The sequence below is a fragment of the Dermacentor albipictus genome, chromosome 6, assembly GCF_038994185.2.
Source record: "Dermacentor albipictus isolate Rhodes 1998 colony chromosome 6, USDA_Dalb.pri_finalv2, whole genome shotgun sequence".
Taxonomy (NCBI): domain Eukaryota; kingdom Metazoa; phylum Arthropoda; class Arachnida; order Ixodida; family Ixodidae; genus Dermacentor; species Dermacentor albipictus.
In genome coordinates this window covers 83,076,107-83,148,195 of record NC_091826.1, presented here as the reverse complement: position 1 = coordinate 83,148,195, position 72,089 = coordinate 83,076,107, and the positions used below count along the sequence as shown (strand labels likewise).

The 72,089-nt window shown below is 44.7% G+C and overlaps 1 long non-coding RNA gene and 1 other non-coding gene across 2 annotated transcripts; both read right to left on the bottom strand.

The window, feature by feature from the left end:
- Window positions 1-31,891: 31,891 nt before the first annotated feature.
- LOC139046940 (uncharacterized) lies at window positions 31,892-40,891 on the bottom strand. The gene is made up of 3 exons (XR_011506995.1): window positions 40,679-40,891; window positions 35,954-36,041; window positions 31,892-32,283 (listed from the first exon to the last, which is right to left on the bottom strand). It is a non-coding gene; the product is annotated as an uncharacterized lncRNA (long non-coding RNA).
- Window positions 40,892-47,073: 6,182 nt separating this feature from the next.
- On the bottom strand, window positions 47,074-47,148 carry TRNAS-GGA (transfer RNA serine (anticodon GGA)). Its single transcript has one exon. It is a non-coding gene; the product is annotated as a tRNA-Ser (tRNA).
- Between the last annotated feature and the right edge of the window lie 24,941 nt (window positions 47,149-72,089).

Below are 72,089 nucleotides of genomic sequence, written 5' to 3'. Positions count from 1 at the left end.
GTTCCAAGCGGCGGACATTTTGGCCCGTTCGGAGCGGCCGCGAGCGCGCCCCGCCGAGCGCGTCCCGGCATGTTCAGTGCCACGTGTCTTTGTGTGTGCGTGTGTGTGTGTGTGCCCACGCTTGTCAAAGCGCGGCAGCCGGGGAGAGGAGCTCCCCCAGTGTGAAGCGAGGAGGTCTGTCCGGCGCCGGCCCGGCTGATGCGTCACCTCCTTGTCCCAACGTGTCTATCAGTCCGTCCGTCGCCGTTGTCACGTGGCGTCATCTCGTGACCTTCCCTCTTGCTCTCAACTCCGAGAGTATAAGAGCAGCTGCCCCCGGACGCCAGGAGAGAGGCTCCGATTTCTTCTGTTGAGTAACGTGCTCTCCCGTCTCTCTACTTCGGTCGACCTGACCGCCCGCTCTTTGCGATGCTAGAATAAACAAGTTGTTCTGTTAGCAGTCGCCTCATGCTTTGCTGGGACCTTCGGATGCTTCCAGTGTGCCCCAGGCCGCCAGGCCAACGCTACCCTTGGGGCTTGCGACCCATTTGCAACAACGGGTGTCAGCACTGAGGTTCCGACAGCTGGTGGCAGCGCTGAGATTCCAACAGCCGGTGCCATCAGTGAGGTTCAAACATCTGGTTGCCAGCGGTGAGATCGCGACAACGGAGGCCAGCAGCGAAGAAATGCGGTTGACTGTATGCTGAGCAGCACAACGACCATCCGGGAGCAGTGCAACGAGCCCTGTGTGATGACTGGTTGCCTGCAGCGGAACGACTGCGCTGAAATCTTGGCTGCGAGGTTTGGTGAGTGCGGGACTTTCTTCTTCTGAGTTTTGCCAGGCTTTTGTTAGTGTCAGAAACAGAGCTGGTAATTGTGGTTGTCGTTGCTGCCGGGTTAGTTGCGGCAAGACAATAGTAGGCAGTAGAGAAAGCAGCATTCAGAGCAGCCATGGATTTGAAGTCGTTGCGCAAACCGAAATTGTTGGAGCTTGCAAGAGAGTTGGGTCTGGATGTCTCAGACAAACTCAGAAAACCAGAACTGCTAAGGGTTATTCTTGAGTTAGGAGCTGAGGATGACGAGCTGTCGGAATGCCTTGAAACCATTGAGGAGAGGGAGACTGCAAAAAGACAGGAGCGCGAACTTAAAGAGCAAAAAGATGAGCTTGAACGTAAAGAACAGAGAGAGAGAGATGAGCTTGAACGAAAAGAACGAAACGAGAAAGAAAAAGAAGAGCGTGACCGTCAACACGCTTTGGAAATGAAGCGTCTCGAGGTGGAGATGGAACGCGCTCGTAATGGAAGTCAGGCACACGGTGCAGGCGAACGAGTATTGTTTAAAATGACTGACCTGATGCGGCCGTTTAAGCTTGGAGAGGACATTGGTTTGTTTCTGGTTAACTTTGAGCGAACGTGCGAGAAGCAGGGGTTCTCTCGGGAAACGTGGCCACAGCGCTTGCTCACTTTGTTACCCGGCGAGGCGGCCGACGTAGTCGCTCGCTTGGAGAGAGAGGAGGCAGAGGATTTCGACAAAGTGAAATCGAGTCTGCTAAAAAAGTACAGGCTGTCCGCGGAGGCGTTCCGTCGGAAGTTTCGAGAAAATGAGAAAGGCAAAAGTGAGTCGTATACAGAGTTTGCCTACAGGCTTATGTCAAACATGCAGGAGTGGCTCAAAGAAGAGAAAGCGTTTGGTGACCACGAGAAAGTTCTGCAGTGTTTCGGGCTGGAACAGTTTTATAGTCGGTTACCTGAGAACGTGCGGTACTGGGTCTTGGATAGGCCAGACGTTAGTACGGTGGCTAGAGCCGCTGAGCTAGCCGAAGAGTTTGTGACGCGTCGGGCTCGCGGAGCTAAGGACGGTCAAAAGGGTGAATTTGGCTCTAAGTTCGAGAGGCCGAAGTTCACGCCCATGAGAGCAAAGGGGGACACACGTACTGCGGATGCGAGTGAAAGCAGTCCGACCGAACGTAAGGAGACGGCGGCAGCCGAAGCCGAACGCAGAAAGCGGTTCGAGACGAGGCAAGCGCGCGTGTGTTATACGTGCCAGAAGCCGGGTCACTTTTCGGCGCAGTGTCCGGAAACAAAAGCAAAAGTAGTGTTTTTGTCATTATGCAGCACTGACGAGAACATGAAGCTTCTCGAGCCTTACATGCGAGACCTCCTCGTGAACGGGAAGGAGTGCCGAGTGCTTCGCGATTCCGCAGCTACGATGGATGTAGTTCACCCTTCTTACGTAGAACCCGATATGTTCACGGGCGAGTGCGCATGGATCAAGCAAGCCGTGGAAGCTCATAGCGTGTGTCTGCCCGTAGCAAAAGTGCTTATTGAAGGACCTTTCGGAGCACTTGAGACGGAGGCGGCAGTGTCATCTATGCTGCCCCCCCAGTACCCGTACCTATTTTCGAACAGGTCCGATCACCTCCTGCGCGAGAAGGGGCTTTTGTTTGGTGAGGCTAGCGTTCAGGCCTTAACCAGATCGAAGGTTCGGGAGCTCGCTGCAAAGGCGGTAGTTGCGGGGCCGACGTTGTCGAACGATGAGAAAGGGTCAGAGGCGCAGCAAGCTGATATTCAGAGCGCGCCCGAACTGAATAAAACTGAGTCTGTAGCGTTAAAGGCACCAGATACTGGAGAGGAAATTCCCGATGCGGGAAAGTTAGAAGAGCTATCTGCAGATTTGCTCATCGCGCCTACGTCAGACGGACTTAATAGGTTGCTAAAAGTCAGCCGGTCGGCTTTGATAGCCGAGCAAAAGAAGGATGGCAGCCTAGACAACATACGCTGCATTGTCAAGGAAGGTATCGCCAAGAAAAATGCTCGCTTTGTGGAAAGAGGTGGGGTCCTGTACCGGAAGTATGTAGACCGCAGGGGAGTGGAGTTCAATCAGCTGATCGTGCCTCAGTGCTATCGTCAGGATCTGTTGCGCTTGTCGCATGGGGGTTCGTGGTCCGGACACCTAGGAGTTAAGAAAACTAAGGACCGTCTCTTGCAAGAGTACTATTGGCCAGGGTGTTTTCGGGACGCAGACCACTTTGTGAAGACATGCGACACCTGTCAGCGGGTGGGCAAACCAGGGGACAAATCGAGGGCGCCGTTGAAGTTGGTACCTATCATTACGGAGCCTTTTAGACGGCTCGTTATTGATACAGTGGGACCTCTGCCGGTAACAGCCACGGGGTACAGACACATTTTGACTGTGATCTGCCCAGCGACAAAGTTCCCTGAAGCAGTGCCGCTTAAAGAACTAAGCTCAGTTGAGATAATCAATGCACTACTGTCCATATTTGCGCGAGTTGGTTTTCCTGCGGAAATCCAATCAGATCAGGGCACAGTGTTTACTAGCGCTTTGACAACAGCCTTTCTCGAAAGGTGTGGGGTAAAGCTGTTACACAGCTCAGTGCACCACCCCCAGTCGAATTCCGTTGAGAAGCTGCACTCCGTCATGAAGCGCGTGTTGAGAGCATTGTGGTTTGAACATCAAACTGACTGGGAGCTGTGTCTGCCCGGGGCGATGTTTGCATTGAGGACCGCGCCGCATGCGGCTACGGGGTTTTCGCCAGCTGAGGTAGTGTACGTTCGCTCGCTGCGATATCCGCTTCGCATGCTTCGAGACGGATCACTGCCCTCTCCAAAGGCTGCAGACTATCTGTTCCACAAATGGCCGCCTCCTGCGCTGGAGCCTCGCTTTGCAACAATATTCCTTTGAGGTGCGTTACAAAAAGGGGAGTCTCAACGGTAACGCCGATGGCTTAAGTCGAAGCCCCTAACGTGGGAATCAGCCTCAAAATTGTTTGTTATTGATGTTTTTCTTCCTGAGGCAGGATTTTTAACATATTGCTTTTGTGTAGTGTTTCAAAGTGATGATGTGCTTTCTAGTGCAATTTTCCAATTTGTGAACGCGTTCTGAGTGCTGCTAGACTACTGTAAGGAACTAGGCAGTAGTATTAAAGGGGAAAGAGCCTGGCATGGCTTAGTGAGGGTTGTGCCGTGCTTGCTGACTGAGCGGCTGAGTTTCGGCGTAGTTCTAACGCTTGCTGGGAACGAGAGAAAAATGAGAACTCTCCCGAAGTCACTTTGCAGTGTCCTCTGTGAACCTGAACGTGAGAACGAGGCCTTCTCGGTGCGCTGCGCTCAAGAAACGCCGAGGGACGACCGACTTCGGTTATGAGCATCATCGAGCGACATCCCTCCGGACAGCGGATGCAGTCCCCTGACCATCGGGATCTCCCTCCCCTGGCGGGGCGGTCTGTTACGTTTCGCCTACGACGCGCGGTAAAGCCAGCGCGGATGCAACGTACGCCGGAGCTTCGTTCCAAGCGGCGGACATTTTGGCCCGTTCGGAGCGGCCGCGAGCGCGCCCCGCCGAGCGCGTCCCGGCATGTTCAGTGCCACGTGTCTTTGTGTGTGCGTGTGTGTGTGTGTGCCCACGCTTGTCAAAGCGCGGCAGCCGGGGAGAGGAGCTCCCCCAGTGTGAAGCGAGGAGGTCTGTCCGGCGCCGGCCCGGCTGATGCGTCACCTCCTTGTCCCAACGTGTCTATCAGTCCGTCCGTCGCCGTTGTCACGTGGCGTCATCTCGTGACCTTCCCTCTTGCTCTCAACTCCGAGAGTATAAGAGCAGCTGCCCCCGGACGCCAGGAGAGAGGCTCCGATTTCTTCTGTTGAGTAACGTGCTCTCCCGTCTCTCTACTTCGGTCGACCTGACCGCCCGCTCTTTGCGATGCTAGAATAAACAAGTTGTTCTGTTAGCAGTCGCCTCATGCTTTGCTGGGACCTTCGGATGCTTCCAGTGTGCCCCAGGCCGCCAGGCCAACGCTACCCTTGGGGCTTGCGACCCATTTGCAACAACGGGTGTCAGCACTGAGGTTCCGACAGCTGGTGGCAGCGCTGAGATTCCAACAGCCGGTGCCATCAGTGAGGTTCAAACAGTATTTACCGGACTCTTGTGCGTAGCCTTCTAGACTACGGCTCCGTGGTTTACGGCTCAGCCAGGCAGTCCTACATCCAACTACTTGATCCAGTACATAACCTTGGATTGCGACTGGCAAGTGGTGCCTACAGAACGTCACCCATTCAAAGTTTATATGTTGAGTGTAATGAACCCTCATTACAGCAGCGCAGAGCATTACTAACATTCTCTTACCTACTCAGAATTCAGTCATCACCGCAACACATATGCTACAAAATTCTTACACAGTGCAACTCACGCTTACACTACACAAATAAACCGAACATGATCAGGCCACTTGTCCTGCGGTATGAGCAATACTGTCAGGATTACGAGATCCCCCAAGAAGTCCTCCAGGTTGCCAAGAAACCACAACGATTGGCCCCATGGTACAATTTTACACAGTTGTGCGACTGGTCATTAATACATTTAAAGAAAAGAAACACTCCACACGAACACATCATACAAGAATTCCGTGCTCTTCAGGACAAGTATAAAAGCCACATGGAATTCTACACGGATGGCTCCAAAACAAAAGAACACGTGGGTGTAGGGGTAGTAACAGAAAATTGGGAAACAAGTATTCGTCTACCAAAACATGCTTCTGTTTTCACTGCTGAAGTTTATGCTATATGGGTTGCAGTTAAAAAGATTATCACTGGCAAGCACAAAAACACAGTGATATACACTGACTCCTTAAGTACACTGAAGGCTCTAAATCTGAAATCTGAGTGTGAACCTCTGTTAGGGGACATACTAAACATGGTCGCACTTAACAAATATGGGAGATCAATCCGCTTCTGCTGGGTACCAAGTCATGTTGGGATACCGGGTAACGAAGCAGCCGATACATGTGCATCGATGGCAGCATTCAAAGACCTAATAAACACAGCACTTCCATGTAAAGATAATATCCGTGCCATTAGGAAGGCCTTGACGACAAAATGGCAACACGAATGGGATCATTGTAGAGAAAACAAGCTATATCTCATTAAACCAGTACTTGGCGAGTGGAAGTCGTGCAACCATCAGGAGCGCTTTCTTGAAGTAGCTCTATGCCGACTACGCATTGGCCACACACACCTCACACACAATTATCTACTTACAAAAGAAGACGCGCCAACATGTGAGAAATGCCAAGAACAACTAACAGTCATGCATATACTACTCACATGCACACACATTGAAGTACAAAGACGAAACTTTTTGCACAACCTATATCAAATGCACATACCTTTACATCCTTCTTTAATTTTAGGAGATGATCCGATAATCCCATTACCTGACCTGCGTAAGTTCCTAAACGACACTGGCTTTTTAAACAAATTATAGATTAACACGGCCTTTCTACTCTTAAATAGTATTATAAAACACCTCGTGTTTGGCGCAGCATAGCCTTAGTCGCGTTTGCGCCACTAAACCACATTTAACTAACTAACTAACATTAAAGCACAGCCTCACTGACTGAAAATCTTGGGGTATTACTCCCCAAGGTTTCGCGTCTCTGCTCGTAGTACACGATGTCGCAATGGCAATTAAAACAATGCGTCTTCATTGCATGCCCATGTGCAGCGTTATAAAGTATTACGCATTCTTATTCGACCTATTCTTTACTGAAAATATTGGCCAGAGTTAGGGAACCGTAGACGTGAGAAATAGCGTTCTCACTGATAGTGTATCGCGGAATTACCTCGTGCGGGTATGCGAAATGTTGCTCGTGGGCTACCTACAAATTAAAAAAAGAACTACCACAAATATAACGCACTTGTCGAACCCTACAATAAAAACGAAGGTTTGCTGAATTGTGCCAGCATAATGAAACACGCGATGCTTGTAACTGTATCTAGCTCGCAACTTGTGTAACGGATTACCAGCGACATAGTGTTCTTTGAAACCCCTTGCTGCCTCTGCTCGGCGATACACCGGAGTTACACCCAGAGCAAAAGGCAGAGAATGTGGGTCCCTAAGATGCACGTGAGCGACTGTAATGTAAAAGCGTTACCAAGATTCCCCATCATGTTGGATGGACTCGCGTTTCGAACTGTGCATTAACACACCACGAGGAAACTTGCCGCACCGTGGCATACGGAGTGGCCCACCAAGTTACCACCTTTGGTAACTTGGTGGGCCAATCAGCCCAGCCAACTACTAAATTGTTTCCTCTATCGGCTGGGTTCACTTAGCGGGAAAACGAACACGAGTGGCCATGCCATGCTACGGGAACGTAAACAAAGAAAAGTTACGAAAATAATAAGACCGCTTGATTGACATTTTGTTAATGCCTATATACTGCTTCTTGTTTCTGAAAAAAAGAATTACACAATAGGAACCTCAACTAAGGCACTGGGACCGGCTCGAGGTTGATTGTCGAGCATAAAACTACCATTGAGATCGTAAATTACATCCAAACCGGGTAAGGAAGAGTGTACAACAATATAATAAAATTACGCAGCCTGTTTGCAGATGGCACTTCACCAATCAACATTTTAAACGACCGAAAAACAAACACTGAGAAAGTGATAAATTCGAGAACTCAAGCTTACACGTGTTCTTCAATAACTCGAAAAGCAATTGCGGCGTGTAGATGAAAGTGTCCTATACAAACCCTTCACAGCGCTGAGAAAACAGTGCTGTAAGTTCGCCTATACAGTGGCTCTGCAGCACTGGGGTACCTATGTCTCGTTATTCTTTATTTTTCTGTCCGTGTATGCTTATGTTCGCAGACGGGATAAAAAAATGCCCAGAGAAATTAAGTACCCAGAAACAATAATCAATACACATGTATGAGAAAGTAAATATTGGTAGTGTTAGAGCAATGAATTTTCGTTGACAGCTAAAAATGAGTTTATGGATGTGCCCGCGAAATTAATTTTTGTATTAGTTCATTTCATAAAAAAAAAGAAACGCTCCCTCTCACATGACTGGTCGATTCACAGCACCGAGCCGCAGACGTGCAGACTTTGCACAAACATCGTCAGAACGGAAACATTTCAGCTTTGCAGATTAAACAAAAAAACGGAAATATTTCATGCGTTGCAAGAATTATTGCACTATGCGCAAGCATTCTCACTGGCACATGTGCAAAGGTCCTTGATTAAATCTCAATCATACTTTAAAAGCACTTCGCTCACCAGAGAGACATGAGTATTGCAGAAATAGTAAAGTCGGGACAACTTTCTGATCTTTTTTTTTTCTTTTTTCGCTTCATGGATATGCGCAGAGCTTATTGGATCACTTTAGTCGAAACAGTACGTACATTGTAAATACCTTAACCACGGCACGCAGCCTTCGCTAAGATGTAACGCCAACATCAAGTGGAATCCAAGTGGAAAGCTGTTTGGTGCACCTCGTTCCATACGCAACTCGTGCATTCCCGGTGCGCTTAAGGCTTTTCTTTTTTCTCATTTTCTTTTTTCCCCCTTTCTTTTAAGCGCTGTTCAAGTTCGCCGAAATTATATTGTGTAGCTAGCCGCGTTCATGGTCGCATGCGTACGGAAGACTCCGAAACCATTATGTTAGAACCATTGAGCAATGCTATGTTGCGCAACCAGCCGCGATCAGCAAAACGCGCATATCGCGGATAATTCAAGCCTATTCTCAGGCATTTGAGATATACGAAATAGATTTAGACTGACTCTACTGACATCTCTCGTACTGACGTTTTAGCGAGAACTCCTCCCCCCGCCAAAAGAAAAGAAATTGTCGCGCAAAAGGAGCAGAGAAAAGTAATGACAAGCTTTGCAGTATCACGCAAGCAATAAAGGAAAAAAATGTGTCGTTACAGGCAGTCGTAAAGTTGAGATACAGATTTTCATCCCATCAAAAAATGTCGCAGTTTGCGTTCATTTATTTCTTCTTCTCTGTAGAGTCTGTCTAAGCCCATTTCGTACATTTCAAATGCCTGAGAACATGCTTGAATTATCGGCGGTATACGGGTTCTGCTTTCACAATTATATTCCTTTTCTCGTGTTTCCGCTTGTGCTCCCGTAGATCTCGAGCATCTATTCGCAACTACTAAACTGGAAAGTATCCCAAGTGCAGCGGCAAAAGGAACGCCAGTAGCTTTGACGCGCGAAGGGTCCAAACAACGTCTAACTCATCTCAGACGCATTCGCCGTGGCTTAAAGGAGGCATCGTGTAAGCGCTCTCCAAGCATAGAGCAAGGACGCTTCCAAGGTTGCCTATCTTACGCGCGGCTCAGAACCACGTGGTTCTAGTGGCCCGTCTCGCCACTCTGAGGATCAGCCCTTTGAGCGAAAGTAACTGCTACTGCGCCCTCCTCACATGCGATGTCTCGGGCTTGGGCGGCTTATCACTGCCAGTCCCGTCGCATTCGGAAAGACTTTTCCGATGCCTGAGGCAGGCAGACAAGCCCAAAGCGCAAGAGCACATTGGATCTAGTTTTATGCCCTAAATGCAAACAAAGAAAAACGTTTTTATGGCGCGACGAAACTTCTGCGTGTGGGCTTTTTTTTGTTTTTCTACTATGAATGCTGAAGCGCATTGCCCGGAAAGGAAATGAATCAATCAATCAATCAATCAATATTTATTTTTGACAAAAGAAATACAAGATGGGTATAAGTACAACATTCGGAGGTCCCGAAGTAACAACTGTCGGGGGGACCTCCTAACAAAACATGAAAAGGGGATAGTAGGATCGAGGCAAACAGTGAGTCATGTGATATATTGCTATACAGTTTCTACATTGGAAATAAACGATGAGATGGAAAAAAAAAATCGGTTAACAATATCACAGGTATATTCACAGAGTTAAGAAAAAAAAAATAATTGAAGAAATCTTAAAAATAACATGCAACAATTAAAACGAGGATAAATGGTACGTAAAGCTAACAACGAGGAGAAGTATCATTTAAGGCAAAATTTAGTAACTCAGTAATTGACAAGTACATTGCGTAATGGTAAAGTGAACAACATACTAATTAATTCTAGGTTTGTTAAATTATGCTACGCGTCAGATAAAGTGTTCATGAAATGCTCCTTCGTTCTACGTTTGAATGATAATAATGTAGATGTCTTCATGTCAGATGGTATAGAATTCCAAACAGAAACGCCTGAAAACGCGACGGTAAATTTCCCATAGTTAGTTCTTGCTTTTGGAAGAAGAAGATTGAGTTGAGTTGAAAATCTTGTGTTGTTATAATTGATGAGGCTAGAGCGACTAAAACCTGGAATATTAAACTGGGTATTTATAAGACGAAACATAAGTAGCGACAGCTTATGATTGAATAACATGCGTAAAGGTAAAACATTTAGGGAACGGAATATTGGAGCAGAGGGAGATGTATGCGATTGGAATGAAATTAATCGTAATGCCTGCTTTTGCAAAACTTCTAACTGATGAAGATGTGTGGTATATGTATTACCCCAAGATGACAGGCAGTATGAGAGATGACTGTGTATATACGCGTAATATAAAGACATGAGAATGGTTTGCTGGAACTTGGTTTGCTATAGCGCTCTAGAGATACGAACGCTTCCCCATAGCTGCATACTCAACGTTCACTGCTTGCTCGTCCTAATACATTTGACGTCTAAGCACATAAAGAGCTCGCGATGGACCAAAAAAGCTTCGAATATATTGAGAGATGATTTTATAATTACACCGTTGAGACGACTAAATATAAATCACTTCAATCTTGCAAAGCTCCTAATATGCCAGAACCCCATTTCCTGAACATCTGCTTGAAAGAACACGGTGTAAGGTACCATTTTGAGAACAGTGGCGTTCGGTCGTCAGATCTCGGACATCCAAACCTCGAAGGTCTGATAATGGTATCTCGATGTTGTGATAATGATCTTAAAATCTTCCGTCTCTATGAATACATTGTCGAATGTTAGCAGGGACACACGGTATACTGTATAAGGCACATTAGTGCCAGCACTGCAAGGTATTTCAATGTTCAGCACGACACGAACGAACACAGCAAGGCGTCCAATGGGAATGCATGGCTGCTACAACAGCATCAGTTATGACACCTGAGAAAAGGAGAGGACAAAAGTGACAATGACAACAATGACATGGTTGCGACTGCATTGAGCGTTCGTCTATTGCAGAAAAGTATCCGGGCACAACAACCCCGCACGTGGCGCCATCGACATGATCGATAGGACACGTTTAATGCTACAATGAGCCATGGACGCCGATGATGTGCGCTGCCAAAGAAACCTTCGTAAAAATTATTGAGCCACACTTTTTGGTTCAGCAAACATTACATTCTCAATTGGCAAAGATTGGCTGTTTGAGCTCCATAAGGAATCCTGGTTTACACCGCAAGTGATGTACGAGTGCAGCCTTATAATTAGGGAGGATACGTGTAGGTACGTACTACTCGTGCCCGAATGCATAAGTGTAATCCCGAGCAAAAGCCTGGAGACCAAAGATGCCACAAAAGTTTTTTTTTCTTTTCTCAGCCTTGGCATGCAAGCTGAAATCAAATTGTACAGCGGCTATACACGTGTGCGTCTTCGACCAATGCAGTGTATTGAAGCACTACGACGTAATGCTGCTGCGTTAGGAGGATGTTTTTTTTTTCTTTGTTAACGCAGTGGTCTGCAAACGTTTCCTCTTGAACGTACGTTCTCTTTTATCAGATATAAGTGCACGCTCTTTAGACATCTATAAGTCGGCACGTCAAGATATGTGGCATATTTCAGGATAAGATCATAAACCGAAAAAAAGAAAACGATATTGTCAGCGCACTCCTATCTTAGGTACGACGGTGTATTACAAGTATACTAATGAGATTTTTTTTTCAGGACTTCCTTACGACTGGTGGATCAAATTTTAGCAAAAGCAAATAGTTTGACACTATTCCAACGCTAAGCAAGGTCATATATCTTGTAGTAAATATTACCTGCTGCATACTAATAAATTTGTGCGAAGGTGCAAGCCTAAACAAAATGTTGAGGTCTCACTTGAACACTGCTGGGTAGGACAAAATTCTGTGCGCTTTTCTGCCCCATTACTGTATTTTTTACTCAATGTCAGAACAAGATACCACGTACCAACTATCACAGAGAATTAAAAAAAAACATGGAAGATGAAAACAGTTTCATATGGGAAAATAAGAACTACCGAGGGAATTAAGAACTAAAAGCGAACACAAATTATATTAATCCCACGCCTGTAAAGGCCGCGCTATTGAAGGCTTCAGGAGTGAAGGACAGCCAAATTAAGCCTGTCTCTTCCAGCCTTCCATCTAATTGTGAAGTAGTCGGACGGCCCGTAATAGGCTCTTTTCAGGCCTTCTCTTTCATTCTTGAGGCCATTTTTTCCGAAAGCACTATCCATTGAAAAAAGAAGAAAACAAAGAAATATTTTATTGCAATCTTTGTCTTTGCATGTTTTTTTTTATTGTACTTAGGCCGCGCCGTATTATCATGGGATACGGAGGGTGTCAAGACTTAGAGGTGTTTCTTTAAGGTGCCTTGTATTGGCTAAGGTCTCTGTGAAGATAACTTCATTTTAACTGAGGTTGCTTTGCTTATTCAGCTCCTTGTTGAGCAGTTCTTCGACGCAAAAGTAAAGATAAGTTGGAAATTGCCGTGCGATTTGGGATGTGCACGACACCAAGGCGTAAATGGGACGAGCTAGCGCTCTCTACTAAGTTATCAAGACTTGTTGGTGGGCCAGTTGGTTCCTCCTATTCTCCGAAGACGCAACCAAGGGCGGAAAAAGCTTTAGGGCTGGAAAGAGCATCGCTTGCAACTAGTTTCAATTGCACAATCTGTGGCTTTACGTGACACTGAACGACATTTTCTGCACTGTAAGATTAGATAAGGACACAAGCTTTGTTTGAGTATTGCACGTAAGCGTATGTGCGGACATCGCCACCTTCGCCTATAGATATGATCTCGTCTGCTTTCGATGAACTAGTTGCAAGCGACGCTCTTTCCTGTCCTACAGCTTTTTGCGCCCTTGGTTGCCTCTTAACTTCGGACTTTAAGACCTCTAATAAGGCTTTCTTTTCACCTTTTATGCGAAGCATACTAGCCACACAACCACGCTCTTCCTTGCTGCGTCGCGCGCGGCCGCGTAGCTACCATATGACGTCATAACAGCTGCAAAAGCGGAGGCTCAGCTCGTGCGCTAGCTTGCGGCCGCGTTGCTACATAGCCGTGTCTCAGCTCGTGCGCTCGCCTGCGGTCGCGCAGATGGTACTGCGGCCTAACTCCCGCTCCTCCCGCTAGGGCACTGACGTCACAACAGCTGCAACCCGGGCTCAACTCTTGCGCTCGCCTGCGGTCGCACAGCCGGTGCTGCGGCCTAACTCCCGTTCCTCCCGCTAGGGCACTGCGTCATAACAGCTGTATAAAAGAGCGGCGCGCTCTCGTCGAGGCCAGTTGTATAGCGCGATGGCGGGAAAGGAAAGGGCCGCTCGTCAGACCGAAAATCGCAAGTTACAAAGAGCCACGGAAGCGGCCGAAGAACGAGAAGTTCGGCTTGCCAAGCGACGTGCACAGTACGCGGCTAAACAGCAGCGTTCCTCCGCAGAGTCCATAAAGGCTACTATGCTTCGCATCCTGGGCTTAACCTTAGCTAAGCCACAGCCATTTTTTTTCCAGGGCGTAAGCGATTACGGGCTCATTGAAATAGCTGTTTCGTTTATTGATGTCCGTCGGCACCGCAGCCGCAGGCATTTGCCGCAGTTATCGCTGCAGATGAGAAAAATTTCCATTTCCCGTCGGGATCGAATCCAGGCCTGCTGCTTGGGAGTCGGCTACCCCAACACTGAGCGACGTCAGCGTTTTTTTTTTCTTTTTTCTTCATGGTATTTCAAACAGTAGCATGCAGCTATATAAAAGTTCACCAGTTGTGCATAGTCATAGAATGGGGGGCACAATGACAGTCACTCACAGAAGAAGCGTTCGTACTTTAGGTGTACACGTTGGTTCCTCTTTAGAAGGGTAGTAAGGATAGGCGCCTCACCAAAATCCGGTACCGGTCTGGTTAAGTATCAAGTCCATAACATACCTGTTTCAGGTGCCGAGTCTCCTGCATGAAGTGCACTCTTGTAGGTAGAACTGGTTCAGCGTTGAGGTCCATCAATCACGCTTTCCACAAACTGTGCATACCCATCAGAAAAAAGGAAACACGTCGAAAGGTACATTATCATCAGACGTCGGCAGCACGAATCACACAGTATGCGCGTTGATTTCAAAGTCTTTCCTTGAAGTCCGTTGGAAGGCATTCCAAAATAATATGGCACCTTTGCAGTTAATAAAACAATGTTCAGTTGACTCTGGCACATCAGAAAGACGACAGTTAACAGAAGAGACGCATACCCTTTTTTCTTCAGCGATGTTTTTTTGGTATGCTTGCACTATGCCGTTTACAAGAGATTGTTTTGAAGCAAGGAGATATATGCATATATAACTCCTTTTAATACATTGTGCCCTGGCCATTGAATGTATAGTCAGCGGAAGAATGGAGGTGGAAATAGCACGAGCAAGAAACCTTTGTATAACGTTTTACATGACATGAAGTAGAAGTATTTAGGGGAAAACCGAATTGTCAGGAACTGAATTGCCAAGTAAACTTCTTGCATGAAGCCCCACATGCATAAACACGAAGAACCATTTGGAGAAACAAGAAAATCCGGTAAAGCATTAATAAGTGCGACTTACATGAACGACGGAATTAAACGATGCGAAGTGCTGCGAAAAAAGAAGAAACGAGACTTGATTTGCCGCACCTAAAGATGTGCTAAGCCCAGCCTAGCCTGACTAAGTGGCCTAAAAAAATATTGCCTCGCCTCATGGGATCAAAAGTGGAATATCACACAAAGGTTGCGAAAATTCGGTGAAAGCTTGGTAAGATGAATAACTTGCAATACGTAGTAAATTTTCGTTGCTAAAAACTTGTGCCAGGTTCAAGCTCTTCCAAAAATAGAAACTTGATGTGGAACGAATGTCTAGGCGTGTAGTAGAAATCCGTTCTTTCCAATAGTGCGCGCTTAAATTATATGCGTCTAGCGGCACGCCGAGATACTTTTGCGGAACACCAGTCCACTTAATGTCTGCAAACTTCTCTGGTTTATAGCACAATGGGCTTAACCATCCACCTAAACTTTTCGAAGAGTTAATTCGTGCGCCTGATACTCCGTCAAATTCCTCTATTATCGATACTACCTTTTCGACACTGGGCTTATCCATGCAGAAGAACGCTATATCATCTGCAAAAGTTATACACCTTTGCTTGATTACCCAGTATTTGATGTCATCGGTGTGACTCGTGTAAATTACGCTTAAGTATAGCGGTTCCAGGTAAAACGCGAATAGTAGCGGGGACATCGGGCATGCTTGTTTTACAGAAGAACAAATAGAAACGGGTCCGGAGAGATGGCCATTAATAGCCAGATGAGCGGAACAACGGGTGTTGCAAAGTCCAGCGCCTTTACGCATAACGGAGCCAACACTGGCGTGTTCAAGAGAAAATAAATCGGAATGACTGACGCGATCAAGAGCTGTAGCAAGGTCTACCTGGAGCATTGCAAGCTGCTCAGTGGAACCGTAACAGTAATGAAGTAGTGCACGGGCGATATCAATGCATCGGACCTTAATTCCGCACATCTGATGGGAAACAATGAGAATTGATATCGTAATTTGCAGTATATTAGATAAACCTTTGCAAAAAATTGATAATTTACGTTTGATATTGTGATTCGTCTCTAGTTTTCATCAGAGTGCAGTTTCTCTTTATATGAACTTAGGGGAATTACAACTGTGCGGGTTTTGCAAAAAGATTGCAGAAGGGCGCCCACCTAATATACTTGTAATAAAATGTCCATTAATCCCGGACTGGTAAATGTTTTGAAAGCTTTGTAAAATTTACTTCAAAGTCCACCAGGGCCGGGCGTTTTCGATAAAGGCAACGCATCAATAGCTAGCTCAGATTCTTGGATCATAGGATACCACTGATGAATTCACACTCATTATCCTGCAAGGGTTTTACAAGAGACACAAAACTCTCTAAGGCTTTTGCATCGTGATCGTCGGGAAGGGCACTAAACGTCCACAGTATGGTAAGTTTCGAACTAAGAAACTATGGTATTTGTGTTTGTTAGAGAGTACATTTGGAGTATATTTCCGGAATTACTTTGGAATAGCGTGACGTCGCTTATCAAGTAAAGCTTGACGTGTTGGCCGCTCACAGTGAAGAGCACGCCTATTTCGAGTTCGAACTCGCACACCTCTGTAACGCAGAGCATCATACTTTTGTAACTCACATTTAAGATCTATGACATCAGTGTAAGTGCCTGGAAGTTCGCATTCCATCTCATAAAGGCTGCTTAATCTCTTAAGAAGCGCCTTTTTCTTTATTCTTTCTATAGGATGCTTTTACCGATACAATTTCTATAGCCACTGTGTGAAGCTCGCGCTTAAAGAGTTCCCGAGCAGCAAGAAATGGCGAGTCTGTAAAAAGAGAAGTTGTCAGGGCCATACGCAAGCCATTATAAATTGCTAATAATTTAGAAGCTCCGAGTTAATCTTCCAGAATGCCCACTGTGGTCTGAACTTAGTTGCAAATTTCTTACCAATCTTTGCGGTAACTATACAAGGATCAGATAACGAAACTGGAGTGGTAATACAGGAGAGTCCTGGGCAAAGAAGTGACGAAAAGACATAAATCTGCTCAAGGTGCCATAAAAGCGACCTTGAATTCGTGTATCAGAGCAAGATCCCAGACCCGGCACTCAGGTATCAATACGCCCTGCATTTTCTACTACTTCAGAAGAAACTTCACCACTCCTGTGTCGCTGGGTGTTAATCCCGCTTCGGTGACTCGGACCACATACACTATTGAAATCTGCCTGTAACCCAATGCAGCGTTCACAGTCCACCAGGCTAGACGCGGTATCAAACGAAAGAATTTCTTTAGCAGCACCATTAAATGCATCTAGATTGATTATTCCCTATGACTCACCCTGCAACACAAATGGGAATGTATATTTCGACTATCAGTGTCTACATGGTAATTAAATACTGGACTAAGTCACGCTAGCGTTTGCTAGTTTGCAGCGGAAACATGCCCTATAAACGCGTCCCAGCGCACGAGTAGACACGCGATGTGACATGTACGCCGCGTATCGACGATGCGTCAACACTTTATTGCAGTTTCATATTATAGCACACGCTGGCGTGACATGTAGCAGTTGCATTGGGAGCGGTACAATGTAGCTAGAGAAGGCTGGAGGAATGAAAAGATAACGGAGATGTATACAAAACTGTTAGAATGAAAAAATAACATGTATACCTAGCCAGCTGTACTAGATAACTACGTCGCTGCCCCGTTAGAAAGGGGATGCCAACATATCATCATCATTAGCATCGTACCGTGCTACTTGTGTTGCAATGTGAGATGCACGCCGCGTAGCATGTACACGGGCGCCCTTTCCATAGCAGTTCAATATTATTACACCAGGTGGCACATCATGTAGCAGTTGTATCGGTAGCGGTACAAGAGAGAGAGAAAATAATGTAGCGAAAGGCAGGGAGGTTAACCAGAGGTAGTTCCGGTTGGCTACCCTGCGCAGGGGGAAGGGTTAAGAGGGATAAAAAGAGAAACAGAGTAGAAGGGGGAGATAGAAAGAAAGGGAGACAAGCACGAACAAAGCGCGTACACTACAGGGCGGTAGGGGGCGGCATTCTTAGAGTCTGTCGTGAAGCCCCGTGGACCGCAAGAACCTTACTAGCGCGAGGAAGGCCTTCAACGCGGATGTTTTTTCGGAGCATTGGCCTAAAGCTTTTAGTTCTGAACGTGGACGATTGTCCAACTGGTCCAGTACTCTGCACATGACTTGTCTCTCAGCACTGTATCGCGGGCAGACACAGATTATGTGTGCGAGCGTCTCGTCGATGTTACATGTGTCGCACGTGGGGCTGTTGGCCATTCCTATGAGGAAAGCATAGGCGTTTGTAAAGGCAACGCCTAGCCACAGACGGTAGAGCATGGTTTGTTCACGTCGGGGTAATCCAGGCGGGAGATGCATCTGTATGTCCGGAGACAACGAACGCAACCGACACATTGTGAAAACATTCGAGTCCCACAGGGGCAAAGTACACTCACGGGACATTAATCGCAGCTCAGCCGCAGCGTCTGTTCGCGAAAGCGGAATGAAGACTCGTTGACCACTTTCATGTGCAGATCGGGCGGCTTCGTCGGCGTGGTCATTCCCGCTGATGTTACAATGTCCTGGAAGCCACTGAAAGATTATGTTGTGTCCCTTGTCATAGCTTTGACGATATATGTGCCGAATTTCTGAGGCCAGTTGTTCATTGGGTCCGTAGCGCATTGGGCTTCGTATGCACTAAAGGGCTGCCTTGGAGTGGATAGAGAAGGTGGATAGAGAAGTCTTGAGGAAGAAAGATAAGATTATAAACATCTATAAAAATTGTTTTATAGAAAAACATGTATGGCATAATTGAATTTCCGCTTTAAGCGCTTTCATTGTTCTTGAGTGTTTTACGCTTCTGCTTCTATCATCGCGGATCAAGAAAATTTAGTTTGAACGTCAACGGGTCCCAATCGCCATTTTGTTGTAACTATGGCAAGATTGTCGGATGGGAAAAAAGTGCTCCGAAACTCGGCTTAACTCATACTTGTCAACGTCTTTGCACTTGCTTTGCTCGTAGAGGTTTTAAAACCTTAATCTACCGGTTTTGCTTTTTTTTTAACTATTGTTGAGCAAAGCAAGGCCAAAGAGATTGACAAGGACATTGAAAGTGTCAACCTAGTGACGCCACTCATGTGCATGAAAAGTAGTTTCCTTTTCTGGCAGTGACAGAAAAGCCACACGAACGCACCTCCTCTAAAGCCAGCCGTTTCTTCCAACAGTCACTTTATCTTTTTGTGCCAACATCTCCGTATATCGAAGAAGAATTTTCGCTCCATGAAACAACGGAATGCATCCGGAATTTCGTAAACAAAGCGCGTACTAACATAACCGTGGTCTAGCAGATCTACACTGGCTATATGCGCTTTTTGCGACGTCCGCCAACTTGATTGATGGTTAAAGAAACTACACATGTTTGGACCAAACTATCGCCCAGACGTTTTGTAGATACGGTTACGTAGAGTTACGGTTTATCTCCGGCCTTACCTAAATACTACGCGCTGCGTTTAACTCGCTGTAAAAATGGTTAAAGTTTCCGAGAAACCCACTACTGCCCGTTCGTTTACTTCCATCATAAAACAATGCTCATCGCTTTTCATTTGAAGAAAAACCTTCAATATTTACGTTGTAGAAAGGAAGCTACCCTTCATGGTTGTTCTTTCCTTTTTTTAGGCATCATTGAAATTTCTCATTCCATGCACTGCACAGATATAAGAAAGGTGACGTGTCTTCGTGAATGCCGCGTTCCTAATAATATTCGAAGTATCTTGAACCGTGGTTCAGAGCTTGCGACCTGCGCTCTACGGTTTCTCCTTTTATCTCTGCAATTCTTTTCACTTTTCTAACGCACTGGCACGTGTCTTTGTTTGCCTTGAATGGTGCACAGTTAAAATGCGGCACACTATATTTTTCGTTATTTCTGTGTCATTTTGGCGTCGTTTAATCTTCGCTCACTGGGGTCGTGGTGCCTGGAGCCCAAGTCAGGCGTTTAATATATTGCCTTTAGCTTCAATGACGTGACAATCATAATTTTTATGGGTTGCTAAAATTGTCAATAACCTTCAAACTTCATCGTCAAAGTTGCTGTCGCAGTTTCTGTTTTGTTGTGAACAACAAAGACGTGACTTTGTTTTGCAAGACTGCGTCGGAGCGTCAATGGGCTGTTCTGTTGTCTGCATGCTTTGTGTGCCTTCCTCGAATGTTTCGACATATGCTCTTCAGATGCGAACAATATTCATAACGTCATTTACAGGGGAACTCTTCTGTTTGCTTATGCCATCAAATGGGTTGCAGGCAGCTCTGTCTCATTAGAAAGTCCCTTTCAGCTAAGACATTTATACTTTCCACATGGTTCTTTTTTATTATAAACCCAGATTCACCGTAGCCTAATCTGTCTAAAACATTAAACTGATCGACCCAAAGGAACAGAAACAAGAAGCCTAACAGAAAGTGTTCGGGGAGTTTTATATATAACCTGGCACAACGGCAGTTTACAAATATAGCGGCAAAAACTGTCAAACTGCCAATAACTGAAAGCTTGTCTCGTTGCCAGCCAAGTGAATTGCTTCAAGACACCACCTCTATTAACTTCGACGCCCATTCCCGCGATAAAATAATTATCTCACCTCAATGTCCATGCTCGTTTAATTAGCGGTCCCTTTCGCCGCTAATTAGTGCTCACACTGGCGATTTATTGTGAACCAGGGCCACAACGATGTATTCTTCTTTTTTTCTTATTTTCGGAGCCGTGTTCATTACCTAACAAAGGTTCAACGAAGAGGAACGGAACCAGAAAATTAAAATCGTTACAACACACCAAATCGGCAGAAGGAAATCGGACAATACCCTGCGCCTTGTTCAATTAAGGACACCACTTTGGTTAGTATGCCCTGTATATGCAATTTTGTGAATGCCGCACAATTTCTTTTCAATTTTTTTGCTTTGAGAGCACAGGACGTGCCGCGTGACTGTTGAGAATAATTGAGCTGGCTTCTGTAGGGAATTAAGACATCCCCTACATCGCGCCGAAATCAGATATTCGAAGGCTCATACGCTGTTATTGTAATACCTTTATTTCTTATGTTTTATGTCACCAGCCACCACAATTGTCATGTGGGGTGGAAGTGAACAGGAGAAATGGCAATATGGTAAAGAGCCTGCAGTAGCAAATAAGTCGTTATGTCTGCCACCTGTAAAATGTTCCAGAAAGAGGTTACTGTATGAGTTGGCTGCATATTGCAATAGTATTTTCTTGTCACAAAGATGAGTTCTAAAGTTTTACATTAGAGGTACATTAGCAAATCTGTGGCCTTACCCTTGATGAATCTTCTATTTGAATTCAAATCGCTAACCCGCCTTGGTTGCTCAGTGGCTATGGTGTTGGGCTACTCAGCACGAGGTCACGGGATCGAATCCCGGCCACGGCGGCCGCATTTCGATGGGGGCGAAATGCGAAAACACCCGTGTGCTTAGATTTAGGCGCACGTTAAAGAACCCCAGGTGGTCTAAATTTCCGGAGTCCTCCACTATGGCGTGCCTCATAATCAGAAAGTGGTTTTGGCACGTAAAACCCCATAATTTAATTTAATTCAAATCGCTACTGTGAAACCGTGCCTATAGTATATATCTCCGAGCAAAAGTTGCGCGTATTCATTTTCCATGCTAACTACACAGATTCATATCCTACGAATCCTTCAAATTTTGGGATTACATGCATGTTTGTGAAGCGCTTTTTAGATCATTGCTTACAATTCTTCAATGCCTTCTTTACCTGCAGAAATAGTTCACCGCTGTGGCCGCCAGGCAGCTATAAATTCTTCACGAATGCATCCTCGTAATGCAATTATGCAGCGATCAAAGTCACAGTAAGGCTTTGTTGCGATCAAAGTTATATTCCTAACACTTATTCACACCTGTATATTTTTATTCTTCTAGCGCTTTCTTTTATACTTCACTATTCAGTAAAATGACTAGAGTATGCAAGAAAATCCCAACAGGAGAACTTTACGCTGCAAAGCTCGAGCACCTCTCCACAGAAAGGAAAACCTAAATTACATTTCTAACTTAATTTATGGCTACAAAGATTGATAAAGTATGAGAAAAGTAGGGTATTTTTTTAGGAAATATGTCATTAATAAGATAAGTAAGTAATTATTTTTGTTGCCGCAACTTGTCACGGCTAAAGATCTCCAGTGGCGGGAGTTGCCGAACAAATTTTCGCTCAGTAAAATGACATAATCGCACACGAAAATTATGACAGACTTCTAAAGAACGACAATTAAGCTCCGCTAAATATTTTCATTTATTGTTCTTTTGATGTGACACTCTTCCTTAGTGGACAATCTAGTTAAATGTCTCATGTTGAGGCAATGTGAACGCTCAGGGCAGGAGTACAAGAAAGAGTCCGTGTCGCCAACGCCGAAGGAACTGTTGCATACTGGGCGATTAGTACCTGTCAGAGGGCCAAAAAGAACGTACGTGCTCTACGCTCATTTGCTCTGTTCAACAGAATACAGGAGCACATGCACTGATAAACTGAAATACAAAAGGCCGTGGCGCATTTCAGCTTACTGTGGAGAAAAGAGTAACACTAAACACACGCGCACACCTGCCATGTGTGTGTATGTTTTGGTCGCTCTTTTATGATCTGTAGGGTGCAATACGCCTCATTTCTTTTCTATAACGCACCAAGCCTAACGGTCCACTTTAGTGAACTGAAACACAGCCATCTATGAACACTACGAGTAGGAAAGCATGGATTTATTTCTTCACTGCTAATTGACTGAACCTCAGCGACCCTGTATAAACAGTTTTGCATGATGGGCAGAAGAAGAGAAAATAGGTTAGTTGCTGTTGAGAAAGCGTAACTAAATGTCAGTTTTGAAGTGAGCATGGCTGACTAGGAGGACGGTGTTTGCGGGTAGATTGTTCCAGTGGATTGCTTTTTCGACAAAAAAATAAAATAGAAGGTGCGTGAGGATGCGAGAAGGGGTTTGATGGTGTGTAGCTTTAGCATAGAAGATGCATTCATAAATGCGATGAGCTGGATTGATGGGATAATAGTTGGGTAAGGTATCAAAAAAGTGGGATGCAGTGAAAGCTTTGCAATATTCCGGCGTATTTGAAGACTTGGTCGACACACATGCTTTTGCGTTTAGCTTTGGTTCGTGACTAGCGTAAGAGTGATCCGAATATAGCAATCTATATAGGAATATACAAATATAGAAATATAGTAATTCAATGAAGATTGCTAGAACGTATTCAGCAGGATCCAAAACAGTTCTAGCACCTTGTAATTTAGATCGGATTAGAGTTTTGTAAACTACTAGTATTACGAATGGGAGGCTTCTGCTGTATTCCGTCTGAGGTAACTCCTTAACTCGCTTCGCGTCTTTAGGGATCGTTTTGTGCATTGCGCAAGGTAGTTAGTGGAAGATATTAATAATTAGGCACCTTGGCGGAACATGTTCCCAGGCGTGGACAGCGCAAACCAGACGAAGGACAAAAGGAATTGGACGATACAAGCACAAACAAACTGGTTGATTTTTTCCAAACAAGTGACTAAATGTAGAGAGAATGGGAACGTGTGATAAGAGACGCGTACAAGTGGTCAAAGGGCGTCTGCCTATTTTGCCATTCTAAAACTTCGTTTCTTTATAATGTAGAGAGATAGATGTCTTGCTGACCCATTCACTTGTGTTTACATGCATGAAGTAGGCTTCGCCAATCTTGCGGTTGACTGGATTTCCATTTTGATACACTATTTCGGCTTTATTTATTATTTTTTACTTTATTTCTTCATACTGTCAACCCTCTGCTGAGGGTTCTTACAGGGAGGGTTTAAATACAGGCAGACCATATATACAGGTGCATCAAGCAGCAGCGGAATCACAAAAATACATGTTTAACAATTTTTCAAATTCACAAACATCACTGGCTTCTGCCACAAAGCTTGGTATTGTGTTCCAGAGTTCAATCACGGCAGGGAAAAAAGAAAAGCGGAACACATCACTGTGAGCAAAGTATGGACGTAAAACATATTGATGGTTAACACGACTGCTTCGTTTTCCTGGAAGCTGCACATACTCATCTTTGTTGATTCTTAAATGTCCATGTAGTATTCTGTAAAACACTTTCAGACGATTTTTTTGCCTTCGTACTTCTAGTGTTTCCAGTTCACAAGACTGCAACACCAGTGTAACGGAATCTAAACGGCGGTACTTTGAGCATATGAAGCGCGCGGCACGACGTTGAACTTTTTCTAACTTTGTAGTCATTTCTTTCTGATGAGGGCTCCAGACGACAGAGGCGTATTCAAGTGAAGGTCTAACAAAAGTTTTATAAGCCATCAGCTTTACATCTCGCGAAGCTTGACCTAGTTTTTGCTTAAGAAACCTAATCTCTGATTCGCCTTCAAGCACACATTTTCTATGTGCGTATGCCATGTCAGATTATGCGGAACTGTAACCCCGAGATACTAAAACTGGTTAGCACGAACTAACAAATTACCATCGATGTAATAGTTAAAAGGCAGAACGTTTACTTTCTTAGTCATATGTGTGTATGTTGATTTATTGTAGTTTACATTCATACCCCATAATTTACACCATCGGCTGAAATTTTCTAAACAACGACTAATTCTGAGTTGATCCTGAACATTGGTTACGGTAGAATAAATTAGGCAATCATCTGCAAAAAGCTTCATTTTTACCGGTTCTGCAATAACAGAAGAGATATCGTTTATATATATAAGAAATAACAGTGGGCCCAAGACTGACCCCTGAGGAACACCTGAAAGCACTTGGAGTGGACTCGACAGGCTGCCATCTAAACTTACAGACTGTTTACGATCACTTAAATGTTCTTTTATCCATAGCACTAATCTTTCATCGATACCTATTTCTCTCAGTTTAAAGATCATCTTATTATGCGGAACCTTATCGAAGGCTTTTCCAAAATCTATACAAATGACGTCAATCTGATGCTTCTCATCTAAGGCGGCAGCGAGATCATGAACTACTTCAATTAATTGTGTAATGGTAGATAGTCCAGTACGGAAGCCATGCTGGTATGAGTAAAGTAAGCTATTCACTTCTAGAAATTGTAAAATATGTTTTGCGATGATATGTTCCAGAATTTTACAACTGCTACATGTGAGTGAAATAGGACGGTAATTATTTACAAGTGTGCGATCACCGCCTTTGTGCGCTGGTATAACTACGGCCCTGCGCCAGTCTGTGGGTAGAGAATGCGTATGTAATCATTTCGCGAAAATTATCGTTAAGTAGTATGACATCCATTCAGCATAGCGTTTCAGAAATTCAGGACAAATTCTGTCAGGTCCACTAGATTTTTTTTCCATCTAAACTCAGCAGCAACTGGAACACCCCTTCTTGTTTGATTTCTAGATTTCCCATTGGGTAACGTGTTATATATGATAAATGCTCGTCTGTATTCATGTTTGTATTATTAGTAAATATAGATTGAAAGAAGTAATTGAAACGTTCGGCAATGTCCGCAGACTTTGTTAACTTTATGTTGTCCTTTACGATTTCTTCAATTTTATCTTTCCTACTGCTAAGATATCTCCAGAATTTTTGTGGGGACCTTTTTAGGAACCCTGTCAGTGTTTGTTCAAAGAATTGCTTTTTGGATAGTGTTAGAGTATGCCTCCACTCTGCGCGAAGTCTCGGTATTTCGTCCGAACCCTTTTTCTTTTTACGCAGTCGCTTTAATTTTCTTTTCATGTGAATGATGCCGCGGTTAATCCAAGGTCGGCGTTGTTTAGTCTTTTTTTTTCGAGTTGGCACAAATCGGTCCACACAATGGTCTACTATATCCTTAAATTCATTCCAAAGCTCATCTACAGTTTTTTCATTTGCATGGTGCTCAAATTGGCCAAACGAGAATTCCAAAAAATCTAATATTGAATTGTCATCAGCACGTTTGTAGTCCTTTACCGTAATTATAGGGGAGCATTTCATACGGGGCACACTGCTAGTAGCCATATTCACTACAATCATTCTGTGATCGGAAATACCTTCCTCAATTGTCAACAAATGATGTTCTATATTATTGGATAGGAACACTAGGTCCAACAATGACCGCGACCTAGAAGTTATTCTTGTGTCCTCTTGAACGATTTGATTTAGATTAAAACAAAACATTATATCCAGTAGTTTATCAGCGCTGGATGCTTCAGCACGGCCGCAGAGTAGGTCTTGCCAGTTAATGTGCTGTAAATTGAAGTCTCCGGCCATAATTAACCGCGTGTTCCTATGTACATTGTTGCACAAGAATGTGTTCAATCGGTTTAGGAAGTCAAGCGAAGTCGAAGGTGCCCGATATATTGCACCGACTAGATAAACGACACTTTGAAAGTAAATTCTGCACCAAACTGTTTCAGGGATGTCACTATCAATTAGAGCCGTGTGGACAGAATTCTTTATTATGATACACACACCTCCTCCACGTGAATCGCGGTCTTTCCTAAACATTTTGTATCCAGGGGGAATAATTGCGTCATCTTGTATCCCACAGTGCAGCCAAGTTTCCGTTATCAAAACCATGCAAGGGCTCTGTGAAAGCAGCAGAAATTCTAGGTCAGTTGTTTTGTTAACTATGCTGCGTGCATTTAAAACAAGAAAACGTAGCTATGACGTAGGTGACGAGCCGGGCGTCACCATCGAACTTGTTGAACCGTCTGGGTCACGCGGGCAGCCTGCCACTCCAAACTTTTTTTGATTTTCTTTACCGAATCTACTTTCTTTATATCCATATGGTATGCGCTTATCGTTAGTGAGGTCCCAAGTGTACATTTTGTCTTTTATTTTAAGTTTATCGTAGATAAGCTTGACTGTCGTGCCTTTTGACCGATCCGATGCTGCACTTTCCCAAAGCTTTCTTCTTATTTCCGCTGTTTCCTTAGCATAGTCTTGGCTAACCCGAACATTAGTGCCCTTCAGTTTAAAACAGTTCTTTAGAACACTGTCCTTTTCCCTGGAATCAAGGAACTTCATAATAATTGGTCTTGGTTTATCCGGTTTCGCTTTTCCGATTCGGTGAATTCTCTCTACTGTCCTGACAGGGACCTCGAAAGTATTGCCAAAAATACCGTCTAGGACTTGTTCTCTGAGTTTGGTTTCTGTTTCATCAACACTTTCATCGATTCCAAATACTAGGAGATTGTTGCGCCTACTTCTGTTTTCGTAGTCAATTAACTTCAATGCTTGCTGTTGGACAACCGATTCCAATTTATTAATTCTGTTGCTCATTTCCTCGAACATTGTCAAAATTCCTTGTAACTTATCAGTTTTAGCATTAACAGCAGCAATTTCCTCTCTTATACGGTCCATCTTGCGGTCGCTTTCATCCAGTCTATCGATAATGACCTGCAACATTTCATTAGCCTTGTAAATTGTAAATTAGTCTAGTAAATTAATTGTAAATTAGCCTTGTATAATAGTGCACTATTATGCACTATTATACACTATTTCGGCTTTATTCGGCTTATGGACAATTTCGACAATGCGCGGCCAGATTCAAGTCTTTTGAACTCCTGATGGCGCCTTGGTGCTCCCTAAGGCGAATGTTAAGGCAGCGTCCCGTCTGCCCAAAGTACTTTTTGCCACACGATAATGGAATTCCGGAAACCACTCCTACAGAGCATGCCACGATCTGCCTCTTTTGTTTGATATGAAAAATGGCCTTGGACGCTTGCTTAAGTATATTGGCGATATTGCAAATCTTGATTAATGAGCTTTTAGCTGGAAAGACACTTGAACATCATATTTCATGGCTGTAGTTATTAAGCCATGCCCCGTCTGATGTACGTAAGGGATAAATGCAAACTTTTCTTACCATTTAAATCTTTTTCTGGAGTGCTTCCATTTACTTTTTTCACTAGCCCTTGACATATTGATATGGCAATGCACATTGGAGAACTAGCCTTCTCTAGACTATTAAGTTGCTGCGAAATGCGGAGATTGGTAAGGTTGTGGCGTGACTTTCTAAGTGCGGAACCTGAATATGTCATAGCAAAGTCTCTTTTCGCTAGTTTTTAGTGTGCCGACATATATTTTAAATTAGTTTGCTTGTCCTGGGGTTATACTGCCAACCAATATGCTGTGCTGTAAATCTTAACTGTAAATTCAAAAATTACATTTGATTATTAGTCGTAAGCTCATGAGTAAATCCGAGACCCATTCTCTCTTTATCAAAGGCTGCGGGAATAACGCCAATATGTGTTAGTTAATTCTCAAGGAAACATGAATGGCAGAGTGCAAAAGATTCAACCTCTTGGGAAATTTTTAAGAGAAAACTAAGTGAAAGTATTGACCGCTGATAAAGAAGGGTACTACGTCCTTCTGACGGCAGGGCCGTTTTCTGAGAAAGCATTCACCGCTTTAACAGAAAGCTTCAGGATGGCACACGTTGAACCTAAGAAAGTTAAAGATCAAGCAAAAAAGTTGTTGCGGGAATTGAACCTGGACCGTCGATCTAGTACCATAAACAAAAGTCGGAAGTTGAACCTTGAGGTTTTCTTTACGATAAAAACCCATAAACCTGAGCAACCTTGCCGCACAATTGTGCCTGAGCGAAATACTTGGCAACACGTAATCTCTCATTACCTTCAAAAGAACTTAACAGGGATTCGGGTTGAAGACCCATTCAAAGTAAAAGAAAAAAAAACTCGGAAGAAGTCGTTGGGATTTTTCAAGTAGGGGTGTATCCAGCATGCAGAGCCTTCAGCGTTGACGTCACAGATTTATATTATTCCCTTCCTAGAAATCAGCTCATGAAGACAATCAAAGATTGCATTAGGGATAGCGATGAGTTAAAGTTTAGGAATGAGAGTGGGGTCCCGGTTCAGTCATTTCTCGAACTCCTGACTTTTTATTTAAATTCGACGTTCGTTATCTGGCACTATCAAGTTATCATTCAGAACTAGGGGTTCTCCATCGGCTCTGAGGTCGCACCAAATCTTAGTGAGAACTTTCTCGGCCGGTGTTGGCTGGGCACTCGAGAGCGTTTTGGCGGAAACAATAATTAAGCGCTGTAGCTTTATTGAAGATACTTGATAATTATCCGCTCGCAAAAAGTTCCAAATATCTTGGCGTTATTCTCGCAGCCTTTCATAAAGAAGGAATGGGTCTCGGATTTCCTCGTGAGCTGCCGACTACTAATGAAATCCCATTTTTTAAATTTAAAGTTAAGATTAGCAGCACAGCATATTTGTTGGCAATATAACCGCAGAAAAGCAAAGCAATTTAAAACAATGCGTCAGCACACGCAAAACTAGTGAGAAGAGGCATTACTATTACGTGCTTAGGTTCCGCACTTAGAAAGTCATGCCACCACATCAACAAACTCAGAATTTTGCAAAAGCCTAATTGTCAGAGAAGGCAGGTATTCCAAAATCCGTTGTCGTATCAATATGTGAAGGGCTAGAGAAGAAAATGAAATAAGGGGAAGCACCCCAGAAACAGAATGAAATGGTAAAAAAATTTTGTCATCCCTTATGTACATCAGATGGGACATGGTTTTGAAAATACAACCATGAAATATGGTGTTCAAGTCGTCTTTTAAGCTAAAAACTCAATAAACTAAATTTTCAATAACGACAATACAACTAAGCAGGCGTCCAAGGCCATTTGTCATATCAAGCAATAGGGGCCGCTCTTGGCATGCTCGGTGGGAGTGGTTTACGTCATTCCACTTTCGTGCGGCAAAAAGTACTTTGGGCAGGCGGGACGCTGCCTTAACATTCGCCTTAGGGAGCACCAAGGTGCGATCAGGAATTCAACAGGCTCGAATCTGGCCGCGCATTGATGAAATTGTTCATGCAAAGCTTTGTTTGACAAAATCGAAATATTGTATAAAAATGGAAATCAGATCAACCGCGTTATTGTGGAAACCTACTTCATGCACGTAAACTCAAGGGAATGCGTCAGCCAGACTTCTGTCTCTCTACGTGACAAAGCAACGAAGTTTTTGAACGGCAAGCTAGGTTGACGCCCTTTCACCACTTGTACTCATCTCCTCATTACATGATCGCATTTCGTGTATATTCAATCATTTGTTCGGAAAAACTGAACCAATTGTTAGCCTGCGCTCGTGTCGTCCGCATACTTTTTGTCCTTCGTCCGGGTAGCGCTGCCCACCCCTTGGAACATGACCACCAATAAGTTTGCTGAGGGGGGTATGGATTGATGGTTGAGATGCCTGTTTTGAGCTTGTTCGTTTCAAACGTTTGCTGGTCTTTGTGTTGTATGGGGGGTGTCAATGAATATATGCATTGTTCACTTCACTTTGATGAACACTTGTAGACTCTGCCTTACGGGTGCATGAGCCATTGCATTTTTTCGCTTGCTTACGCGGTTATGAGCCATTGCTTACGCTGGTATGAGCCGCTGGTATGGTATGAGCATTGTCTTACGTGGCGGATAATTTTCTAATTGGGTAGGCATAGAAATGCGTACGCATTTAAAAGTTTACGGAATTTGGGCAGTTGATTGTGTGGATGTTAATGACATGCTCCATAATTTTCGAGCAAGAACTCGTCAGAGAAACTGGGCGGTAGTTAGATAGCCTGTGCATCTCCGATTGAAAAAGTCACCAATTTAGTTCAACAGAGTGCGAAGAGCAGCCTACAGACAAGGAATCCCAAATTTCATTACCCTGTTTATGCTGTGGTGGTCGTCTTTCTTCTTAAAGCTTCATCATTCTTTTAACCTTAGGGGAACATCTATGTTTACTTAGAAAGAATCGGTGAATGATTACGTGGTTAGTTATTTTATCAAAATAAATAAGGGGATCACATGTTGTAGAAATGGGACGTAAATATCAGGTCCCGGTTGTTACATGAATGTCTCGTCTCGTAGCGAAAGTTACAACCTGAGTTAGGTTAAGCACGAATTACTCTCATTGTTGTGTTCCAATGTTGTCCATAACGGATCGGACGAAGTAATTGAAGGGAAGTTAAAGTCTATGAATAGCAAAATGCTAGCATGACTGTAGGTGGACGTTGTGGGCAGCAAGGCGTCATGGAAATGTTTCACAGAAGACGCCGAATCAGCCTTCGCAAAGGGAGGGAAGCTATTTCCACGGTTGAGGCAGTAACAGTAGGGGTACAGCACAAGGTGCGGTCAGCAGGGATAAGAACGCAGCTTCCTCGTCTGTTCTAACCGTCCCGCCTTAATATATCAAAATAAGGGACAGAAGGCAAAACTTCGAAATTATCGATGAATGCGTGAAGCCATGTGTCAATTAGTACCACAAGTTGCGAACCAGATGAATCAATGACACTGCACAATTTTTCACGTTTAGGCGACACGCTCCTGACGTTAGTAAAAGGTAAGGAGTTTTTTTACAAAACTTTTTGATGGCTGCGGCAAGTGCTATGTTTCATTTAGAATGGCTACGTTCTTTTGCATGTATATAGTCAAAAGTATACGTAGTTTCGTATGACGAAGTTCCGATTCAAAAGGCTGCGATTTTTTTTTAGTTCTATCAAGTGCTTCTGGGCTAGACAGGTACTTCGCGAAAAATCCTCGTTAACGCTAATGCCCGAGACTTTGTGTTACCTACTAACCTGCATAATTCTTTGTTTGTCACCCAAGTGAACCGTTTTGTCTGGTATTGTCTTTATTTTTTATTTGGAAACAATGAGCCATACATGTCTGTGAGCGCGTTAATTTCTTTGGGTACGTTTGGGTATACTTCAGATATTTCGAAAACTGATCAATTACATTTTTCTAAGATTGATCTCAGCTTTCGCATATCGTATCCTCCAGCTCGAAAACCACCAGATTAGAATGACGTACACGATTTTTTAGTCATCGTGACAGGTCACAAGGGTACTGTTTTGTCTGAATGGCTCTCTGCAAGCGCTTGCGCCTTTTCCATCCGAGTTTTGATACTTCCAAGCAAGCTGCAGTCCTCCTCCATTTCGGCATGCCTGTGTTGTATATTGTTTAATGTGCTGCTATTCTTTGCCTGTTCGAATGGATCTGACCTCAGCATGCTGTTTTGACGGGCCAACCTTAAGCTCGATCGAGGCTGCAATTAGCACCCTTGAACGAGTTCAAGGTTGGCCAGGTGTGCACATTGGTCGCAATCAATCTCGGTGAGCACAGCGTCTGCAGCAGAGCGTGTGTTCCATCCGGTATTGTGCTCTGCGTCACCCAATTGCATTAACAGCTACGACATTACGGAACCACAGTCATAAACAATGGCAACAGCCAGTCGTGGGCTTGGCAGCACGACTAAAGCGACAGAAACAGCGCATTGAATAAACAGGTAATAACGGTTAGTTACCTGAACGAACGGGTTGCGTTCAGCCTTTCTGATAGTTTGCGTGGTGCCGAGCCCACTGGAACCATCCGCAAAATGACGACTTGTTTTATCTAAGGAACGCAAATGGGGCGGCTTATGAGGTGCTAGTGACGCAATTGTTGAAATGCGCAGGTGCAAAGGGGGGGAGTTTGCAAAGAGTTCTCCGGTGTGGGACACTGATATCGTAGTGAGGGCAAGTTGCAAGCTACGATCAGCGGATGGTACGTCGATAAGGCCAGTGATGGTCGATTCTCAGACGGGCATGTGCTCCGCGTTGCGGCTGCCATGAATACTGGTTGCTTGTGCAGGGAGTCGCACGGAGATACCATGGAGAGTTACCGACTGGTTCTGCATGGTCGATGACGGGCGTACATCAGGCCAGTGTACGCAGCTGGACAAGAAGAAACAGGTTGCGTTAAGCCATGATCGTGGCTTGGATGCCGCCACGCCCACTGGCTTGTTGGTACGAAGTTAACGCTCTTTTGTTTTTCTCATGTGTACTGTGTGCACATATTTATTTATTTATTTATTTATTTATTTATTTATTTATTTATTTATTTATTTATTTATTTATTTATTTATTTATTTATTAAAATTTACAACGCTGCCTGAAGCGGTATTAGTGAGGGTGGCGTAATAGAATTGAGTGAAAAGTGACATAACATATACTTGACCAAACGCAAGTTTGGATGGTGTTGTAATTGTTTACATAATAATATGTACAGGTTACAAATATAAATCTAAAGAACGAAGACTAAAGAAAGTGGAAACTGAAACCACTATTCTCAACATCGCACCCTCCCTTCCCAGGATCACTCAAGGAAACCAACTAAAATAATGGCGATGAAAACAACATACGCAAGTAAAAAACTTGGTCCTTTTATGCTGCTGTCTAATTTTTGTCTTATCTCTCAATACCTGTAAACATTAGGTTTCTCTACTTGAAGCTCGACCAATACGGCCGAGAGAGAGTATAGGAAACGAATCGCTAACGCTCTGTACCTACCTCGCATCGTTGCACTCATGTGTATTTTGGCTATTCTTTGTGATAATTCTTCCACTTTCAATAAAAAAGAATGCAGGCATGAATATCCTTCGTGTGTGTGTGTGTGTGTGTGTGTGTGTGTGTGTGTGTGTGTGTGCGTGCGTGCGTGCGTGTGTGTGTGTGTGTGTGTGTGTGTGTTTGTGTGTGTGCGGGCGTGCGTGTGCGTGCGTGCGTGCGTGCGTGCGTGCATGTGTGTGTGTGTGTGTGTGTGTGTGTGTGTGTGTGTGTGTGTGTGCGTGTGTGTGTCTGTGTGTGAAGAGCGCTTTTCTGAAACCTGAACTGCAAGAGATGAGTTCTCGTATTCCGCAAGAGATGGTCCGCGGTATTCTGGACAGTTTGCGCGCATATGAAATGCAAATGAGCCGAAATTTGCATGCCAATAATTTCGCAAGCCGCGCCCGTGAAACCTCCACTGCCATCTTTTAAAAAGCAAAAAGTCGGGATTTCAAAGGCGAGAGTCGCCATGCGTCGTTCATAATTTCCATAATTTTCATAACATCTACTTGCTTCGCGTTCACCCCTCCTATGTCAGATTGCATGGATGCTCGGTCAGACTACGAATGCCCTGTATACCTCATGGAACTTAAGCAGCAGCTTTAACTCGGGTCCTCTTATCTAAACACATGGTTAGAATAAATCGCTTTGTTCGGCTCGTGCTGCGCAAAATGTGGTGAGGCTGGCTGCATTTTATGGAACAGTTTGCATTTGCCGGTTGTGGGGAGAATTTACTATTGGGCGAATAGTTTTAGACAAGAATTCTTGAAGATCCGGTATAACAAAAGTACTACGGTAAGATGCAAAACAACCTAATTCAGGAGTCACAATCACCTCAGAGTCTCGTGAACTTCATCTACTGAGCGGACAAAATCGAGAGCACAGCTCTGGAATAATTCGAAAACTCGGGAATACGGAGTGTGAAAAGTCCCCGCAAACACGCTGGATACTTGCTTAAGCTATACGACCTTATAATGACATTGGCCCTTTTAACGCTGTGGGCAACGTAACTTATGTAATTGCAACGTCTGTTTTTGTCCTGAGCTACGAGTTAACATCCAACATAAATATTTATTGGCTTGTTTTCACTAGCTTCTGTATATATTTGAAGCCGCAAATACACATTCCACAGCCACAATCGTCAGTAAACCTTGCTGTCTGTCTTAAATCAGAAAGTTTAACTCATATCGGCACACCGGTTGTCTAATTTCTGAATCCCTGCATTTCCCAAGCATTGCAGTGGATAAAATGAAGCTGGCTTTATCTAAATCAACCTCTTGAGCAGGGCGGGACAAGGATACTTCACAATTGTGTCATGATAGGATACAAGATGCTTGGGCAACAAGTATTTGAGATACAGATACGAGGAACTAGCGCAATTATTGTATCCGATACGATACTTTCCATTCGTATCTTAAGATACATGGATACGTTCGTAAATTCCTATTATAGTTCTATATTGAGGCATCGCGCACCATTGGAGATGCGGGTGCTGCAATCGCCTTGACATGCAAACGTGGATCACGTGATCCCACTTTGCTTCGACGAAGGGAGGTGGGCGGTTGGAACGCGTTTTTCTTTTCTACCGTAATTTCCGAGTGTTGTTCCATTGGAATAGCGTTGTTTTGCACTCACTTCACGTGCGCGGACACCTAAAGACTACACAAGCTGGGAAAGTGTGCTGAAAGTGTTGCTTCACTGCTGCGCGCCGCAGTGAGTTAGGCAAAGGAGCAGGGCGTGAGCTTTCACTTTTACCCCAAATATAAGAAACTGAACACGGAATGGATGACAAAGCTTCCAAATGGCAAGGAACCTACGCACGTGTTTGCAGCAAACCCTTGCGTGAAGACTTTGTGTACGGACCCAGAGCGCAAATGTTCGGCGAGTAGCAGATGACGTGAGGTGCTCGGTCGCGTATAACTGTGTTCAGCGAGCGAGACGCAATACTCGGACCGCATGGTGGCCGATGCTTCTAACGCCGCTGGTGAGCAGTAGGTGATTGACGAGGGGCCGAATGCAGTCACAATGCATCGCAAGGACTCTCGCTTTCACGGGATACAGGAATGCACGAGTTCGGCGTCCCCAGCGGCCACCGGTAGCGCTAGGAGTGGCGGCAGCTACGCGCTTCTACAGTATCGCGTGTCATTCGTTGAGCACTGTTGGCTGGCCGCAAAGAACCAGCATAACATTTTTCATTGCCGGCAGGGGGGAAAAAGCGCAGCCTTGCGCCCGGAGCCGTATCTGTGCGCCGTTTGGATACTCCGCGTTGGGGAGCTTCGACGAATCCGGAAGCAACAGAGTGCCGTGCACGATAGTGCTTTCATGTGTGCAGAGTGATGCGGTCAGCTGCCACACGGTGCATTCTTGATCGCGAGCGAGCCCGATCAGGAACGACTTCTCCTGTCGCTAGCGGCGCCTTTGTGCAAGCTGAGGGAGGGAGTCAATCGTCGGAAAATTACATGCCGATCTAGCTCGATCGTGATCGAAAATACACCGTGTGACAACCGTATAAGATTCGTGCAATACGAAGCAACAGATAAGTATTAAAATCCTGCCGCAGAAAAATGTGTGCCCGTCGTCGCGCTGGATAGAATGTGAAATATTTTCTAGCTAGAACGTCACATCATCATCACATCATCAGGCAAATAGCAAATCAAAACTATATGAATGAGGCGTGCACGTGCAATATGTATGGCTCTCGCGTGCATGTCTGAAATCACGTGAGAAAAATCGTGGCTGCGTCCAGCTCAAAGCACGTTGGGTTCCTTCGCACAAAACGGAGAAACCACTAGCATCGTGCTTCATCGGGGTAGGCGTGCCAAACAGGAATACAAATTTGCGATTGCCATTTCTTTGTCGCGTTAGCGGCGGTCCGTTCGTAGCTTCAAATCTAAAAAAAAAACGAAATTACACGGTGGACACATTGCGCACCTTTCTTGCCGCACGAATATGCTTCTTTACCGTAAACACAGGCTAGAGCCCATTTGATGCTCAGTTTAAATTCGAGAAGATGTTTTCTTACCTTCTACAGAAGCAGTGGACTCGGCATCCGTGGTTTCCATGTCAGCGGCCATAACAGACGACGCCGGCAGTCGGGGCGGTGTCAAAGGCTTTATAAGGAAGTTAATATTTTTTTTTGCAACCATTATTTAAGATATTGTACACTCAGTGACGCATCCATAGCAGTATTTTACTGATTTTGTCGAAGTGAAATGCAATAATAATAATAATAACATTAATAACAATAATAATAATAAAAGGCGACGCGAAAGCTGGTGCGTGCTGAGCAAGAGAGGGCTGGTGGCCCAATATAACTTTGCACTTCACCCGGGTGACTCCGCATGGAGGCGCCACGGTATGTCCTCGCCCCCAATATGGTAGCAGCAAACGCGTATCCAGGAAACTGGAAATTGCTTACGTCCAGCTTACCTTGTTTCATTGGAATGAAATGTCTGTTAGTATTTCAATATTCTCGTATTTCTTGCTCAAGGTATAGTAGCTTCTTTCCGAAACAATTTATTGGGTTGCAGCAGCTGCTCAACATGGAAGCTCTTTCTACGCTGCACTTTACACGGTTCTTGCATGTAGCTTTTTAATTGATGGGAGTCGCTGATGTGCTTGCCGGCCAGCTCATGGACGTCGCCATCTAATTACAAGAGTGTCGATAAGGAACGCCATCGTGCACGTGCACGATTTCGCAAATACCTCTGTGGAGTTTTACCTTGTGCTGTTTTTCCACCTGCCCTGTTGGAAGACTTCGGCGGAAACGTAAAAGAATGTCGCTGCCTTTAGTTTTATTAGTGACAGTGACAGCAGTATCAGCTGTCACTCAGCTTAGTGACAGCAGTATCAGCTTGAGGAGCGGAGTTCAGCCAACGTTTACAGTTTCGCACGGTGACGTTGCGATAGCAGTATCTTGTATCTTAAGGTACACGATGCATTTTTTCATGATTCGGAAATGCAGGTACTAATACACGTCTTGCAAGACGTATCATGATACAAATACAAGACATGCAAAGAGTATCTAAGGTAATATTTAAGTTATACACGTATCTTCGATGCTGCTCAGTACTGCTCTTGAGGGAGTATTTGATGTGTTCACATCAGAATGCTTTCTTTTTTTTTTACAGACAACTGGTTATTCAGGTCTTTCTAGGCCAAAGATACGCAGTAAACTGATATGATTATGCAGATGCCGAGATGTACGAGATGCACGATTGAGTGGCAGGGTGGATGGGCGCGTGCTTTGGATTATTTTGTGAAACAGGCAAGGCAATGCTATAGTCCTTCGTGATTCAAGATGTGGCATAAATAAAGACGACTAAATGCTATTCACGCTGGAGTCGCGCTAATAATCTCCGGCAATGAAGCGGGCGGCGTGGTCTTGCGGTAACTCGAGAATTGCAATGTAGGGAAATTGAAGTTGACGGCGTCTTGATGCTGCCTTGTTATAGTCTTTGTTACTACACCCTTGGTGGACACAGAAACAAACGTCACACAGGAAATTTGATTAAGTGCATAGCACATCAAGTACACTGCATATGTACACAAGCACACATAAGAGTTTACAATGATAAGTCTATTTCGATGTGGAAACAATTATTCAATTTCCTAGTTACACACACAATGCAAGATACTCCGCAATTTTGCTTCTACACACGAAAAAAATACGAAAACAACAAACCATGCAAAGTTATCAAGAATGGATTATTTTTACCGCTTTTTAATGTCAAGGGCTATATTTACAGCTTTAAGCTATTTCGATCATTTAGGTAGAAAAATTTAAGAGTTCTGCAACTTTTCCCGCGTATGCAAGTTGTCCTTCTCTGAGAGCCCTTGTCGGGCGTCTCTTTCAACGGCCTTCCAAAAGTGGAGAGCCGAATATTTTACGTTCATTCTTCCAAAACTCGCCCATGATATTAAGACCATAGCGGTATTGCAGTGAAGCCACAGCTACAGTGAAACGATCTACAGGCGGCACTTGTTCAACTCGTACTGGGAGCATCAAACGCCGAGGACATCTTGCCGAAATAGCGAGGGTTTCTATGCAGGCGCGTTACTGCTTATACTGCAACAGAGCAAGACGCCAGGCACGTGTGCCCACCGGCGGGCGCGTCGTTTCGGAACAAAAAAAAACACGACGCAAAGAAAGTACCACCGTTTAATGCTAGAAGCACTCTAGAAAATGCACAGCTTTCGGCGACACCCTAGACGCAGTAAGAACAGGCGTTCTCCATTAGTGCGCTCTTCCGCATCCCCGAGCCTATCCCAACGGAGTTACTCACATTGTAATACAGACGCGTCGCATTTGGTCGTGGCGGCGAGCACTCCGGCGTTCTTTTTTTCTTGTACCTAAGGCTGTCTCTTCAGCTTTGCTGCAGCATCTGTACGACGTACCTTCTGCAGACATATGTGAGCAGTTTACCGCTCCTTCGTACACTCGTGATAACCAAAACGTGCGACAGAATATAGGCTAAGGAAAGAGATGATCAGACACAGTGGTAAACCGAGACCCCCAGTATGCTGCAGCCAATTTCCTTGTTGCTGCTACCTACACTTTGCCGTTGCCAAAAATTTACTACAGTTAGGGAAATGTTAAGCAAGCTAGCAATCACATATTCGTGGCGCAGCCTTCAATTTGGGAAATGCAAGCTCGTTCTTAAAACAGAGAATGAGGCGCTATTGCACCGAAAGGTGAACATTTTTGAACAAGAAAGCCCACTGCAATAATGTTTTGCACGCGAACTGTGGCTTTTCGTCCATTTCAAGACAAGCACTTATTCGGTAAAGTTTGTTAACCAAATCACGGCCCCGCTTCTATGCTTAACGTTTAAGCGACAATGCCGATGATACGGCCTGCATGCAAGCGAACAAAAAATAAAACATGCAGCAGCTCAGTGACCTTTTGATTCCCTTAATAGGCATTGTGCAAAACCTGGAAGTGCGCTTTGTCGTACACACCTCCTTTGACCTAACCAAGACGCCCCACCACGAATTGGAATCGTAATAAGGATGTCATTACGCGGGCTGCTCCCACCATCCTTGTCATCCTATATTCCTTGCGCCGTCCGAACTCCAACCATTTATGCCTCAGCTTTAACAGGGCCACCAATCGGAACGCGTCCGTTATTGGCATCAGCAGTTATATGCGTGGAGAAACCTACTTCCTAAAATTAGCGTATCGTCTAGTACTGCCTCCAGTAAAGTTATGAGGAATTTTATCGCGGCTGTTTTACTTTCCAAGTCCACTTTCTCTACAAGCAGCAGCGTCATCTGCTAACTGATGTTTTCGTGGAGCACGCGTCTTCTTCCAGGTTGTTTGATTTCCGGCCACTTTCTCTCCCTCCAATCCGCGCGAAGCAACTTGCTACAGCTCCTCGTCTTTCGGTCCATAAGGCGAAGTCAAAAACATGGCATCGAAGACATGTTTCCGGTTTCGCAATCACTTCTGGTACAGGCAGCCAGCAGCCTTCGAGCTTACTTTCTGTTACCCAGCACGGCCTTCCAGACTTTCTGCTACCCAAGGAGAGTCGTCGCTGGGGCGCGGATTTTGACCCCACTTGCAACGAGCGTCTAGTTCTTCCGTGGCGACGTCTTACGCCAATGTTAAGTCCCGGCACTAAGCTTTTAGCTAAATCCCTGTGACTTAAAGCACACTGTGTTGACAGCCTTTCTTTTTTTAACACGCGTCGTTTTTCACAGCCCAGGGAAAGCGCTGCGAAGATGACGAACGCGTTAAGGCGATTTTCTAGCTGCGAATGGCTGATCGTAATATAAGTCGAACTTGAAGGAATGGCCTTGGCCCCAAGAGCTTGGTCACTAGGGGCGGACTAAGATTTCCTTATTCAAATTGCAGCGTGGTGTTTCGTTTCTAAGCACGTACTTCTAGACATGATTCACTACTCTAAATATTTTTACATTTTCAAGAATTTTTCGCGCAATATTTGCGACATAAGGCAAAACGTCACTACCTGCACCCAGTAGATTGTAAAATTTTATATATATAAATTTATGTGCAACAAGCTTAATGAATTATCGACGCAGTCGTTGCCTAGAAAACCAATTTCGTCATTTGCAATGCATTTCAGTAGGAGGTTCCGAGCTAAAGCTTCATTTGAAAAACGCATAACATCTTTTTCGATGTTATTTTCGTTCCCCAAATCACTTAACAATTTCCACATTCTTCGCAACGCTAAGATGGAGACTTTCAGCTAAAGCCCTAGCTTTGTCTGCAGTGGGCAGCAAAATCACATAAAATATAGACCCAGATGTGTTTGCAGCACCTAGTACTGGTTTTTAACACTTTCTCGTTGTGATTTCGCTCCTCAAAGGCATGGTGGAAATACTGTCTTTTTCAAATGCAAGGTAAACTTATTCGGTAGGTCATTTTCTCCTCCCCACGCTGCACAGTGCGACACAATACAAAGGTATAACATTACGAATTTGAAGAAGCGCACACTGTCGGTGAACATCTTCGAAAACAAAAATATATTCTTAAAAAGTCCGAGGCATTCTATGACGGACTGAAGCATAGTGGCTCTGAACACACTTTTTCTTGGCTTTCTAGAGCTCGCCTCGTCCTGAAGCGTCTGTCCTAAAGATACCGATCTATCACCCAGTGGTGACATTGACAATGTGCAGCTAAATGTCAGGAATGTGGCCTGATTTTCTCTTTTCCAAAGTTGATTACGCATACGGAAAAAAAGAACATTACGCCGCGCTGCATAACTCTCGCAGAACAACTTACCATTTGAACTAAAGCACACCAGAAATGTTTGTAATAATTGAAACGCCTTCACAAGGCACCACTATTATGTGTATATATAGCCTTCGATTTTCTGCGTGGCACAGAATGCTCCGAAGCCTGCTCTTAGACTTCTTCAACCGCTCCTGCTAAGCCTTAATGACACGCTCTTAACTCTCCCGCTGCGAGAAAAGCACGAGAATGTCTATGAATGGAAGCTCCTTCCCCGCCATCGGTAACGTCTCAGTGTGAGTGCTTTGGAGAGCTATATAGCTCATATAGTATTGCAATGAAAGGGACGGCACTCCAGATTGATGGGGAGACCGTTTCTCCTATTCATGAGGGAAACCGATCTCGAAGGGAGTGCCTTCCTGTACGCAGCCTCTGAAAGCAGTGGCGTCTGTGCGCATGCATGCGAGAAATCTCTAAATCTCTATTCCAGCACTTCGATGCGCTCCATGAATGCCATCGAACATGCATGAGAGTAAGGCGCTGGGGAATCAGCCATTCCTTTCCTGCGCGGTTCCTATAGAGATAAATTATTTTTACGTTGCTGACTCAGCTCTTCAATCATGCTGGGGATTGTGTTGCTTCGTTTTTTGCGTATAACTTACACAGCTCTTACCATTTCTCCGTGCCAACATTGCACTTGGGTTGCTTTCCATCGCATCTGCGTATTTCTTTCTACATATTCTATCACGCTTGCCTTAAGGAGTTATGCGCAGAAGGAGACAAGATACAAAATAGAAAGAAGCATTTCTTATCTACAGCTCGTGGGAGTTGAGTTCATAAAAGGCCGCGTAACTATACGACATGCACTAACACCTGCGGGGCGCCTTCACATGCGGGCCTGGCATCATTTCGCTTACAAATGGCTTGAGTGCCGCCAGAGCTCTTGGTGCCCTCATAACGCGCCGGCAATTTCATTTGCTTTAGGCTATATTTCGCAATACGGTTCTCACTGCGGAATGCCTACCGGCTTAGCGCACGTGCAGCGGCCGCTGTTTTATAAGTGCGCCTGTGAAGAGTCCTGATTCCACCCACACGCCTAATAGCCGCCGAGGAGCTTCGTAAAGTGAGGTTGCATGTTGTGCGAAATAAGCAGGGCCCACGTGCTGCATTCGCCAGCGCTGTAACCAGCAATCACGCCGCTGCCAGCCTAGCAGTGCAACCTGTGAGTGGCTTCATGGAAACATATTTTGTCTCACGGAAACGTCGTTGAGACAGCCACTGTCGCTGCAATAAGTCGAGCGGAAAGTGCTCGCATCCTCTTGCCTTTCTGAGCGAACGCTGCTTCTCCATTCGGCTAAATATCGCCACGTGTCACGTTGTGCGGCCTTCGATTGGTTTCCCCTAATCACCACTGTAACCATCGCAACGCCCTCGTGCATCATCGCGTCGCAAGCTTGGAACATTGGACAACTTCGCCGTCACTTCGACAGCTAGACATGTCCATCGTTAGTCCGATAATTGTCATGTTCGAACATCAAAATACATTCTGGCCCCAACGCGATTGCCTCCGTTTTGTTAGTGAAATGCTTCGTTGTTTCTATAGCAATAATAATTATATGGAGACTTCAGGCGCATTGCTGCCATCGGCATCAGCGTCGCCATGGTGTTCTGTATAAAGTACAAGAACGATAACACCGTCGCACGCGCCGTACGCTGTATGTGCGAGTGAAAGCCTTCGAAGGGAGCCAACGATCGCGATTCAATCTGGCCAGCGAATGGTTGGAGGGGATGGGAGCGAGGAAGCAGGGGGCGGGCGTTGTTGTCCGGCAGCAACTGTGTATTTTGCGACGGCGCGCAAGGGGAACCGACGATCGTTGCTCAATCTCGCGCGCTCAAGGTAGGAAAGCGGGCAGGAAGCGCGCCGCCTTCAGTCGCGCGCACGAAACCGGCCGGAGGGGAGGTAGGGGGGCGTTGTACTTCAACAGCAACGCGAGGCCGCCCGTGGTCGCGCGGGATTTATCTTTAAAGCGATCGGCTTAGGGGCAGAGTCTAGGTGGGCCGACGGCTCGTAGCTTTGCGTGTGCTGTGGTCTTACCATTCAGTTTGCGTTGAAGCGATAGACAGCGTTGAGGCCATTTCACTCGGTGCTGCTCCCGCGCTTCCTCGCGTCAGCGTTTTGACAGCGAGCGTCCGTGGTCATCAATGGTGATGTGTTCATGTTTTCCTGTGCGGATTGACACCGTGCTTGTGAATTTAGTTAGTAAGCGAATGTCTCCAAGTATATACGGTCGATACAAATACTATCCATATATGTACAGCTGTCTTCAAATTTGGTATCGCAATCGATGCTTCACCTTTCTTTTGGATACCAGTTTACCCAACACACTGCTAGACTCTTCAATTTCTCATATATGGCAATGTTGCTCATTGTCGAGCCTCTGCCTAATAACCATGTACCTATTGGTAGGTTTTTAATGAAGTGTTTAGCGCAGCACAGATTTAACTTCACACACTAGTGCTGCAGTTGCCTGTAGCGTGACATTTCTGATCACTCATTTACTTAGGGTGGACATTTAAGGGTAGCATTTTGTCTTTCTTTTTAGTTGCACTAAATTTTTAAACCTAGAGAAATACAGTCGAAGGTGACGTTGCCGGCACGGTTCGAGTGTCCGCATTGGCAGTAATTTGCACACTGTGCGCATAATGAACGAAGTTACGCTAACATTTTATTTATTCACCATAGGTGGCTAAATCATATCAGTCGTTTGCAACGGGTCCTCGGCACACTCTAAAAACAAAGGGAGTGCCGGGCACTCTCTTTGAGGGAGTAGCGGCTTGTCCCATATTTCACTCTCTTTTCGAGAGTAGATCGACCCTCTTTGAGAGAGAGTGGGTCAACTCCTGTTAACAGAGTTTTGTTACTCCACCGCCAGGGATTGCTAGTACTCTTCCGCAGAGTGATAATACTCTTCCCACAGGGAGTGCTAGTACTCTTCCGCAGAGTGCTAATACTCTCACCGCAGGGGTAATGGCACTCCACCAGACCGAGTACTTCTACTCCCCCAAATTGAGTGCTAGTACTCTTCCCAATACCCTCTTAGCGAAGTCCTGGCCACGCATGCAGGCAGGAAATCAGATCAAATTAGGGTCGCTGATATACCGTTCCCTAGGCGGCTCCTCAGAGTCAGTAGCCCAATTCCAAGCGGCCTACAGAATAGGCGTGAGCAAAGTTATGCAGGATTTTAAAGTCATTTTTCCTGGCTATTTTTGCTGCCTACCATGAGGCGTGACTGCTCGGAATCGGCCTATGCGTATGCGTCGCGAACGCCACTGCGGACGAAAAAAAGCTAATTAACCATTAATCCGCAATTATCTCCGCACATTTCACAATCAGGAGACACATAGTCTAATTAGAACACAATAATCGAGGGAATCACATACTTATGGAGAACCACATTGCTCTATACATCACGTGGATTCGAACCCGCGTTCACTCGCATCTATACAATTCAAAGCACACATCCTAACCATTACACCACAAAGCCACCACGCTCAGTCGTGTTGTTTTAGAGGTTATATATATAACAAATGTATTTGAGGAATCGGCTGCGGTGGGTGGAGTTTCTCAGCAGTGTGCTGTGCTGTTATGTACTGGAATACGTTTGCGTTTGCATCATTTCCATTCCTTGCTACGACTAACGAAGGAATACAACGTAGACGACGACGTGAGAACTATTGACGGCTTGTCGTCACCCCAGGAAAATAACAAATGTGCCGTTCAGCTCACGATCGAGTGCTTTTTCAGTCCATGCATTATATGTTCTCCGAAAATACGCGGATACAAAGTATCATGCCAACCATCCACGTATGTGAATTTAAGTCACGCGTATACTGGTGAGCATGTCTGCTTATTTTTTCCGCCAGTTCCATTCGTATGTGGTTAACTGCGACGCCAGTACCAGGCATTTCGACGTGCCTCACGCTGCCGTGTAGGCGTTCTTTTCAAGTGCATTAGTTTAAAGTTCGGTTCAGTCCGCTGTGAGCTATTGTCCTGCATTAGCAGCGGATCGTTAGCGTTTTGAAGAGCATGCATTCCAGCATTTGGAGACTGCTTATGCCGATAGCCGCGTCACATGCATTGGCACGCATGTGTAAATGACTAATGTGTCCACTTGTTACGCGTGCACTGCTCGTATCCGGTGGCAGTGCTCGTTCTAAAAGCTTCGAAGACCATCTACATTCATACGTGTGTTCAATATATATGCACAGGATGGACTTGTCGGCTAGTTGGTTGAGCATTTTAGAAGAAACAGCACAACGCAAGGACGACGCAAAAACATGGACCACACCACGAAGCACTGGTGTGGTTGATGCTTTTTTTCGTCCTGGTGTTTGCGCTGTTCCTTCTTGCACGATACACGCACACCACAGGCAGGCAAAAGTTTAGGAGCATAGGGCGTTAACTTTGTTAACCCGTTTCCTCTCAGTGTCAATGGCACAATGCGTTGCCCGGAATTGCGCACGCTTACCCTCATATTCAGAAATGCATCATAACTTGAAGCCCATGCTTGACTTGATCTAAATGACGCAAGCCGTGAACGCACCAAAAGAAAGGCAGTGAGCGTCTACACTGTAAACGCAAATGAGCCGAAAAGGGCATATTAAGGGATGTCACCTCCCTTGAGACAACGTGCCTGAAAACCGTGCTCCCTTACAGTGGTGCAGAAATGTTCAGCGTCCTCCATTTCGCTCCCTCGCAAAATGGGGGTGAAAGAAGGAGAAAGAACCTCAATTCTACATCCTTATTAAGAGGGAGTTTCGAAGATAGAGACCTCCCTTTAGCGTAAACGGAGTTCTCTGTTTCTTATTTTATGCGTTATTTTATTTTAGTATACACATGTGTGAGAAGGAGACGAGAAAGGAGAGATATATTGTCCAAGTGGTTGCTTTTCTTTCTCTTAATTCTGCAAATTTATACATTTCCAGAGTGCAAGCCAGCTTATTTAGGGCGATATAAAAGACGATTTGTTCGTCTCGTTGATCACAATGTCCTGTCGCGCTGCCAGAACCACCGGTCGACCTTACGACCTGACTTCGGAAGCGCGACCATGCAAGACTTCGACGGCTTCGGCCGTAGAATGTCGTCGCTTCTGTTTGTTTTCCCATCAACTAAAAGTGATACTGAAGGCAAAGCCCTCGAAGCGCCACTGTCGTCGGCGCCGGTGACGGCACCTGTTTTGCTCTAGCTTCGTAGTTCTGCGCGTGTGTCTATATGCGTTCTTACGAGAGAATTACGGCGGCCGTCGGAGAGTGTTGCGTGTAATATGTGGAACCTCACAAGAATACCTGCCCCCTGCGCAGCACGGCGGTGATCGGCCACCGCGTAGCCATCGCCTTGTGATCTGTGTACTACAATACACTTTTGTGGTTCGCGCGGCCGTGCTCGGGCATTCCCTACTGCGCCACGATATGAAAGCGGCTAGTGAAACCTCGCCCACAGTCCTCACAAAATCGGAGCGCGTACGGTGTGGACTGCTTTGGAAACGGCGCGTTTCGGATTACCGCTTGCCCAGTTGCCTCATGTTTCACGCGGCCTTATATATTCAGCTGCGGTGGTGAGTACGGCGCGGACCCATTGCGTAATACACATAATGCTCACACCTTTTATGTTGCGGTGTTGAGACCCGTCGGTCCGCTGAAGAAAACTCAAGGAGCTAGTGCCGCACGAAAAAGAGACATTGTTTTGTTTCTTTCAATTTCTCCCGTTTTACGTGCCGGAACCACGATCTGATTACGAGGCACGCCGCATGCAGTTGGGATCGACTTCGGATTAATATTGATCTCCTGGGGTTCTTTACCGTGCACAGCCACGGCACGCGGGCGTTCTTGCACGCCACCGCATCGAAATGCGGCCGCCGTGGCCAGGATTTGATCCTGCGACCTCGTGCTTAATACTAAGCACAACGCCAAGGACACATAGCAACCTCGGCGGGTCAAAGAGTGTTGTATTTTCGTCATGAGGTGTGTTTGATAACCATTCCCTAAGTGTCGATATAGGTTGTGACAGCGATTTGTGCCACAGCAACATTATTTCTAAGGCGGCAAATTACTGTTATGCAGCATGAACAATGCAAACAGCCAGCCTGTTTCTGTGTTAAATGGAGGCATGCAGTGTGTGCACACAATTATGTTCATTTTATCAGTTTTGTGAAATAAGCTTAAAACTGCATGCATGCATTTTCACTGGGAAATCTGTACCAGCACTTTCTTGTACCAAATTGTCTATGCACAGAAGTTTGTGCATTAGAAATAAATTTCAGGCAGTTACAGCATACAATTTCTTTTTCTTAATTAATAAAGGGAAAATTAGACATCCACCCGTTCATAGCAATTGCTACAAAGGAAGCCCATACGGGTTCCTGAAAAGCCTCAGAGTTGAAGAAAATCGTCCTGGTCCGGGACTCGAACCCGGGACCACCGCCTTTCCGGGGCAGCCGCTCTACCATCTGAGCTAACCAGGCGGCTAGCAGATGGCAGGGCGAAGTCGAATTTGTCGACAACACACGAAGCAAAGACAAGTGTTTGACGTAGTAGTTCAGCAGAACTAAAGTCTGCAGAACATGTCTAAAGTGAGCTCCATCATCGGGGCAGTTAGGGCTCCCAAAAACACAAGTGCCAAAAATCTGGAGGCTCTTGGTATTCACAACACATATGAAGAACATGCCACAGCAGTGGTCACGCCTCAGACAGAACGTCTGAATTCGACAAAACAAGGAAAGGCCCTATTGCAAAAGGTGGCCCTGAGAGCGCAGTATGGCTGGGAAAAAACAGTTTCGCTACCCAGACAAACAAGAGAGAAAATTCTAGTTTCACCAATCCCAAAGAATATGAGCACGGAACACCACCAAAGCAGGAAAGCGCAATCAAAGGCTTTACTAAAGAAGTATGAAAGAAATCCAGACATATACTACACAAATGCGTGTAAAGTGGCAGCAGACAAATTCACAATAGTGGCCTTCAATCGGTTCACAGTGATAACAACCTCCATTCGTAACCCTTCAGCCTGTACCATGGATGCAGCAGCCATAGCACTGGCCTTTCGAGGTGCAGACAGACAGACAGACAAAGAACTTTAATGACAAGGTCCTGAGAAGCTTTGCCCTAGGGCAGAGCTGCGGGCTGCTCTCACGTGGGGACTGTTAGGCCGAGCCTAACGGCCGCATCGTGGGCTCTCTGGACAGCCTAAGTTTGACGTGCATATTCTGAACGTTAAGAGACGGGAAGATAGCGGTATGGATTAGAGAGAAAACGAGGACAGCCGATATTCTAATTGTCATTAAGTAAAATAAGTGGAGCTGGGCAGGCCATGTAGTGGGTAGCCTAAGTTTGATGTGCATATTCTGAGCTCTGGATGGCAGAGCTCCCAAAAGAAACCATCTGCATTGGCTATGGTGTACCTCTAAGGCAGCATGCTGTTCGTTAATGACGGGTACCGTCCCACGCAAAACTCACAGAATTGCACCAGGTGGTAATTTGGTGCCCGGCGCATTCTGGACTCGAGGGAAATGAGAGGGCAGACCGACTGCTCGGGCAATAAGCATCCAAGCACTAGTCGGTCCTTTCAAGGAACCCCCCATTGACCCACGTGACACCTTCGAAAACCAGGCAAAAGAGAGACAAAAATACAGGCGTCCGCACCCCAACCTTATGGGAGAACAGGCCAGGGATTAGTGCTGTGTACAGACTAACACATATCTACGCCTACAAATACTCAGTAAGATACACTCTGCATTCTATGAAAGTATGTGTTCTTGGTGCGGGGAGCTGCCAACTCTTGCCCACGTAACATGAATGTATAAACTACAGTCTCCAAATTCCAATTCGCCCCTTACGACGCAAGTGTCAAGTAACAGACAATGGAATGTTTGGCTTGCTAGTGAAGATGCAGAGAGCCAGAGAGCTCTTCTTGATCAAGCCCAGCAAACCACAGAGACCAGTGGAGCCCTGGACTGAGGGACGCACCGACCGCCCAAACGACTAAAAGAAATAAAGTTTATACTACTACTATTTGCCCTTAGTGCTATCAGCCATCAAGTTTACGTGCAATTACATATGAGCCACATGTCACTTGATTCACTCAGTTTCCATCCAGAAAATGCACTCTTTGTTGGAGGGCATGCATGATTGATTGCGCATTATGCTAATAGTCATTGATTGTAATATCATGCTGGCACATTTGATTCTGGAACTGTAATAAATTTCCAGACATTTTATTGCTTTGTCATAATTTTTGCACCTCGTTAGACACAATCTACTAAACACACAAAAAACTCCCTTCAACCTCGTAAAATTCCCAAAAGGTGCATAATAAACTCCCGACCTACCTGTAAAAGCTCTAATAAAGAGCTAAAATGCACTCCCAAAACATCTGTTTAAAACTCCCTTAATAAAACAGCTCCCTAAAGCTGTAAAAATTAACTCCCAAACATTCTCTTATATATTCCCATAAAAAGCAAAAATTCAACTCTCAAAATTAACCATAATTGCTCCCTTAAGCAAAGCTCCCAAAATATGGGAACAGTTGCTCCCATGTTTACACCTAAGCACTCCTACAAGGAGGCAAAATAATTTCCCAAAGGTCTCCTTCAACACTCCCTTAAGAAGCCAAACGTTTCTGAAAATGTACGTAAGGACTCCCATCGTTTCTCCTATAAATTCCCATAAGCAGCAAAATAAAATACCCATGTCAACTTGTAAAAGCTCCCAAAGCTCCTCATAAAAAGTTCCATAGTGCTGGTGTCCAAAAGAGGAATGAAAAACTCCCAACGTTCCCCATAAAGACTCCTGCAACCGCTCAGGGGTTGGTGTTTAAAGGAGAATTCAAAAACTCCCATAATTCCCCATAAAACCACCAAACACAAGGAGGTGAAAAAAAACTCCGTTCGAAGGGAGGATCTTGTCCTCCCTTAAGGGCTTGAGTTATGCAACGAGGCCAAAACTCCCTAAAAGGGTCAAACCTGTTTACAGTGTAGGGGACGTTCGCACCAGGCGTCGTTTATATAAAGTCAAGCATGAGTTTTGTATTAAGATACATTTCTGAATATGGGGGTTAGTCATCTACTTCTCACAGAAAATGTCGAAGAAACGCCCACCAAAACCAGGCACATTCGTAAACTTAACTAGGCAATACGAAGCTCCATAGAAAAAGAGTGGTATTAAAAGCTTTCAGTATTTTGCTTTACTCCAAAATGGTTGCGTTCTCGTGGTTTCAATGTACAGAGATAGTGCAGCGTTAGCTAAAAAGCATGAATTTCCAAACTCCACGCCAAAATAAGCTTGTAAAATTATTTAGGTGCTAGAATCCAGGGTTTGTAGCGATCCTTGAAAACCCTTTATTTCTAAAATGCCATTTTCAAGGCATTGAAAACCCTGGAATTTTTAGAAGTACTGGAAAGTCCTTAAATTTGTACACTTGGCTAGACTTAGCAGACATTGCCAAGCGTTTTTTTTTTCCCTTCTGTGACACTCTTCGCATGTCACAGAGACTTGTCTGTGGAGGTACTAGAAAGAAAGCGACATCGTTAAAGTTGAAATTACAAAGGAGCTGCAGATACCAGTTTTAGGCACACGGAACCGGCGACAAATGTACCTGGAGGAGCAGAAGCAGGAAGCTCAACAGTTGAGGCATTCAAAGAAAAGCCGTGATGAGTAAATCGAGAGCTACAGACACAATAAAAGGAAATTACAAACGACTTGCTTATTTGGTGGTGAAAAGCTGAGGCAACAGATGACATCACATACACTGTCAAACCAGACAGTATTCAAAAACTGCAAATGTTGCAGGCCCAAGTAGTTAATTGTGCTATTGCAGAAAAACTTTGAGCGCTTTTTTGAAATGCTTCCTTGTGTGCGTTTAGTGTGAAAGGCAAATTAGCAGTCTTTCAAATGTTTGAAATCAGTGAAATGCGATTTGTTTTGTTTTCTTTTGTTTGCATTAAAGTTAACGATGCTGTTGAACAAGTTATTGCCTGTCCAAACTACTAAAAAAATTGCACGAGGTCCTTGAAGTTACTGTGTCGGGGCCTCGAAAGTTCTTGAAAACCATTGCATTTTTTTCTTCAATATTGCTACGAACCCAGTAGAACAACTGTCATGGAGTAAAAACCTTGGCTGAACAGGGGCTTATACGAAGAGCACAGGAAGACTAGAAATGCAGTAGTAGGCATGGAGGGCCCTGAAAAAAATGTGCCACATCTGTTCGTCTGCCTTATGTTTCTGCATTGACTATCCCATTTTTAATAGAAGTGCACTTACTGTTCTACTCCAATAAACGCAACATTACCAACTCCAGTGTGGGGCAGTCCTTCAGCCAGTGCAGAACTCTTTCTGTACATCCCTGTCAGCTCTGTCATTTTTCCAGCATTGTAGTACAAGATTTGTTAAACTGGTTTCGCATAATATGAGCAGTATACTCTTAAATTAGCTGTTTATTTGTATGCACAAGTTCAGGTCCTCAGTTTGGTTGCATGACAAATTGCCATACCTCAATAGATACAAGAAAAAATGTTATTAGAGTTTAATAACATCCAAACAGTAATAATCACAACAATATAATGACATACATTTCTTTTGGTACGTATACAGCCCATGTCTTGGCACTGTATAAATTCAACTGTACATCGCAAGTACTGTGTCCTGACCACTGTTATTCACATGTGTAAAATCATCACAGCAATTCTTCAACAAATATCACAGTGATTAGTGACATACACTTTGTAACTGCTTTACATGAGCATAATGTATACAAATGGTCCCTGTGTACCTACACACGACTAGTGCCACCCGAGTACTATTACTCACAGGTGTAAAACCAACAAAGCAGTTCTTTAAAAATATCACAGCGCTTAGTGACGTACATGCTGTAACTCCCTTGTAAAAGCTTAATACAAACACGTGAGCACACAGAAAGCTAGCAGTGCGCCTACATGGAAATACCACCGCCTCAATACTAATTCACAAGTGTACACCAACCAAGCAGTTCTTTAAAGAATATCACAATGCTTAGTGACATACAATTTGTAACTAGCTTATATAAGATTTATACAAACATGAGAACATACCCAAAGCTATCGGTGCACCTACATGGAAGTGCGGCCATCTGAACACTATTACTCGTAATAAATAGTAAGTGTTTTATCTAAAAAACCCTGTACAAGAGGCAATGTTGTACCTCTCTGGCAAAGACAAAGTTGCAACGAATAATTTGCAAACCAGCAAATACATTAATTAGCACACTGACATGTCACACTTTGCGCACATCTTCAGTCTCCTAAAGTAAAAAAAAAAGCACTCTGAATGAGAAAAACGTTTAACACATGTAGCCCAGAGCAAATTCTTTGCCAGTTCACCCACACTTTCACATCCAAAAACATTTGCCACAAAGTCCAGGCATAGTTCCACTGATGTTTACCAATTCACCCCCACTTTCACGTCCAAAAATATTTGGCACACAGTCGAGGCAGAGCTTCATAGATAAACAGCTTGAGCGCACCCTACTGATTATTCTGCAGTCCCGCTGGAAATAGAACTGCCGCACAAGCTGGTAGTGGTTTAAATGTAGACACACTTGCTGCCCTGGACAGGTATGCTCAGATATCTGCACTGGTGCTCCGTTTTGTGAAGTAGACACATTGATGCACTACGCTGGTAGTTGAAATGTTTTGAATGCACAAGTATTGGCTTCACCAGAAAGACTTGCCCACATACCACCACTGGCATATATATGCACTTGCTCTTCACTCAGTAGCATTGAACTTAAAGTGTTCCCTATGTGGGAGCCATGTGTAAAACCGGCGTCACGCGACCACTCTCGATCGCCATCACGCCCGATCCGGATCGAAATTATCGATGCGACTGGCTCACTGTCGTAGCTTGCGCAAAAGAGCCAATCACGACCGAGAAATTCGATTTGTAACGGATTGGATAGCGGTTAAAAGAGCCCCGTGTGAAAACGGTATCAAATAATGCACAGGCGTACGCTAGGAAAATGTGTTGCACAAGGACAAAGAACTGCGGCATGCCCTGCTGTGCGAAGCGCGCGAACAGAACACATATAAAAAAAACCGCGCGAGCGCTTCGCTTACTCCACGCGCACACATTGCACCCGCACGAACTCGGCAGGCCGCCGACTAATTAAAGCGCGAAGGGCGCACAGCGTACATTCCGACACATGTCCCAAACGGCAAACAATGGTACTACCTGAAGCATACTCGACTCACGTGCGCAGTATCCACAAGCGAGTTATGCAGCGTACATGCTGTATCCATTCGCCAAGTAGTAAAATTGATAACAAGCACAAAGCTACAAGGGACTCAATACATTGATACCATTTGAGGCGTCAAATAAAATAGAGTTGGGCCGTTTCATATATTGGACACAATATATGGACACACGTGGTACCCCGTAAGACCATGAAATACCGCTCACGTGGGTAAAGGGGGCGAAAACACAATCGAGAACCTGAAGCGTAAACGATAAAAGCACGGTATATATGGTGCACGCAAAATTCTGTCAGTGCGCTGTAGCGCGAGGGAAGAAAATAGGGCGAGCACTTGACCTCACCTTTTGGGATACCGTACTAGTACTGAATCATAAAAAAAGCCTGTTTGAACCAGTTATCTTGTCTGCAACACTCTTGCTAAACGGGAGACTAAAATACCACGATGACGGCTCTATTGCGGAGATTGGCAAGGTGCGCACAGACAGCAATTTTGCCATCTTTCTTCGCATTCTGCAAAATGCTTTCTTGTTAGGATCACGCATAGCGGCCGATCCCGACGCTAGGGACACACAGGCACAATTTATTCCCTCTAACTTTCGTCCTTATACTGCCCTTAACGCCTGAATTACAGCGTCAGTGAAAAGGCGCCTCAAATAACATGACAATGAACTTGAAGAGCTGATTAGTGCCCTCCACTCGGCGCCCTGCAATTGAAAACACTACTGAATTCGAAATTAAAACTACACGAACAGATCGCACAACCCAAACTAATAACAGAATGTCGTTTTCTTGACGGCAAAACACTGCAACACTTACATGACAAAGGGCAGCGGCAGCACATTCAGAACAGCCGCAAACATACCACAGCGCAATGCAAGTGCGATAACGCAACTATGCCAGGCTTCACGAATAACGTGGCCGCCATGGTCCGATAACAATTGAAAACACTACTGATTTCCGAATTAAAACCACACAAACAATTTCGCACAACCCAAACTAATCACAGAATATCGTTTTCTTGACAGCAAAACACTGCAACACTTACATAGCAAAGGGCAGCGGCAGCACACTCAGAACAGCCGCAAACACACCACAGCGCAATGCGAGTGCGGGGACGCGACGACGCCATGAAGACGCGACTATGCCCGGCTCGCCCGGCTGCCCGGCATCACGAATCACGTGGCCACCTTGGTCACATGATAACTAAAGAGATAGAGCGAGTCATATGAAGTCGTTTTCAAAACGTATTCACCCCTCGTTTTTAAGCTGCCTGGCTTCCAACGTTATCCAAACGTATTCACCCCTCGTTTTTAAGCTATCTTGTTTGGAACGTCTTTGATGCGTCGATTTTGGTCAAAATCCGTTTCAGACGTTGAATCCCTTAATACGACGTTTTCAAGACTTTGTGTGCTACCTGGGCACTCTCTCCTTGGTGACAGAGTGAACAATGCATTTCACTCTCCTCGACATTTTGCGAGAGTAAAACGACGCTTTGAAGAGTGAACCGGCCGCTTCACTCCCGCGATACCCTTCCTAGTTTTTATAGTGCAATATATGTCTCAGGAAACATATTTTAGATAAAAAAAACTGCTGTAAGAGCTATACGCGAACAAATATTTCGCCACCGAAGGCTCTCTAACAGGAAATTGCCCCGGGAAGAGGGCGCGTGTGACGTCGACCTCCCGTTACCCACGTTTAGTCGGGTTGCCTTGGTAAACAGGGAAACGTCGCCTTGATCCGCTTTATTGCAGTCGGCTCGAATTCGACATTTTACCTTTTTATTTTATCCTACTGCAAAGAGTTTACAACTTTATTACGAGGCTAGCGAGGAACCCCTGCCAACGAATACTTACAGTGCTGCAATGTTTTAGCAGTTTGCACCACGGAAAGCATACCCGACGGAATCATAGTCTGATTTATAGCGCCACTGGCATCGCCATTGAAGGAAAGATGAAAGTAGACAACATCAATGCGGGAGGGTCGTTAACAAAGCCACAGAGCTAGGACTATTGATAGCCTATAACCCAGAATTAGTTATACTCACAGAAACATGGTTGAACAATTCCATCAAGGATAACGAAGTCCTTTCTTGTAAGTACAGCGTTTACAGCAAATATAATGGCAGCAAAGCCGGGGGAGTGGTGTGTTGTTCAAGGAACTTTTAATATTTTAAGAATGGCAGATATGCTGAACATCGAGGGTACACTTCGTACAGCGTAACATAGCGAAACTATATTTGTATTGGGGGTACTCTACTTACAATCATCCTAGTTTCTTTGATGATTTGAAAAAAGAATGTCCGCCGATTACCATACTCCCTAATGCGAAATTTGGGCACTGCTGTATACGTCCTATCATTTAGCGCTATAATAAAGCAATGGATTTTAGGCAAATCACCGGGCCTACTGGCCCTAGGCCAGCGCTGTCAGCGTCTTCGCAGAGGGAGGGCAGTATGGGAACGCTGGCGTGATGAGTGGCATCGGATTCAGCTGTAGACGAAGATGACGGCAAAGGCGCGAGCAGTGGCACAAGCACGCTCGCACTGTTACGCCGAGGGACGACAACCTTCAACCCAGGAATGGGCGCCTAAGAGCTACGCTCTAAAACATACCTTATGGCTAATATGAAGCCTGGCGATCTAGTTATTCAAGGTGCAGACATCGACTCCCTCACGTGGTTTGGCCAACTCTCTCAGTCAATGTTCCTAATGATAATGTTCGTGATGCTTATTAGACATAGTCTTTTTTTATTTGGTTCGAACAGTCACATCAGTCACAGGAGAAACAAATTTTGAAGTTGTGCATGGAAATCCATTTAACCACGCTGCGTCATTAACACTTTCGGGCGCATCTGTTAACAAGTCCTCTAATGTAATTTCAAAGCCAAACTTTTCTCGTGCAGATTCTGCGTCTATATTGGATCTACATTCTTATATTTTGATTCATTGTGAAGCAGTAGGGCAGATATACGTGCGCTCGGAATCAGTTTAAGGATCTTGTAAACGACTGCATAAAACGCTTTGTTCTGTGTATCTTAAAAAAAAGGGTTGGCCAACTCCCCTGCCTTTCTGGGGATATATTGCAGTTAAAAAGATCGTGAAAGCTTCCGAAGCACAAAAATGCCACCTAATTAAGCGATTTGAGCCCTTGTATCTTCAAATTTCTGAGCTTTCTTCCGCACTATAAATCAAATTTTCTACCAATAAAGAATGCTGCTTTGGTGAGCAACATCCAAACTTTATTCCATCATCTCCTGATACATTTTGCAGGTTGAATTTCTCTAGGAAATTAAACTATAGCTGTTTTCGAGGTTGACAGAGCTGAAACTGGTGATATTTCATTAATACCGGACTTGTTTAACATCCAGTTTAGGTCTGTGTTTGCCCGGCCATGGCGACGTCCACCGAAATGCGAAACCACCCGTGTACTTCGATTTAAGTGCACGTTACAGAACCCCAGGTGGTCGAAATTTCCGGCTTACTGCACTGTGGCATGCCTCAGTCAGAAAGTGTTTTTGGCACGTAAAACCCCATAATTTAATTTAATTTTAAGGTCTGTGTTTACACAGGACAGCGGTTCTAAGCAATTCTTTTATCTTCAAATCTCTCTATGTCTCAGGTTACTATTACAAAGAATAGAATACCTAACGAGCCCCTTAGTCTTGATATTAGGAAATCGCCTATTCCGTGTGGTTTGCCAAATGAGTTAAAGAGATATGCTCAATGGGTTTCCAAGTATCTGAAAGTACTGTTTTATAAATCACTATGTTAGGTCGACATACCGATTGACTGGGGAACGGCAATGGTCAAACATATTTATGGTAATAGTAATAAGTATCCCATTTTGAACTGCCTGATCTCTCTGATTCCAACGTTGTGCAAACTTTTTGTGCACATCATAGAGAAGGCCATTTCTGAGTTTCTTTGAAATATAAGATGCTATCATGTAACCCGCATGAATTAAGGAAAGGAATTTCTACGCGGACTCAATTGGTAACTACAGCTATTTTGCTCAGGCAATATATTCAGGCGAACAGGTCGACGAAATCTTCATTAATTTCGCCAAAGCGTTTAACAAGGTTTCCTACAAGAAGCTACTCCGTAAACTTAACGTCAAATTGGGTAATATAAAAAAAAATATGTATGGCTTTCTGCTTACCTTTCAAGCCGGCAACGATACGTTTCGTTCGATACTCATTATTCTCGAAAGTTTCCTACCCACTGTGGTGTTTCCTATGGTTCTGTACTCCGACATTTTTTGTTTCTTCTGTTTATTAATTATATTGTTTATGACATTCCGGTGCAAATTAAATCGTACGCGAATGATTGCGTTGTGTATTCAAAAATAGAAAGAGTCAATGACTAGCTACGTCTAAACGAAGCCGCTCAAGAGGTTGTTAAATAGTGTGATGAATGGCGCGTGGCTATCAAATTTGGTAAAACAGCTTATATGAAAACGGCCCGCAAGCGTAGTCCTCCGCACTTCCAGTACTCGGCACATAAAGTCTTTCTCTCTGACATTTAGTCATAAAATACTTCGGTATTTGTCTTTCCAGTGATCGAAGATGGAAAGAGTACATTAATACTGTGTGGAATTCTGCTAATCAAAAGCTCTCCTTCTCCAGAGGGGATTTTCGGCCGGCTACTCCTGAGGTTCCATTTCATGCACTTAACGCAGTTGCACAACTTACATTAGACTACACTTCTGTGATTTGATATCGTTATACTAAAAGGTGCACTCATAAAATGGAAAGTATTCATAAGCGGGCAGTTCGATATATATGCAACCGCTTCGGACGCACGTCGATTAGAGCCTTGATTAAGGCTTACCCGGCAACGAATCGTGTTTTAAGGTAAAAATTCTGCTTGAACTAATTAAACGTCATAACGACACAGACATCTCTTTCTTTTTCAACAGGTTATGCTAGTAGGCAAAGTCACACTATAACAATCAGCCCATTCATCAGCCTCAGTAATTCTTTCAAACGTTCTTTTTTCCCTAAGACAGTAGCTAAATGGAACCATCTTTAGAACTATGTTGTCTTACAGCCTTCCTTAATTTCTTTAGATCTCATATTGGCTAACCATGTTTATTTAACTGTTGTAGATGCAGTCATTGCGTATTTTCTACCATGATACTTGTACTGTGTTTCTACCTGTACCTGTAGGTTATTTTTAGTTAAACTAGTTATGTCGTATAATTATATACCCAGCCTGCGAAAATCCGATCCCGGAATTACAGTGTTTGCCACAGGCACCCTTTTTCAACCTCAGTTTCATTTTCACATAGCCTCCGGTTGCGCAATGTTTGCTCGCTCAGCTCTCACAGGAGCTTCTTTGACGAAAGCTTCTTCACTTAGCCTTGACAATTTTGAAGAAAGGCTCCAAGCTACTCATTCAATTAGCTGACTAACATCAATACTCAAGATGTCAAAATAACCTCGTTCATTACGCATATACCTGCACAAATCTGGGCAGTAAGCAACGTAATTAACGTCAGCGTCGTCTACATTTTTCTAATATTTTTGTTAGTACTATATCTTTAATTTGTAATAGACAAAAAACGCCCTATGCATCCGAAAAAATGCAGGCTTGAGCTCAAGCGATTGTGGTTCTTCAAAGGCACCTAAAGTCTTTTTTTAAGCGAATCTTTGCGAACTGTCCTGGACTTTCTTGACCATGGCTGCCGCCTACTGCTGCCTGCAGCTGCTCATGTGTTATCGCCGAATAGCTCGCACTTGGTTTAGAGACGGCGGCGCCGTCTAGGAGCAATGGCTCACACTACTTCGCCCGCAGCCGTGGAAGGTAGAGGAGGAAAGCCAGCCTGCGCATTCGTATAGTTGGCCGTTGGTGGAGGATGTGACGGGGCTGCGACGCCAAGAACTGCGGTCAGACGGGATAGAGGGTGCCGTAGGGGATGACCGCGCGTTGCGCATACGTTGCGCCACCTGGCAGCCACGCGGATGGTCGCATCTGCGCCTTCAAGGGGAGGTCGGGTATGCCAAACAAAAGGCACAGCAAGCCAGCTTGTCTCCTTCAATCCTTATAACACCAGTTGCGTTCAAAGATGTATTGCATTGCAGAGCTGCTCGCTCACGGCATGCTTGACCCGGAGGAGCCGGTGTGTGTGAACAATGCCTCGTAAGCTTCGCTGTATACAGATTGCAACAAGCCACGTCAGAACTGCTGCATTTTTTTATCACCATTTCAGTTCGACTTGGTCTTAACGCACTCGGAGATCAAATCAGCGACCTCATTCTCAGAATTGAATGGCCAAGACTACTGATAAACCGCGATTGGCGTCTGTTATCGTCTGCCTACAGATTTGGGCGAGTTACAGATTTGAAAGCATCGTCATATGTTGGATGGCATGTTATGCAAAAACAGCAAAATCTGCAGCAATCACTGAGAAGAGAAAGTCAGAGAAAAAAGACTGCTCTTTAAAGAAGTGGAGAGACTTCTGCAGGCGTGCGTAATGTCACCTACGTGCTGCTCGGCAAGGGGTCGGGGATGCGGCAGTGAAAGTCCTGAGAGAGAGATAGGGCCCAAAGAAATATGTGAGAAAGATGGACTTGGTATTTGCATATAAAATGATGTTTGTTTGTTACATTAAAAATGAAGGCTACGCGAAAATGAAGCTTAGTCATTCTAAAGTGGGGTATACAATATTATACAGCGTTTCTAAGCAAGCAAATATCCCGAAGTAAAGCAAATAACATGCTTAAAGGTTCCCGCACCCTAGAAGACAAAAAAGACTGACCAAATGCCATAGCCCATGCTGCTAGTGTTAGAGTTAGATGTTTCTGTTTAATCTTGCTGTCCCTGCTGAATAGAATTTGGTCCTTCTTAAATTGCGACAACCGGCTCGATTCTTCGTCGTCGCGTGATTATGCGAAAGGTATGAAAAACAAGAAGAACAATATCAAATGTTTCAAGGGCCCGTTGACAGTGAAACATTCTTGTGAAGTTGTTTCTTCTTATAACAGCAATTTAGAGTCCGATCTGCTGAGCTGAGCAACACTTTTGTGGACTGGCCATAGAATCATCCTTGTATCGAAACTATACTGTCATGATTGTCAGACTCAAATGCTGAACAACGGGACCGAGTGACATTTATGGCGAAGTGCTGGGCACTAAACAGCAATAATGTGCAGTTTTTTTTTATATTAGGTGTTTTTTTTTGCTTCTTTGTGCGTTTGTCTTTCATCTTTCATTCTGGTTACTCCCTTACCCAAGCACATTGCAGCAAGCCGATCTATGCAATGGCTAACATCGCCGTCTCCCTATCATTTCCTCTCTTGTTCGTTGATTGGGCAAAATAGAGCATTATAAATGATGAAGCTCACCGGTAACAAGTTTCGCAATTCCTAATTTAAAGTGTGCAAGACCAGGAGCCCTTCTTCACGTTGATCGAAAATACAAGGTGGTATACGGATGATGCGAACAAAGTCTTTTTTTTAGCGTTCCGCTGCTTTTACAGCTATAGCCATGTGCACAAGTTAGTTTGCGGAAGGCAAGATAGATGGCACTTCCGGCTGCAACGCCGTATGATGCCTTCTGAGTACAGCCAAAAGCATGAATCGTCGCCAAAATGGGCTTGTGCTATTTTCATACAGGCAGTACAGGATGAAATATTAGATGAATTTAGCTAAATGTCGCTTGGTAAACCTGAAATAGCACCCCACATATCAGCGTACTGTGCAGTTCAGTCAAGGAACGCTCTAGTTCGCGTGCTGTGCAGACCTGCACTTTATCAAACAAATGTTGTTTGTTATGAGTTATCAAGTATTTGTACTGATTAGGGCTTGTGAGCGTTGAAAAAATAAAGACCTCTAACTTTTATTTGAATGTGATATGAACAACTAGGAGCGTGAGTAAACTGTATACGAACGGTTGGGTATCCTCTCATGCACTATTGATGTCGCCAGACTGCAGTACTTGTTACGAAGATTTTGCATCCGGTAATGAAAAATGTATTGAAAAGAGGAGACAGACGGCTAGTCAGGGTTCGTAAGGAGTAGTAATCGCAGCGGACTTCCCCATGCAGTCATACTAAGTCGAAAACGACTCTCGTGTGAACATGCTTTGTTATGCTGGGGCAAGTACCTTTATCAGGAAAGTGACTCGCAGGAAATTTTGATTTTAGCACTTAAAGGCCAACTAAACTGCCTGATCCAACTGCAGGTCTGTTGAAGCACAATTCCACCGATGTACTTAGCGCACGTTAGTTTAATTTCGACTGAGCATTTTTTTTTGTCCGACTGAGCAATTCGTTGACCCACAACTTTACATAAGAATAGCGTAAACAAGTGAGCAGACCTTCACATATGCGTAGCTCTGACTGTTACCGCTGCTCCAAGGAAACAGTCAGACTATCCGATAACTATCTGTCTGTTGCATGTTCAGGAAAACCCACGGTTGCGATAGTCAGGAAAACAGAACTACAGGTTTAATGGCATTGAAAGCAATGTGGTCGACAGAGTGCCCGCGGCTGTCCAGGGACACGACGAATTACACGTGCTGAGTGGTAAGAGCTATCTAATGTTATCTGAAAACCGAAGAAGTACGCGCAGTCTGGTGTCGCTTTATCTGAATGCGTACACACACCGATTTGCAGTATTTGCTCACCGCCATCGGGCTATGCTTGAGTTTTCAAAGCTAGCGCTAACGTTCGATTTGTGCTCTTGATTTCAGGGCGAGTCATAGTAAAGGCATCAGACGAAAACAGTGCTTTAGTTAGCACTATTTGCAAGAGGAAACGTTAAACCGCTCCATGGAGACCCGGTCAGGTGTTCAAACATGGCAACGCTCATGCGGTATTGCTGTAAAGAGTCTGTAAAGCTTTACAGGAAGTTCACAGTCCATACAAAAGATAGAGCTGGAAGAGAGCACTCTCCGACGAATTGTTAACTTAGGAAACACACACAAACGAAAAAAAAGAAATTAACGATTAATCCCGCTTACGAGCATCCTCAATCCCTGCTATTCAAAATTTTGCGGAGTAATCTTACCGCAATTCTGAAAGTAACGCTCTTGATACTTCGCAGAGACTAAATTCTGTTTTCAGAACGCGCGACCTGCGGAACCCAGCATACCAATCCACTTGTCAGTTGCAAGGAAGGGGTAGTATATCAAATTCCGCTCCCATGCAAAAAGATTTACATAGGACAAAGGGGGTGGTGTCTAAATGAAAGGCTGAAAGAACACAAAAGGTCACAGGAAAAAGGAACTGGTTCCAATACGGCCATCCACTGCAAAGAGTGCGGGTGCAAGCCTCGCCTAAGAGAGACCATCATTCTGGACAGAAGTCGAGACAGCGTGGCCCTTGAGCTTAAGGAAGCCTTCCACATTAAAAGGAAGTGCCTTGAATGCGTAAGCGAACCATCAAAAATTCTCTATAAAAGTGAGATGTCATTTTTAGAAGCCCATAGTTAAATCTGAGCATGTTGCTGCGCCACCCGCGCCTGGTGAATATTCCTAATCTTTTAGTTTTTTCTGGGGTACTCCCTTACGGCGGTGTTTGTGTATCGCGTAACCATTATCATTTATAGTCATTTGGCCCTGTACACCACGTGTCATCTTCACGAACGTCACCTTCACAATCGTTCTATCTCCTTTTGCCTAGTTACCATGTGATGTTTTGACAATGCGCGAGTTGCGCCGCCAAATTTGTGTATATATATTGTGTGTTTCCGTCATTAAAGCATCAGTTAGTAAGCGCTCGTCCGTGTCTCTTCTTCTTGTGTCGTCTGTTTGGCGCTATAGTACTTCAGTAATATGCACCAACTAGCCCAACAAAAAGTTCTGCTGGAACAAGTAGTTATGCGGTTTATATTTGCTATGCCACTCGCAAATCTGTTACGAGAACAGCACGAGCACCACGAACAACCGCAATTTGTCGAGCAGTTTAATAACAAACGTAGAAGGGAGCTTGAAATCAAACCTATGTTTTTGTTTTTTATGGAATTTATCAATTTTATAACTTAGCGCTTAACACAAACTGCTTAGCCCGACAGCAATGGCAGTCCACTAGTAACAGCACGGAAAGCCAGCTTGGGCTGGGCAAAACGTGGAACCTACTCCGATGTATCTAGACCCTGAGGACAGCAAAGCGACACAAAGGCAGAACCTCAACAAGGTCACCCACACTTACGCAGGAACCAATGACGAACATCCGCGACATCCTCAACTAACTTATGCGTGCACTCCTCTTTCCCCGGCAAAGAGGCGACTCGACGTAACTCGAGGACTTAGGGCTCATTCACACCGGCGACTGACAGTGGTCGCGAGACCAAGTTGGTCGCAAAGCGACCAGTCACAAATAGTCGCAAACGTTCGCTTTTCTCGAAAAGCGACCATTTTGCACCAGTAGATCTCTGCGCGATTTTTCAGTCGCGCGACCGTGGTCGCAAAACTGATAAACCAATCAGCGGCGCACCGGAAGTGATCTTTCATGTGTCTAAATACGGCCTCCTCCCGCGTCGCGGCAAATTCTGCGTAGATTCCGAGAGTTCTCGCTGAAAACGATAATATCCGGGATTGCGACTTGCAGGTCGCACTCAGCCGGGCTTGCCGGTGTGAACATCAGTCGCCTTCGGTCGCTTTTTGATCGGGAGTCGCAAATGGTCCCGTGACCTCCTCAAGTCGCCGGTGTGAATGAGCCATTACTCGCCGAGCCAATGAGCCTGCCCAGCCGGAAAGAAGAGGAGACCGCATGTTCAGCTACAAAGAAATCGCCGATTACTATCAGCTGGCAAGGGGGCCCAGTACCAACCATCTGAGCCAGAGCTAACCAAGAAACAGGCGGTAGCTTGGAGACTCCTGAAAACAAACATGTATCCTTACCCGGTGGCCTGCAGCAGGTTTTATCCAGGGCAATACAATGATCAATGTAAATTATGTATGGGTAGTGCAAATTTGCCACATATTCTATGGGCATGCTCTGAGATGGCTCCTTTGGAGTGCCGCGACATTCAAACCCGGTAGCAGTGGGAGACCCTGCTGCTAATTCATAACAGCGAGACCCGGTCTGAGTCATACAGCTAGCCAGAACAGCCGCTGAGACCCAGGGCGTCTCAGCCATCTGCTAGGCGGAAGGAGCTGCGTCCGCCAACGTGACTGCTGGCATTTTATTTATTTCATTTGTTTATTTATTTGTACATACTGCAGCCCGATCGGGCTATTGCAGGAGTGGGTGTGAAAGGCAGAGAAATGAAAATAGCAAGTAATACAGGCAATACGAACAATACAAACAAACAAAAACCAAAACTATTCAATGGCCGCCAAGATTAGGTTTAAAGGGAGAGAACGAGTAGGACCAGGCAAACAATTCCAGTACTCGATTACACGGGGACCTAAACTGTATTTAAATGTGTCAGTACGGGCGCAATAAGGTGCGACGTCTAGGTGATGGCAACTTCTAGTATTAGATGGTTTTGCAGGAGTTAGGTAGTCATGTGAATATATACGGCAAGAAGAGTTAATAATGCAATGTAAAAACTTCAGTGATTCCGTGCGTCGGCGATCTGAGAGCGGTTCTAAGCCTAGGTATGAAAGCGCTGTATACGGTGAAAAATCCCTATCGTACCTACGGCATATGAAGCGGATCGCTTTCTTTTGGATGGCCTCAATTTGATTAATATGGCACTGTTTGTGTGGATTCCAGGCGGGAGAAGCATAATCGAGTATAGGCCGGATTAGTGATCTATACATAAATAGTTTAGTATCTCTTGGCGTTGTGGTCAATGTGCGGCGCAGATAGCCAAACTTTTTCAAGGCTTTTGAGGTTATTAAATCTATGTGCTTCGACCAAGACATACTAGGTGTGAAAACAAGACCAAGCTATTTATATTCACTAACGATCTGAATTGGAGTATTATTATCTTTGTAAGTAAAAGCGGTAGGGGTCGTTTTATTAGTGAAAGTCATAGCAATGGTTTTACGGATGTTAATTTTCACTTGCCAGGTATCGCACCAAGAGCTAAAATTAGAAAGTGATTTTTGAAGCTGTAAATGGTCATCAAAGGAGGAAATTTTATGATAGAATACACAGTCATCAGCATACAAACGTATATTTGAGGTTATGTGATGAGGCAAATCGTTTATAAATACCAAGAAAAGCAACAGACCCAGCACGGAACCTTGTGGTACTCCTGAAGGCGCCTCTGTCACCCTGGAATTAGTTCTGTTAAAGGACAGAAATTGAGATCGATCGGAAATAAAACTAGAAATCTAGCTGAGAATCTGGGGATTATTAAGGATGGCGTCAAGTTTATACAATAATTTCGAATGAATCACTGTATCAAATGCCATCGAAAAGTCAATGAGGATTGCGTCAGTTTGGTTGACCGTGTCGACGTTAATACAAATGTCATGTGTAAATTCACTTAGCTGTGTTAATGTGCTGAACCCACGTCTGAAGCCGTGCTGGAAATTAGTAATTTATCTGACTCAAGGTATTCCATAATGTGTTTGTAAATAATATGCTCTAAAATTTTACACGAATGAGAGGTTAAAGTCGTCGATAATTAGATAAGACGTGTTTGTCAACGGCCTTGAATAAAGGAAGAACTTGAGTCATTTTCCAGGATGAGGGTACTGTAGAGTGTGCCAGCGACTTGCGAAATATGGCAGTGAGGTAGCGACAGGTCCATAATGAGTACCGTACTAAAACAAGGAATCAATGAAAGTTGACTCTCTCTCTCTCCCTCTCTTACACCTCAGGATCGCCTAAGAAAGCTATATGACCCTGCGCCAAGAGCCATTCACACATTAAAAGCGGTGTAGTCGACAAAAGTGTACGCGGAGAGTGTGTTATTAGTACAAATTACAGCGATGCCGTGCACGTACGCTCACTGGGTACTATGCGCAGGAGAACGAGAGCCCGGACGAAGAAGAATGTCGCTACCACTACTTCTGTTCAAGGGCTTTAATTATACTGTTCTCTACGTGCCATAGCTTATTTCCTCGATCTGTGTATATTACAGGTGTTTGCACTGTCGACACTTTGATATATCTTTATATTTCTCGTTTAGGTACACAATGATTGATTGATTGATTGATTGATTGATTGATTGATTGATTGATTGATTGATTGATTGATTGATTGATTGATTGATTGATTGATTGATTGATTGATTGACAAATAAGCTTGGCACCTATGTTCTTCTGGGGGCTCCTGTCCAATGGTGCGAACAATCAGTGACGGCATAAACTTGCGCCGCGCGTAAATATTCCCGAGCGTTTTATTGAAGTTGAGAGCATGGCCTTCTAAGCGGCGGACTCAATTTGCCATTTTGTTTTGTTTTCTGTGTGCAATAGAGTACAAAGTATTGTTATGCGCCAGACTTGAATAAATTCGCCTCCTGACCATAGATAATGGATGTATAGGTGGTGTTCTCTTTATATATATAATTCGTAACACGATAGCCAGAGAGATGCCACCAGTATTTCTACCCAACTTAGTGTTCATATTGTCACCTGGTAATGACGGGGGAGAATAAAGCAGCAAAACTGTGAGTGAACTAACTTTTTATTGGGATAATCTGTACCCCACAACAGGAAATAACGCTCAAACAACAACGATAGCGGCGAACACATTCGGCGATCATAGGAATCTCATCTGCGGGTCAAGCGCGGCGGCTTTTATACATACGTCATCCGAAGCTCCAGAATTTTCGCTGGAGCCCGCGCGTCTTCCAAAATGTACTACACAGTTAGCGTCCTGAATAAATGCGCTCAGATAGGACACAAGGTTCGGTGACAACAGACAACGAATAGAACCATATATGACATTCGAGAAACTTGCTAGATGCATGTGTGTCCTGCGCCGAGCGATAACGTTTAAAATTTCTTAGCTGGTGGAAAGCGGTCACCGGAGAACGATAAAAAATACACGTGTCAATATTCCATGTAGGGAAAAATTACACGTGATATGGTAGTGCGTGCATAGGCGTTAAGTTATGGCCATTTTATGTGTTGCAACTTTCATTTCTATTACAATGGTGGTGTTCTAAGACTGCGAGACGATGACGGCATTGCCTCCCCCCCCCCCTTGCCTTTTCCGGTTCACTCTCAATTTTGCTAATATATCCGGGGTTCCTCAATGCCAGCTGCATAACGTTCTGTTGTGTAAAACGATAACAGTTACAAAGTAGGATAATGCTCACTAAAACAGAAAATTCCATTTAGTGAGATAATGCTCAAAATATGAGGGCCTTCAGCTTCATGTTTATTACGACGGAAAATTAAGACGCGAAATTATATCAAGAAATGACTTCACAGGGAAGAACTTTAGCTATACGTTCATGACTCTGCGCAGCAATGACCATCAGTTCTAGAAGTGTGTGTAGAATGAGCATGTACGTTGCCAATTTAATTCCTGTTGCTATCCGGTCGAAGTCTTCTTGCAGGTTATTTGAAACATGCTTGCTTTGTTCCTGATAGCGCATATTTGCAAATATTTAGAAATTTAATGAAACATTAGGAAATTTCGCCAGATGCCTAGACAACTTGATTATACAATATTATGCCATTTTGAGCTTTTCTGTAGCACAAGGAAACACCTATACTTACCCCTATTCTTAACAGTACCCAATTACTCATCGCTTCATCTGCTTCCGTGTCGAGCAAAACCACTACGCAGCCGTAGAATCTTGTGCGCTTAGGAAGTTTCGGTCATTTCTTCCAATGATCGGTACAACTATTACAGGGTCATAAGAATAACAACACACCTCCAATTACAAATCGCCACTCCGGCCTCTTCTTCATTAGGTTCACGAACTGCCCTGCATTTCAACAATGCTCTTGAATTATTGTGCGCCATCTAATAAGCGCAGATCCTCCGGTCGATCTCGTCTACGCAGGGGCCGTGAAACGGAAACAGCACAGATAATGCAAGCGGCAGGAACGATTTCATTTAGGGCGTTTCGATTGAAGACAACGAGTTGCCTTCTGTAAATTCTTTTTGTTCGTTTTGTACTAGGGCTAAATTCTGTATGCATGCCACTCAGCTGCGAATGAACTTATATAAAATGGCTGGTGAGTCGGCTGGCAACACAGCAAAATCCATCAAAGCTTACGGTTTCGATGTGGTTTAAGTGCCAACTATATGAACTCCTATGTGCTTCGCTAATTTATTAAAGTACATTTATTTATAAAAAAATTTCCTACAGTCCACGAGAGAAGCATGGAGGGATGGGAGCTTTTGGTGCAATTGAAAACCCAATGCCATGTGAAGTACCTGGAAAGAAGGGAATGATAATAACGCATTTCACCTACACGGCACGAACAAACATGCATAAAAAAAGATCAGAGCTATATCACAAAAGAGAAGAACGCGTAAAAACGAAGACTACTTAAGCGGCTTGCCTGCTTGCTGTATTGATGAATTTGTATGAATGAAGCTCGATGGGAGTTTGATGGCCGCAACAGCAGTAATCTGCATTAGCAAAAAAACTGATAATTGCGAGCTGAAGAAGCTTTGGCTTTCTTTTTTTCGATCGCATCATGTTGTAAGCCTTTATTTTCCTTTCGTTTTCTTTCTTCCCATATTTCTCAAATTCAGCCCGACAGATCTAATGCACAAGACCTAAGCCAGGTTTTATTAATTCGAACTCGAGCTTGGCAATAATTAAAGCTCTCAGGCAGCCCAACAAGAAGAAGCGTAAAGTACATTTACAGCACATGAGTGCCAGCACAATTCTAACGTCACGCACATGCGCGTAGCTTGCAAAATTACTTTTTTTTTCTAGCAGCCGGGCCAATTTTCATGCTTTTTCTCTTAGTAGGCTTAGCATCGTTCAATTAAAGAACCGCACACGTTCGGCGTTCGTGTAGATTTGCTGCCTCTTCTAATCTCCTACATCTGCCTTTCATAAAGCAGCCTGATAATGGCCCGTCATTAATTTCCGTCTAGTAGTGATCGAAAGTGAATAAAAGAGTTCGAGATTACTGGCCCCTTGAGTTATTTCATAATCCAGGCAGACGAAGGGCTCCGTTAGTAGTGTGCATTTTGCTAGTGGTTACTGGCACTGAATATGTTAAACAAGGACAGCGGAGATTGCAGTAAGTTATCTCGAGCACAGCCCGGATTTTTGCCTGTTTATGTGCTCTTGCTGTCTTGACCAACGTTCCCGAGGAAAGTACAGACGAGCAACGGTAAAACTTATTTAGTTGCGAATGAACGTGCCTTTATCAGCACGTTTCACGAGGCTTGCGATGGAAAAGTTAACGCAGCAGCATGAGTTAAATGCAGGCCGGATGAGAGAAAATTGAGAACCCCAATAGAAGCTTTGTGTAAAGAGGAAGGTGAAATTGCTTGATGATGATGATGACGACAAGGGCAGCGGCGTCGGTGTGGCGCTCGCGGTATGTAGTTGCTACGCAGCAACTGGCAGCTATTGCGTCATGAGTCAGATCAATGGGCTATACACCTCCAGCGAATGCATTCAGAGCTCCCATATTTTTATGCGAAGCATATTACGAGAGCTCAACCCAGCTCCTCAGGCGCGGCGGTGTCGCCTTCAATACCACGTGACACCCTGACGTCACGACAGAGGAGAAACGGGGCTCCAACTCGCGCCGTCGCTCGCGGCGTCGCGGCGGTATATAAGCAGCTGCGCTTGCCTCTGCTAGACACTCACGAGGTGAGATGCCTCCTGGAGACAGAGATGCGCGTTGGAATGAGAAGCGAAGGTTGCGGCGTGCTACAGAGACTGATTTTCTAGGTGGCTTTGGCTCAACTCTTGCAAGATGGGCTGGGTGGGAATCGAACCAGGGTCTCCGCAGTGTGAGACGGAGACGCTACCACTGAGCCATGAGTACGATGCTTCAAAGCGGTACAAAAGCGCCTCTAGTGAATGCGGTGTTGCCTTAGAAACGAGCTGTTTCTAAGGCTCAGGCGTGCGTCGCTTGCTCAGGCGCACATTTCGTTGCCGCGCCGAACGCTGCGTTGCTCGACGCTCACCGCGTCCAATGCGGGGCGCGTAGTCGCTGCGCCGTAGCCCATTGTCTTGCACCCCTTGGCGGGTCGACGGGAACGCTATCGCGTTCCACTCTTGAAGGCGAAGCAGAGTAACGCATGAGTTGCATCTTCGTCTAGCCGAACCAAATATAGCCAAGCAACAGCAGTTCACCAGGTTGAACAGTGGTTCAACAACTAAAACAAAGGCTAGTATGCTTCGCATCCTGGGCTTAAACTTAGCTAAGCCACAGCCATTTTTTTAATAGTGCGTGCAGATCACGAACACCCAGCATACTCTACAATAAACGAGACCTCCCCTTCTCTACTGTTTAACAACCAACCTTCAGTGAGAAAGCCATTTTCATTGCGCGTGAGAGAACTCAGCGATGAAACGGGTGTCCCGCTCTTTGAATAGAGTTTGATGGCTCCAACGAGGCTGCCGCCGTCTTCGCAGTGGTGCAGTATAGACTCTGACGCGTCGTGTGTGAATGTAACTAAACATGCTCCATAAGACCACCACATTCGAACGCACTTGCGAAAATTACAAGCTAAGTGCTGTTCCCCAGAATTTTACACCGATGCATCAAAATCTCATGCTGATGCATCTGATGCTTGCGGCCGGTCCATCTTATACAGAATCAGACGTCCTACACCCGCAAACAAGCATCTTCACTGCCGAAGCCCACGCACCATTCACGGCAGTGAAACACATGGGACAATTAAGATTACAAAAAAGCAGTTGTATTTATGGATTCATTGGGTGTCGTGAAGGCTTTATTGTCTTTACAAAAACATAAATATACAATCATCAATAATCGTTATTCTCTTCTGTGCACCGCTTGTGCTTCTGGCGAGCACATCATAATATGCCGGGTGCCTGGGCACAGAGGCGTCGAAGGTAGCGTGCTTGCAGATAAGATGGCCGCGTCCATAGCAATCAGATCTAACAACCTATGTATAGCCGTTCGTTCTGTGGACCTAAATCCCTTTGTGCAAAAAAAAACTAAGAATGTCTTGGCAATAAATGTCGAATATTGAAACATTTAATAAGCTGAGTTTCATGAAGCTACACTTTAGAAATTGGCCACCATTAATAGAACTTCTACAATCTGAGGCAATCCTCTGTAGGCTCAGAGTAGGGCACACCTTCAGCATCCACTGTTACCACTTGTCCGGTGGCGAACCTCCAAGTTGTCGCAGATATGGGGAGACACCAACTGTGCTTCGCGTACTGATACAGTGTCGATAATTAGAACGCGCACGGAAAAAGTGCCTTCCTAAAGCGTATAGAGAACACATCCCACTTCACCCCGCAAGGTTTTAGGTACGGTACGGTTTTAGATCAGTTTTAACATTCTTAAACATTAGCACATTGCAGGTTATTCACACAAGAAATTCGTAGCACATCCTCTCACAAGAGAACGCTTCTCAGAGAGTACATAATCTATAATGCGCGCGCCTCTAGTAACTAGCACACAAGGGTCAGGGTGACGCATTAGTGCGCGGGATCTCTGGCACATGCGCGTAGCCAAGAGGGGGGGGGGGCGAAATTAAGCACCATATCGCCCCCCTGCCTGCCCACTCCACTCTGCCCGCCCAAGCAACAATCCTGAAAGCCTATTCGTTGAAATCACGCTTATAGCGGCAGCGTTGAATGCCCATCAAAACGGCATCGGGCTTGTCTATATGTTCATGTCATAGAACTTTGTTGCGACGTGCTTCCGCTGCATGAACGAAGCCAAATACTCAGCGCCTACGGGTGGGCCCGGCTGAAGCACGCGTTATTAGTTTTATTTGAGACCGCGTCCCTACCGCGACACTGCCGTAGCATATTTTCGACAACTTGTATAGTGATATCGCTATCAGCCAAAGCCCGGAACGTCACAGGTGGCGCCGACAAACATTTTCATCTAACCAAGGGCCGACATGGTTGGCAAGCCGAGTTCGTCCAGCTGTTTCCAATAAATGTGGACGTGGTCAACCACAGCAGCCACAACCGCTAACTCACCTGTATAGCTTACGTCTACGATGAAAAGCTGGCTTGTGATAATGCTCGAAGTCCTGCAGTAAGGACAATCTTCCACACTCCCACTTGTCGGCTATTATTATCAATGGAATTTGCGCTTGCGGTTTTACCTACGACCAGTAGGAGGAAACATTCATAACCGCACATAGATGTTTCAAGTACCGACATTAAGGAGATCAATATTCATGATGACAC